Genomic DNA, 57,540 nt, shown 5'->3' on the forward strand with positions numbered 1-57,540 from the left:
TATCTTTTTCTTGGAGTAATCTAATTTATTGTTCCAGAGACATATGTTTATGTATGTCTCCGATTGTACCCAGGTCAAGTTAACCCTTTCGCCACGGTCGTGACAAGAAAATAAAGTTAAAAAACATCATGACTGAATAAAATAAATCTTAACTATCATAAAATACAAATGACATGTATTTCCAACCCATCTATGATGGTCTCTAGAAGAACTTCGAAATACTTGAAGCATCACTTTTAAAAGGCAAATCAACCGTTTACCCTTTCATTGAAAAATTCAATGTGAAAAATTACTCATGCCGGTTACTTTAATAGGGTTTGCCGTGAGAATTGTTGAAAGTAGTTTAAGGCAGGCCTACTTTGAAATTGATTGATAAATTGATTGATTGATTGATTGATTGATTGATTGATTGATTGACAAGAAAATTTGTATGAATGTAAAATTATTATGACCATTTTCGTTTAATATTCTAGTCTGTTTCCCAGTAACAGGCAACCAATATTTTATATTTCACGTCCGGAACATCATATCTGTACCTGAAAGAGTCGGTCATTTTCCACCATACATAAACTTCCGTTTAAAAAATTGTAGGCGAGGAAAAAGTTTTGCGATGGCATTCACATTTGCTGCATTTTGCTACATATTTGCATTGATCTTATCAGCTGTTCTTATATTTTTTGCAATATTTCATGTAAGTTTAATCAGGTTTCATCGACAATTGCTTTGTATACGATTGGAAAATTTACGTTCGCTCCTCATAAATAATTTATTTGCTGGGTGTGTAAATAAACCATGACAATGCCGGTTAACAAGGTATATGACATAAGGTTTTAATCTGCTATTACTTGGGCACCAAGTCATAATTTTCAAAAGCCTTACCAAACGACAATTCTACACCATTTCGTTCATGTCTTTTCAGAAGTTTCTTAAATGTCCTGGTGCTCATTTATCCTCAGTTTTAGAGCACCATCAACAAATGATGATACTGATGTTTACTTTAGTTGTCATTATATATGTACATGTAGAATGGTATTAACATGATTAAGAGGTTTTTGGTCAAAGCAAATATTTTTTTTAAGCTGTCATTAGCCATGTTAGTGGTCATACATCATGTACATCATTTCTGGAAACATGTCTTTCAACAAGAATTTTAGCGACAACAAGCGTCAACAAGCGACAAGAAGCGACAACAAGAATTATTTTAGAGACAACAAGCGACAATAAGCTATTTAGCGACAAGAAAACATAGGATTAATTATTGCAATAAATATTAAAAGAATATGCAAAAGAAAACGATTTTAGTGACAAGAAAGTTAATTTGGTAGAAAAAATGAAATATTATTTACATATTTATTTTATCATCTATTATGTATAACAGCCAGTATTACGTTTAATTATTGTATTGTGAGATCACTTTTCCTTACACTCCATATATATCTCCATTCGTTTATTTATACTTTGACTTTGATGAAAACAGATACATACATTATCTTATACATATACATTTTTAGTCTTCATATTTAAAAATAAAAAAAAGAAGCTCAATCTATTTCTTCTACACAAATGTTTAATATCTTCATCTACCAATATACTAATATAAACTTCACAAACTTTTTCTTCCTCACAAATGTTTCATTTCTTCATCTATCTATATAATAAAACATTTTAATTAGACATCTGCTCTTAAATTTAAAAAAAAAAACCATTACATACAAATTTCTTTATGTCTAATAAAAAAGAATGTTTTCTTGTCGCTAAATAGTCTTCTTGTCGCTTGTTGTCGCTAAAAATAATTCTTGTTGTCGCTTGTTGACGCTTGTTGTCGCTTCTTGACGCTTGTTGTCGCTAATTAGTGAGACCCGATTTAAGATACAAATGTACATTGTAGTCTGACATTACTTAGCCCCAGCTTCACTGCTTGTCTGGCAAAACAACCATCATACATCAGAGTATTCTCTAGAACTATGAAAATTTGTTATTTACCAGATAAAAGGTGGGCCTGTATCCCTGCTCTATTTAAAGTTCCCAGCACTTTCATAATTGACATTCTTTAGGGTAGTTTAGAAATAATGTATGTTCCTTTAGTACATAGTCTTGATTCCTGTACAACTTAGGGAGGGTGACCATCTTATTTAGATTTTATATTCACAAATATTTTGTGCAGTATCAAATCAAACTTTTTCTCCTGTTTGCTCAATGCATGTTGGAAATGATGATACCTACATTTTCGTTGTATGGTGATGGAAGTCTCATGACAGATGATCTGATTCCAATAAAAACTGTATCTAGGAACTGCCGTATTAGAGATTAGAGATGATGTTTTTCACTTTAATAGTGGAACTTCAACATTCTGAAAAACGCTACTGTCCTATTTTTAGCTCACCTGGCCCGAAGGGTTTTCTCATCACTTGGCGTCCGGCCTCTGTCGTCGTAGTCCGTCGTCGTTAACTTTTACAAAAATCTTCTCCTCTGAAACTACTGGGCCAAATTAAACCAAACTTGGCCACAATCATGATTGGGGTATCTAGTTAAAACTAGAGGCTCTAAATAGCCTGTGTCGCTCACCTTGGTCTATGTTCATATTAAACAAAGGACACAAATGGATTCATGACAAAATTGTATTTTGGTGATGGTGATGTGTTTGAAGTTCTTACTTTACTGAACGATTTTGCTTCTTACAATTATATCTATAATGAACTTTGCCCATTAGTAACAGAGAACTATATTTGGTAAAAATTTACATAAATTTACCAAATTAATGAAAATTGTTAAAAATTGACTATAAAGGGCAATAACTCCTTAAGGGGTCAATTGACCATTTAGGTCATGTTGACTTATTTGTAGATCTTACTTTGCTGAACATTATTGCTGTTTACAGTTTCTCGCTATCTATAATAGTATTCAAGATAACCAAAAATGGCAAAATTTCTTTAAAAATTACCAATTGGAGGGCAGCAACCCAACAACCAGTTGTCCAATTCATCTGAAAAAGGACAGATAGATATTGACTTGATTAACAATTTAACTTCTTGTCAGATTTGCTCTAAATGCTTTGGTTTCATAGTTATAAACCCAAAACTGCATTTTACCCCTATGTTCTATTTTTAGCCGTGGCGGCCATCTTGGTTGAATGGCCAAGTCATCGGACACATTTTTCAACCTAGATACCCCAAAGATGATTGTGGCCTAGTAGTTTCAGTGGAGATTTTTGTAAAAGATTACTTAGATTTACGAAAAATGGTTAAAAATTGACTATAAAGGGCAATAACTCCTAGAGGGGTCAACTGACATTTCGGTCATGTTGATTTATTTGTAAATCTAACTTTGCTGAACATTATTGATGTTTACAGTTTATCTCTATCTATAATAATATTCAAGATAATAACCAAAAACAGCAAAATTTCCTCAAAATTACCAATTCAGGGGCAGCAACCCAACAACCTATTGACCGATTCATCGGAAAATTTCAGGGCAGATAGATCTTGACCTGATAAACATTTTTATCCCATGTCAGATTTCCTCAAAATGCTTTGATTTTTGAGTTATAAGCCAAAAACTGCATTTTACCCCTATGTTCTATTTTTAGCCGTGGCGGCCATCTTGGTTGGTTGACCAGGTCACGCCACACATTTTTTAAACTAGATAACCCCAAAGATGATTGTGGCCAAGTTTGGATTAACTTGGCCCAGTAGTTTCAGAGAAGAAGATTTTTGTAAAAGATTACTTTAATTTACGAAAAATGGTTAAAAATTGACTATAAAGGGCTATAACTCCTAAACGGGTCAACTGACCATTTTGGTCATGTTGAATTATTTGTAGATTTTACTTTGCTGAACATTATTGGTGTTTACAGTTTATCTCTATCTATAATAATATTCAAGATAATAACCAAAAACAGCAAAATTTCCTCAAAATTACCAATTCAGGGGCAGCAACCCAACAACCTATTGACCGATTCATCTGAAAATTTCAGGGCAGATAGATCTTGACCTGATAAACATTTTTATCCCGTCTGATTTCCTCAAAATGCTTTGGTTTTTGAGTTATAAGCCAAAAACTGCATTTTACCCCTATGTTCTATTTTTAGCAGTGGCAGCCATCTTGGTTGGTTGACCAGGTCATGCCACACATTTTTTAAACTAGATACCCCAAAAATGATTGTGGCCAAGTTTGGATTAACTTGGCCCAGTAGTTTCAGAGAAGAAGATATTTGTAAAAGATTACTGTAGTTTACGAAAAATGGTTAAAAATTGACTATAAAGGGCAATAACTCCTAAACGGGTCAACTGACCATTTTGGTCATGTTGACTTATTTGTAGATCTTACTTTGCTGAACATTATTGCTGTTTACAGTTTATCTTTATCTATAATAATATTCAAGATAATAACCAAAAACAGCAAAATTTCCTCAAAATTACCAATTCAGGGGCAGCAACCCAACAACCGATTTACCTATTCATCTGAAAATTTCAGGGCAGATAGATCTTGACCTGATAAACAATAATACCCCATGTCAGATTTGCTCTAAATGCTTTGGTTTTTGAGTTATAAGCTAAAAACTGCATTTTACCCCTATGTTCTATTTTTAGCCGTGGCTGCCATCTTGGTTGGTTGACCGGGTCAGGCCACACATTTTTTAAACTAGATACCCCACTGATGATTGTGGCCAAGTTTGGTTTGATTTGGCCCAGTAGTTTCAGAGGAGAAGATTTTTGCAAAAGCTAACGCTGGACGCCGGACGCCGGACGCAAAGTGATGAGAAAACCTCACTTGGCCCTTTGGGCCAGGTGAGCTAAAAATGTGTGGCGTGTAATAGGTAGAATAACTGTGATAAAAACTCTTGTTTTACCTATTTTAAACCACCTTATTATTTCTTTGCCTAATCCTTCAAACAGTGTATTCCAAAAAATTAATGACATTTTTTATGCGTTTGTATGGAATTCTCCTATTCATAGAGTGAAGAAGGACATATTGATTAAAGAATATTTGGAGGGCGGATTGAAAATGATAGATCTTTATAGTTTTTACCATGGCACTAAAATCATCATGGATAAGAAGGATTTTTCAGAGAGATAATAAGTGGCAAAGTATTTTGATGTCAGATATTGATAAAAATAAACTTTTTAATTGTGGTGTTCAGTATATCAAACAAGAAAGTTTATATATCAAAAACAGTTTTTGGAAAGATGTGTTCAGAGCATGGGAAATGATTACTGATAAAGAAAGAAATATGGACTATGAATATTTTTTATCAAGTCCTATTTGGTTTAACAATAGGATCAGAATTGGTAATAAACCTGTTTTTTATCAACATTGGTTTAATCATGGTTTACAATATGTTAATGATGTAATAGATGAAAATGGATGTTTTATTTCATTAGAATTGTTACAGCAATGTTATGATGTCAATGTAAATTTTTTGAATTACATGAGTGTTATTTCTGCTATTAAAAAAGCTGCAAATAATTACAAAAAAGGTTCATATAAGTTATGTTGTCCATTTATTCCAGCTTCCTTAAAAGTTTTTTTTAAAAGTAGAAAAGGTACTAAAGATATGTACAAAATACTCATAAGTAATAAGGTGACTCCAACAGGACAACTGAAGTGGAGTGAAATATTAGGTGAAGATCTCATTTGGAAACATATATTCAAACTACCTTTTACAGTCACTGTCAATACTAAACTACAGTGGCTTCAGTACAGAATCAACCATAGAATTCTTGCCACAAATAAATTTTTATGTAAAATCAAACTTATTGATAACCCTCTATGTACTTTTTGTAAATTAGAAGATGAAACCATTGAACATATTCTGTGGAATTGTGAGATTATCCAAAATTTTTTACAAGATGTAGATTATTGGTTCTTATCTGGTGGGGTAAGCCTGCCATTGAATAAGTTGAATTTTATTTTTGGAGATGTAACAAAAGTTAGAAAAGATGACCCATATAATTTGATTTTTCTATATATGAAACAATATATATACAACAGTAGATGTTTTTCAAAAGATCTTTCAGTCAGTGCCATTAAAGAAAAGTTAAAATATATGTACAATTTAGAAAAAATAATGGCAGTCAAAAATAAGAGACAAAAACACTTTGATACCATGTGGAATGCATTTAAAGTATTATTTTTATAATTCAATTTGTCATTTGTTTTTACAATCTATATTTATTGTCAAAACTAACATAAAATATTATTGTATCTAATAGCACAATTTATTATGTACTGAAAATCTTACAGGATATTTTTTATATTTTTATTTTTTTTGATTTTTTTTACAATTCTCAAGTGCCACACAGTGGTACATGAACATTTAACTCTAATTATATTTTTCTTCTGTATTTTCTTACTTCTTTTTTTTCATATAAATAGAAAAAATGAATTTACAACAATGTTTATTGTCATAAATAAATATATATTCAAATTTATTGCTAATATTACTGTATGTATGTTTGATGTGTTGTACTTGTTGTAAATCTTGAAAATAATAAAAATTAAAAAAAAAAAATGTGTGGCGTGACCCGCCAAACCAACCAAGATGGCCGCCATGGCTAAAAATAGAACATAGGGGTAAAATGTATTTTTTGGCTTATAACTCAAAAACAAAAGCATTTAGAGCAAATCTGACATGGGGTATAATTGTTTATCAGGTCAAGATCTATCTGCCCTGAAATTTTCACATGAATCGGACAATCGTTGTTGGGTTGCTGCCCCTGAATTGGTAATTTTAGGGAAATTTTGCTGTTTTTGGTTATTATCTTGAATATAATTATAGATAGAGATAAACAGTAAACAGCAATAATGTTCAACAAAGTAAGATTTACAAATAAGTCAATATGATCAAAATGATTAGTTGACCCCTTTAGGAGTTATTGCCCTTTAAAGAAAATTTTTAACCATTTTTCATAAATTTTAGATATCTTTTACAAAAATCTTCTCCTCTGAAACTGCTGGACCAAATTAATCGAAACTTGGCCACAATCATTTCTAGGGTATCTAGTTTAAAAAATGTGTGGCGTCACCCGCCAAACCAACCAAGATGGCCACCATGGCTAAAAATAGAACATAGGGGTAAAATGCAGTTTTTGGCTTATAACTCAATAACCAAAGCATTTAGAGCAAATCTGACATGGGTAAAAATGTTTATCAGGTCAAGATCTATCTGCCCTGAAATTTTCAGATGAATTGGACAACCCGTTGTTGGGTTGCTGCCCCTGAATTGGTAATTTTAGGGAAATTTTGCTGTTTTTGGTTATTATCTTGAATATTATTATAGATAGAGATAAACAGTAAACAGCAATAATGTTTAGAAAAGTAAGATTTACAAATAAGTCAATATGATCAAAATGATTAGTTGACCCCTTTAGGAGTTATTGCCCTTTAAAATCAATTTTTAACCATTTTTTGTAAATTTTATATATCTTTTACAAAATTCTTCACCTCTGAAACTGCTGGGCCAAATTAATGGAAACTTGGCCACAATCATTATTGGGGTATCTAGTTTAAAAAATGTGTGGCGTGACCCGCCAAACTAACAAAGATGGCCACCATGGCTAAAAATAGAACATAGGGGTGAAATGCAGCTTTTGGCTTTTCACTCAAAAACCAAAGCGTTTATAGCAAATCTGACATGGGGGTAAAATTGTTTATCAGATCGAGATCTATCTGCCCTTAAATTTTCAGATGAATAAGAGAACCCGTTGTTGGGTTGCTGTCCCTGAATTGGTAATTTTAAGAAAATTTTGCTGTTTTTGGTTATTATCTTGAATATTATTATAGATAGAGATAAACTGTAAACAGCAATAATGTTCAGCAAAGTAAGATTTACAAATAAGTCAACATGACCAAAATGGTCAATTGACCCCCTAAGGAGTTATTGTTCTTTATAGTCAATTTTAAACAATTTTCATAAAATTTATAAATTTTTACTACCGGTAACATTTTCCACAGAAACTACTGGGCCAAGTTTATTATAGATAGTGATAATTGTAAGCAGCAAGAATGTTCAGTAAAGTAAGATGTACAAACATATCACCATCACCAAAACACAATTTTGTCATGAATCCATCTGCTTCCTTTGTTTAACATGTTTAATATACACATAGACCAAGGTGAGCGACACAGGCTCTTTAGAGCCTTTAGTTTTTATAGTGATTGACCTTGATTGGCTTGAATGAATGCAAGTATATAAAGAAGAAGATCTGGTATGATTGCCAATGAGACAACTATCCACAAAAGACCAAAATGACACAAACATTAACAACTATAGGTTACCATATGGCCTTCAACAATGAGCAAAGCCCATACCGCATAGTCAGCTATAAAAGGCCCTGATAAGACAATGTAAAACAATGTAAAACAATTCAAACAAGAAAACTGACGGCCTTATTTATGTAAAAAAAATGAGTGGTTGTTTCAATATTTTCAACCCTACATATATACCTGTACAGCATAATGCAATTTTTTTGTCATACATGTACATCGAGTAGCTCGAGCTCAAATATCATTAATGTAACTACAAATGTACAAATTGTACTCTTATAAAATAAATTGAGCAAAGCTGGGAAAAATCTTTAATGGCATGAATCAAAAACTTGAGGACTTTTGTGGGATTGTAAGAAAAAATTACTTTTTGAGAAAATCAAGGGGAGATTTATTTAAACATTATTTATTTACTTTTCTTCAAGTAAATAAAAATAACTTGTACAAGTAATACTCCTGACTGTACATGCTGTACATGTATGTCACATATCTTTGTAAAAATAAGCTTAAGATATCTTATTATTTATTGCCCAGAAAGAGAAAACCTAGGTTTTCCTGTCCAGGTAATACATAGCCAGCACTGTCCATTTCACAATATTAGAATAAAAGAGGGACAAAAGATACCAGAGGGACAGTCAAACTCATAAATCAAAAATTGGTTACAAATGAAAAAGAAACAGACAAACAATAGTAAACATGACACAACATATAAAACTAAAGAACAAGCAACACGAACCCCACCAAACACTTGGGGTGATCTCAGGTGCTCCAGATGGGTAAGCAGACCCTGCTCCACATGTGACACACATAATCAGGTTTCATTGACAAATGCAAGGTCATTTAATATTGTTTATTTTGCTGAACTGACTTTCTCTGTTATAAACATTGCAATACTTTAATGCTTTTACACATGTTATATATATGCAAACTTTGAAAGACGTAATTTTGTTTTGTAGATAATAGCTTTTGATGAACTCAAAACAGATTACAAGAATCCTGTAGATCAATGTAGAAGTCTTAATCCTGTAAGTAACATAATTGATGATCTCACTTATTTACATGTACATGTACCTACAATTATGTACATGTACATGTACATAAATGTATCTGAATCAAGTAAACCCAACATTTAAAAACCTGGAAATTCATTTTCTGATTCAAATTCAACATAACTAACTAATATAGTTTCCTTATTGTTCTTTCTAAAGGTACAATTTAGCAATACAAGTACAAAGTTGGAGAGCATTGAGGACCCAAATTTGAAAAAAAAGATGTGCAAAATACGAAAATTCTTAGTATTTTAAATAGTTTGTATTTTTGCAAACAGTAAATTCATAAAAATTACCATATTATTGATATTAGATAAATGCCTTATTTAAATCTTCAAATGCACAGTGATTTCCAACAATTATTTATTAACTGAGTTTGTTGTCTTGAAATGCAGATGCGTACATAGTGTAATATGGATCTGTTATTCAGATTATAAACTTAAATTGAACAAAAAGTAAAATATAAGACATTTTAGTTTGACATTTTGCTGAATATTCATGTATATATTATAATTTATATTTTTCTATTACAGTTAGTCCTACCAGAGTATTTAATCCATGTGTTGTATACGATATTATTTGTATTTGCACAACAATGGGGGACACTTATAATGAATATACCTTTAATTGCTTATCATGTTCGAAGGTAAGTTATAGTTATATACATTTGTTCAAGAATGCATTTATACAATATATATATGTATATATGATAATCAAAAACCTAAATATTCCATCTATATTTTAAAAAAAAGTTTCCAAATCTTATTTAAACTTACTTTGATCTGATAGGTTAGACAATGTTAGAGGTCAGCCTATGAAAGTAATATGTCTTCCAAATATTTCAAAAATGTATTTCTTGAAATATAAATATTTACATATTGTGACTTAAAAAAATAGGATAAAATAGGAACTTATGCTTATATGTACAAATGTATACCTGTTTGGCCTTTAACAAAGAGCAAAACCCATTCTGCATTTATAGCAAGTAATAAAAGGCACAGAATGATAAATAGAACCATGCAAACAAGATATATAATGACCTTAAAATAACGACCTTGAAACCTGTTATATTTCTAGGTACATGAACAGACCTGTGATGAGTTGTCCTGGGTTGTATGACCCTACATCCATTATGAATGCCGATGAGCTGAGTAGAGCTCAGAGGGAAGGATGGATCAAATTAGCATTTTATCTTATTTCATTTTTTTACTACTTATACAGGTAAGAAGACAAAATTGATAAGCTATTTTTGCTTGAAGAAAGGCTGTGGTTTAAATTTACTTTTTGTTATGCCCCACCACTTAGTGAACAGGATAAATATAGTATAACTCATTTTAATCACTAGTTGATTCTTCAATTCTTAATTCTTACAGTTTTTTTTACCTTTTTTGTATTGAATTACAACCATGATTATTGAGAATTTTATAACTCTACTTGTTTGTACATTTTTGGTTTACAGATATGCATTTTCTGCTTTTGGCTGGAATCATGGCATGCTTGTCATTCTTAGCAAGGGTACTTCATGTTGTACTATCACAGGAAACATTTTCATTTGCTTTAATAAGTTATTGTTTCAATAAGGGCTGTTTTGAGGTAAATGTTTGTAGTGTTGAAAGGCAGCTTTCATCATGGCCAGTCACTTACTCACTTAGTGGCCAGGACCATACAGTTTTTCTCTTTTTCGTCATTCTGTTTATCTTCAACACATTCTTTTTTTCTGCAACAAACTGTTTTACAAACTTTTTTAAACACTTTCATATATTGAGCTGATTTATAGTTTGTGAGTTTACCATAATGAGTTACTGATCCAGTGTACATTTGGTTTGGCCATTAATAATATGATTGTTTTCTTTTTCAGCATGATATATGTTTTGGTGTCCAACTAGACATTTAGGTCAAAGATCAAAGAATTATCTACTTATATATTTGTCCCACAGCTGAACAATTAAATGGTTATTGGATGTGTTCAGATTAGAATTGCCATGTTTATATGTTGTATCCATTTCTATACTTAACTTATTAAATATTTCCAGATGTGTAATACTAGAACAAACTGTAGCGGTACTTATTGTGACATGCATGTGGTACATTAAATGCAAAAGTGGTTGATAACTATTTAACATGGAAAAATTGACACTGCACCTTGTCTCTCTGTCTCTCTGTCGTTTTTTCTTATTTTATGACTGTGTTTAAAACACATACATTCTCTCAGTTATACTGAGCATAAAAGTATTTTTCTACTTAGTGTATTAATGTGAATGTGTGATGTTTTTATTTCAATGTATTTGCTTGTTTGTATTGATTTTAGTTATTTTTATAGTCCATGAAATCTTGATGTTGAGTGTATACTTAGTAAAGCTATTCTTATTTTTAGGGGGTTAAACTGTTTAAGTATGTTTGCTACTCAGTTTCAAATGAACAAGCTTTTCGAATGTTATTAAAGTGAGAGGGTTAGCGCTATAGAACCAGGTTTAATCCACCATTTTCTACATTTGAAAATGCCTGTACCAAGTCAGGAATATGACAGTTCTTGTCCATTCGTTTTTGATGCGTTTTGTTTTTTGATTTTGCCATGTGATTATGGACTTTCCAAATTGATTTTCCTCTGAGTTCAGTATTTTTGTGATTTTACTTTTTTCATAACACTGGTATATATTGATAAGGGATTATTAAAGGAACCAGAAGAGCAAAACAAAAATATAGGTATGTCAATGTGCTTGTTTTGAGATATTAGCCATTGGACTTTTGGCTTGAAAATGTTTCTCTTGATTTTCATAGCTTTGTCATTAACAAGTTTGAGTTCTCAAAAACTATTGAAAAATAACAAAAGAGTTATATTACTGTAACAGATGGCTTATAACTATACATTTAAAAGATTTATAAATAGAAAAATGGGGGTCAATGGGCAAACATTTTTTAAGGCATTTAAATAGATAAAACCAGAGGATTCTGAAAATCTGAGAAAAATTCCAAAACACGACAAGCGAACATCCTTAAAACATCATTTATATATGCATACACTTTTGATTAAATTTGTTAGCTTCAGTTATTGCTTGTACAATGTGAGACAATCTGTTCATATTTTCTTTCTATTACAATTGAACAAACAAACATATGCCACAACACATATCTTCTTAATTTGGTTATTTTGTAACTAATTGTTTCTTTTTATGACACAACATAAAATAAAGAGATTATATAAGAAAATAAGCTTTTTCAAGATATGTAAACATTCTCAAAAAGATAAAATGATATTGGGAAGTTACAATATGCTCAAAAGATGGGACTACTTATGTACTTTAATGAGTGACTAACACTGTATGAAAGCTCCGGATTTATACATGTACAACACATATAAAATTGATTCAAGGAAGAAATTTGATTTAAAGTCTTTTACCGAATTTACCCCTATATTGCATTTACCCTGTCCATCTGTTCATCCAACAAATATTTTTCATCACACTTTTCTCAGGTACTTCTTCATGAAGGGATTATATTTTGTCAGCTATTGACAGTCATGAGTTGTGATGTGAATGCTTTTCAGTTCTGTCAGACTTACCTCATGTTTGCAATTGTTTGAATAACAAGTGTTTTAGTATAACACAATGTGTTTTCAACTTGTAACATTGTGTAACTCTTTAGGGTTTTATTGTGTATTTGTGCTAATTTGTATTTATCAACTTTGTTAGCCACTTTGATGTACTCAAGACTTATTGAAAGCAAATGAACAAAATCAACATTTAAGCAATATTAAAGACTAGTTTATGTATCATAGTTATTATTATAGTTTTTTTTAAAGTAAAATAATGTTTAAAGAAGTCTTCATAATGTCTTTATACTGTATGTATATACTGTATGTATAACACAATATCATTATACATTTTGGCATTGATATTCGTAAGTTTCTAAAAGTGGTTTACATGTAATCCTTTTTGGCATTCTGTGTCAGAAACTTGAGTTCACAAAATCAGAAAAATGGTATGGAGAAACAGAATCCTAAAGGAATTGGGTTTAAGAATTTTATACACCATCTCCTTCTTACCCATTCAGATTTTCACGGCATCAACACCCTTTGCATATTCTTCATTTTTGGCAACTGCAAATGTCATGAGTGTAAGTGGTATAGAAATAGAACATATACAATACATATTTGTTTGGTAACATTGATTGTTTAATTGAATTGACTGTCTAAAAAGGGAGGACATTCTAACGGACATAAAAAATATCTTTCCAATAGTGAAGGCTAACTAATGCTTATTAGAAATCAAATAATAAAAAAGGAACTTTGAGGAAAATTTCAAACAGACGTCTGGAAACAAATGGCAAAATCAAAGGCTTAATAAAATTGAGAATGGAAATAGGGAATTTGTCAAAGAGACAACAACCCGACCATAGAAAAAACAACAGCAGAAGGTCACCAACAGGTCTTCAATGTAGCGAGAAATTCCTGCACCTGGAGGCGTCCTTCAGCTGGCCCTAAACAAGTATATACTAGTTCAGTGATAATGAACGCCATACTAATTTCCAAATTGTACACAAGAAACTGAAATTAAAATAATACAAGACTAACAAAGGCTAGAGGCTCCTGACTTGGGACAGGCGCAAAAATGCAGGGGGGTAAACATCTTTGTGAGATCTCAACCCTCCCCCTACACCTTTAGCCAATGTAGAAAAGTAAACTCATAACAAAACACACATTAAAATTCAGTTCAAGAGAAGTCCTAGTCTGATGTCAGAAGATGTAACCAAAGAAAATAAACAAAATGACAATAATTCATAAATAACAACAGACTACTAGTAGCTAACTGACATGCCAGCTCCAGACTTCGATTAAACTGACTGAAGGATAATGATTTCATCATATGAACATCAGGCACAATCCTTCCCTTGAGGGGTTTAGTATCATACCATCATAACATATATGAGAAGAACATAACCTGTGTCATTTACCAAATGTTTTTCATATTCGTGTTTTATAGCTAGCTGAAACTCTCACTTATATAGCAGTTGCATTATATAGACAACGATGGTGAACAAAACAAACAGATAATAGGTAAAAAGTTTAAAATTGGGCTTTAACAGTCAACACTGTGTTATAATCTTAATTACTATAAAAACCAACAAATATGTTATAAAGAAACACAAAAAGGCAAATAGACAAAGCACATAAGCAAAAATGAGACAAGAAAACAAAAATTTACCATAGCATAATAAAACAATGACAGGATATATAAGTACAGAGCCACATCAAAAGGATAACAACATATAACTAAACATTAAAAATAATCTTCAAAAAGACAAATAGCACAATAATATAACACTTAATAAGAATGATAATCAATGTCAGTACCCAAAATTTTTACTTCAAGGTAATCCTTTATTTTTAGCTCACCTGACCTGAAAGGTCAAGTGAGATTTTCTCATCACTTGGCGTCCGTCATCTGTCGTCCGTAAACTTTTACAAAAATCTCTGAAAAAACTGGACCAATTTTAACCAAACTTGACCACAATCATCCTTGGGGTATCTAGTTTAAAAAATGTGTCCGATGACCTGGCCATCCAACCAAGATGGCCACCATGGCTAAAAATAGAACACAGGGGTAAATGTATATTTTGGCTTATATCTTTGAAACCAAAGCATTTAGAGCAAATCTGACAAGGGGTAAAATTGTTGATCAGGTCAAGATCCATCTGCCCTGAAATTTCAGACGAATCAGACAACATGTTGTTGGGTTGCTGCCCCTGAATTGGTTATTTTGAGGAAATTTTGCAGTTTTTGGTTATTATCTTGAATACTATAGAGATAAACTGTAAACAGCAATAATGTTCAGCAAAGTAAGACCTACAACGTCAACATGACCAAAATTGTCAGTCCACACCTCAAGGAGTTATTGCCCGTTATAGTAAATTTTTAACAACTTTTTGTCATGTTTTGTAACTTGTACAAAAATCTTCTTCCCTGACACTACTTGGCCACAATCACCATTGTGGTATATAGTTTTAAAAAAGTGTTCGATGACCCTGCCTACCAAACAAAATGGCCGACATGGCTAAAATTAGAACATAGTGGTAAACTGAGTTTTTGCTATATATCTTTGAAACTAAGACATCTAAGGCAAATCTTTCAAAGATTTAAATGTCCATCAGAATAAGATCTATCCCCTCACAGATTTTTTTAGATGAATCCGACAACCCGTTGTTGGGTTGCCCTAAAATTGTTAATTTTAAGGAAATTTTGCAGTTTTTGGTTATTATCTTGAATACTATTATAGATAGAGATAAACTGTAAACAGCAATAATGTTCAGCAAAGTCAGATCTACAAGTAAGGCAGCATGACCAAAATTTTCAGTTGACCCCTTAAGGAGTTATTGGCCATTTTGTCAATATTGAAAAACTTTCGTCTTTTTTTGTAACTTGTACAAAAATCTTCTTTTCTAAAACTATGGGCCAAATCTAACCAAACTTGGCCACAATCATTACTAGGGTGTTTATTTAAAAAAGAGTGTCTAATGACCCCGCCTACCAACCAAGATGGCCGACATCAGTAAATACAGTAACAGGCAAGCGACACAGGCTCTTGAGATCCTCTAGTTTGTGAAGGTAATACGGAATACTTATCAACATGGTCTTGGTAACTTCTGATGATCTTTTTTAGAAAGAGACATTCTGTGACATACCACTGATTCGTCAACTTTCTGCTCAAACACTGGTTGACGTTATACAAATTCTGAGTGGCAGCTGCAAGCTCTTGAATACCGAATCAGTTTTGACATGTATATCCCATATGCAGATGAAGATTGCTCTTAATATCGAATCAGTTTTGACATGTATATCCCATATGCAGATGAAGATTGCTCTTAATACCAAATCAGTTTTGACATGTATATCCTATATGCAGATGAAGATTGTATATTGGTACTCGGGTCAAGGAAATACATAATTTCAAAATTACAATCGTCACGTTTGTCAAAGATTCTCGTACTGAGATGACCGTTATATCAAATTCAAGATGCAAGTCTTAAAATAGGATGGAGGAAGCCATGTACGTTGTTTCTTTAATTCCTAGTTCTGAGGCATATATTTATTCAACCCAGTTAGAAAAGTTTAGATTGTTAAAGGAAAGAACATAATCATTCAATATATCTGAATGTGAATTTAAATGACTTGGCTTCTTTGATCTTCTTGATTTTGACAAGTGTCTGAAGGAAATCCAATTCATATGAAATTAAGGAGAGGTGCATAGTTCGTTCCAATTTGAATGCCGATAATTTCTTTAAAAATTCTACCCGCCAATTCAACAAATATGTTGTTATACTGATCACTTGTTTCTCTGTTTATAAACATAAGCAGATGCGGTGTGAGTACCAATAAGAAAAATATCTATCATGTTTTACTTTTTTTCACTATTAACAAAATATGCCACAAGGTATCCCAAAGCAATAAATTAATATCGTATGCTACGATTTTTATGTTGAAAAGCGTCGTGGATTAATACATTGTATTGATTTTAATCGAATTTTCAATTTCACTTGGGACAATGGTAGTATACAGGGTTGAATTGATACAACAAATTTCAGAAATAAATCGAAATAAAGTAACTTTGCGTTTTTCGTTTACCGTAAATTTGACAGTTTTTGTTTTAGGTAAAGGGAATAACCATTATATAATTAATTATCTATATCCGCTATATTATGAGATGCAGAACTTGTAAATTTATGAACATTTTATTGATATTGAGATATTGGATGATTAGTCTATAATTAAAATACTGGAAGAAAATTGAATGATATTTTAATTTATAGAATCAACAGTTTTACTAAACAATATTCCAGGGATTTGCCCCCTTGTTGCATCCGTTCCATTTTTGCTGATCGAGGACTTTTTAAAATTAAAGAATACGTCTTCACATTCGAATTCATGTTTCCCTTTTTCACCAAAAGAAGAGAGCGATTGACTGTTCAAGATAAAAACAATGTCGTATTGTTGATTTGGTAAAAGTCTTACAGGTTTTGGGAGAAGAATTTCCGTTATGTCGTTTTCAAACTTTTTGTCATGCAAGGTTGTTGTTATTTCTCCTACAATTTCACTGTCATATTTAAGGGTTGCTTGAATTGAGCAATTGTTTGTGGTTTGTTTACAACCGTATGTTAAAAAGCCACGACAAAAAATCATTTTTGAAATTGAAAAAGAAACTGCGTCTTCCAAGGAGTTTTTTACTGTCCAATTATCAGTGCCTTTTCCAAGTTCTGCAAACCTATTAAATTTGAAGATCGTAGAATCAAAAGTACGTTGATCCTTCATTGACAAAGTATTTGCCTTGATGTCACAATGCACCAAGCAAAGCTTCTCAATTTGATTAATAATTGACTGATATCCCGGGTTTTTCAAACTAAGTGCTATGATTTGAAGATCCTTATTATCGCGTAAAGTGTTCTTATGTTTGTCTAGTTGTGTCTTTATTTTCTGTATTTCCATCATTACTTGAACATTTGAAGCCTCTGTTAGGCATACTTCTAAAAGTTTTCGTTCATTCTCAATTGCCTTCCTGTTATTTTCAAATTTAACCATTTCCGTTTCAATAATATCTTTCTTTTCGTTGAAGGTTTTCTGAAGTAAATCTTTACGCAATGACTGTTGTTCGTCCAACTCATCTCGAAGGATCTTGAATGTCTTATCCACAGTCTTTAGTTCTGTTTCATATTGTTTTTCAAGCTGTGTTAAATTATCATTGCGGTCTTTTTTAGAACAGTGTCCACATCATTGCACACATCTTGCAATCCTTGCCTAATTTCTTGAACCAAAGCCGATGATAATATTCCCTCCGCTGCCTCATCAATGGTCTGAACCTTTTCACATCGTCGATGTTTTATAGAGATACAAATTGAGCAACACGGACACTCGTGATCCGCGCAATAAAGTTCGATAATTTTATTCGGGTGTTCAGAACAGGTGTTTTTAAAACCTGTCAGATTCTTCTTATCATCAGATAAATATTCATCTAGAGGCTTTATAACGTGATCTGACGTAAATTTCATTAGGCTATGATACTTAGCGCATGTTTCACATAAGGTATCAGCGCACTGCAAGCAGACAACGACAGCTTTGTTTACAGATTTTCTGTTGGACCTCTCGCACAACATACATGGTTTCTCAAGTCTGCTTATTTTTTTATTCTCTAACATGCCGGAAATTAGGAAATTTAGAGGAATTAACTTTACCCATTCTTCTGGTGTACAATTATCCTTCGGGACTGCAACTGTTCCTCTGCAAACAGGACACTCTATGGTTTTTTTTATTCCTTTTTCAAACCCGGAGTTAATATAGGTCAATAAACAACTTTCGCAAAATGTATGCAAACAAGGTAAATATTTGGGTTTTCTAAAAATTTCCAAACATATCGAGCAAGTAAGAATGTCTGATGTAATTTCTTCTAAAGATGCCATCTCAGATATGTCATTGTCAGCGGTAAAACAGAATTAGTCCTGATGAACACGTTGACCTTCAGGTAGATATCGGCCTTGATAACCGGAAATGATATAAAGTAAATAAAGGCAACAGTAGTATACCGCTGTTCAAAACTCCATGGACAAAAAACAAAATCGGGGCAACAAACCAAAACTGAGGGAAACGCATTAAATATAAGAGGAGAACAACGACACAACACCGAAACGCAACAGCACACAGAAACGGACCAAGCAACAGACAATACACCACGAGAATAACAAATATAACATCAAAACCAAATACATGAATATGGGATAGACAAGTACCGTGCCACGTCTTATCTCAAAAATAAGAGAAAACAGAAACGAACAATATTATAACAATGGCCATCTTCCTGACTTGGTACAGGACACTTTTAAAGGGGAATAAAAGTGGTGGGTTAAACCTGGTTTTAAGGCATGCCAAACCTCGCACTTTAATGGCACAGTTAAATATAACATTGAAATGAAAACAAAAAATTACAGGACTACAATACAAATAAAAAGCAGAACATATTAGACAAAGAAAAGCATGATTAATAGATAACAAAAAGCATCAGGTTTAAAATTCAATACGCCAAAAACGCGTCTAGTCCACAAGAGACTCACCAGTGACGAAAAAAAATACAAAATTGTACAGCACTGAAGATCAAAAGTTGAAAAGGTTTTGCCAAATACGGCATTGTTTGTATGCCCAGGATAAGAACATTCATATTATATAAAACAATTCACACTATTGCAGACAGTAAATTTTAACAAATGAATATGAAAGAGATATACATAATGAAACTGAAGTAAAAACTAATTACAGAAAACTAAACCCGAATACATAACGCCCAGATATACAAGATCGAAAGTGAAAAAAAGTACAAAGTTGTACAGCACTGAAGATCAAAAGTTGAAAAGGTTTTGCTAAATACGGCATTGTATTATGCCCAGGATAAGAACACTATTATATAGAACGATTCATGCTATTGCAAACAGTAAATTTTAACAAATGAATGTGAAAGATATATTCATAATGAAACTAAAGTATTAACTTATTACAGAAAACTAAACCCGAATACATGATGCCAAGTTCAATACAGCATAGACACACCAGAATCAGTCCAGGCGTTAACGCAATTAAAAAAAAAATGACGTCACATACGATGGCGAAAAGGCAAACGTTATGCTACATTTGAATTTATAAAATTTAGAAACAGCATGACGTCACACATGAATCCTTGTACTTTTGATAACTATGAAAAACTATAATTTAAAAGTGAGCTAGAATTAGGATTGCTTTAAGATTATATTAAAACTAAATACTGATAATTCATTAAAACAAAATGCATATTGCAATACTTATTAATAGCAATTAACTGTAATATATATATGTCCAGTTTGTTATGAATCCAACTTCAAACATAATTAATCGTACAAAATTAAATATAATTAATAAAGGCGGTGATTAATTTTTCTATCCGTAACACCTAAATATAATAAAAAGACGTCAACACATTTGACAAAATGAGAAGATTAGAATTACAAATATAACATTAAACATATAAACTAAATACATGAATTTGGGATAAACAAGTACAGAAACACGTCTTATAGTAATACGAATTCACATACAGCAAAACAGTCACAATCGGGAATAAGTCACGTTTGGTAATTAAAAGATAAGACGACATAATGACAAACCACAATCTACCATGTGGTAAAAATGTCCTTAGCTAGTTTGGTTAAAGAGACATCATATGGATCCACCAATTCGTGATGGTGTCCATAAAATTTACGAAGTGTCAATTTTAATCTGTCCTCCTCATAACTTTGTTGGAGCAGTTTCTGCGTAAGGAGCACACTCCTGTATATGAAGTCCGTATAGTGTGAACAAGCACGTGAATAACGTATCAATTGTGATATGTAAACACCATACGAAGGGGTAGAGGGTATGTTACTGCTAAGAAATGGGAAATTGATAATTGGGAAGTTGAAATCGTCCCGTTTATCATAGATTTTCGTGTGAAGTCGTCCATCTACGTCAATATTTAGGAAAAGATCAAGGTATGAAGCAGTCCTTCTAGTTTCAGTAGTATCCTTAATTTCAAGTTCACTAGGATATATGAGATGTAAGTATTGGCTGAAGTATGGGTTGTTCAATGATAAAACATCATCAATATATCGGAAAGTAAAATTAAAGAATTTCGCAAGGTGCTTTTTCTTTTTGTCTTTTAGAAGGTTCTGAATAAATTCTGCTTCATACGAATACAAAAACAAATCAGCCAGCAGGGGTGCACAATTAGTACCCATTGGAATACCGACTGTCTGTCGAAATATAAATCCTCCAAACTCAACAAATATATTGTCGATCAAAAAGTCCAGCATTTTAATAATATCATCTTCAGTATATTTTCTGGAAGATTCAGTGTGATTCTTTACAAAATATGAATTATTGTATCCCAAAACAAGAAATTTGTATCTACGATTCCCATTTTTATAGAAAAAGCTCTGTTTTATGAGATGGTGAAGTCGATCTTTCAACTGAGCATGGGGAATAGTAGTGTATAGCGTAGAAAAATCAAAAGTTTTTATGTTGCTGCAAAATTGCAAAGATTGTGATCGAAGGTTAAGCAGTAGATCTTTCGAATTTTTGAGAATCCACATCTGGTTAACACCACTGGTAGAATATATCTCCTCACAATATTTTTGCAGCCCATCTTTAACTGTAGAAAGAATAGTAGTCAATACTTTAGAAAGATGTTTAGTCGAACATTTTGAAGACCCAGCTATGTATCGTTCTTTATATGGAGTTTTGTGTAATTTAGGTATCCAGTATAACGAGGGCAAGTTTTCTTCGTTTTCTTTGATGTTGATACTAAAAGAAAGAAGGACAGATTTATGATTTTGTAAAATTTCATCCTTGGTAAATGATGTTAAAGAATATGTAGGATTACCATTTGTTTTATCAATTCCAAGCTCTGTAGTGAGACATTGCAAATAATGTTTTTTACATATAAAGACAATATTATTGGAGGCTTTATCTGCCGGAACAACGACATATTTGTCATGCAAAGAGGATAAAGCATCCACAACCTCCGGATTCTTGAAAGGGTTAGAAACTCTAGTACTCATGTTACATCGTAGTTTTTGTATGCGCCTCTGAATGCATGATCGAATAGCTTTGATCCATTCAGACAAAGTGTCCAGTTCGGGTTCGCCTGGTTCGCGCTTTACCCATTTTCTTGCATAGTCCTCAACTGCATCCATCAGTAACTTGAAATTCTTTTTCCAGTTGATGGGCTGGGGGATTCTATACTTTGGTCCCTTGGCTAGCAACTCTCTTAGTTGTTCATTGGTAACAATACCAAGGTCACCAGTAATAATATGACCAGCTGGACTATAATTGTATTGAGAAGATGCACATGAGCAATCCGGAGGCTTGGATTTTGTATCTTTGAGGTTAAAAGCCTCTAAAACTCTCTTGTGGTTGAAAATCTTAGATGCAATAGACTTGGTGTAGGTATAAGAAATAACAGGTGTAGCTTTATTTTTGAAGTAATCAGGTATAGTTTTTTGTACTGATTTTTGATGGAAAATATTGCCAATATTTACAGCATCTAAACCTTTATTTGCGAATTCTACCTTAAAAAAGTAACGTTTTTCCTCAATATTGGATGTAGTCAATACTGGTTTGAATAGTCTATGGTTAGCAATGTCCATAATAATTGCAACTAATCTATACAAAACAAAGTAAGTTATGTAAGCGGAAAGTTTCGCTAGATTTATTGAATTTATTGTCCCTGAATACATATAATTTTTCTAGGTTTATACGGTAAACAATTAATTTAAATTTGGCTTCCTTTCTAAACACGTTTAAAGAATCGTGTTTTTGTAATCCTTTATACTGTATTATTAAAGAGTATGAGGTGTCTTTTCCTTTCTGGTCTTATTTTCATTGTATGGCTCTTTTTGTACTTTTCGCATATGATCAATTGTTCAAAATTAAAAAAGTCGAAAAGAAAACTTAAAAACAATTAAACTCCGCCATATCTTGTGGCTGTCGTACGTCTAGGGACGGAACCTAGAGTAGGGGGCTGCCATATTCGCCGGGGACACAATTTCGCCGTTTTATGATTTTGAGGTGTAAACACTTCAAAGGATGACTGAAATGGAAGAAATATGCCAATAAATTATAATGTTATAACAAATATGATTATTTTTTAAATTTAAACAAAATTACAGCACTTACTGCAAAAGATCGAAAAACGGACAACGATTTTCGGTTAATTTCCTGATTGAAAACGGGATTTTCAAAGATTTTCTTAGTAATTTTTTGACTGATATGCCTAAATTTCTGACTTTTACACCTTTGAAATGTTTGATGTTCATCTACAATGAAATTTATTTGATAAATATAATACTAAAGCTGCAGTTATTTGGTTTTAAATAGATGTGTAAAAACGACGAATATGTGTCCCCCATTGACACAACTTCAGGGAATTTCCAACTCCCTTTCATCTAACTTTACAGATGATTATTTTCAAACAAACACGTTTTCAAGCATAGGAATGTTTTGCATTTGAAGTTATATTCATATAGAAATATCAGTACACTTCAAAAACATATAGACCTAAACATGAACTGTAGAAAACATGGAAAGATATGGCGAAAATTAGCAACCCACTCTACTTAGATGTTTGTAACTAACAATATTAAAAGAAAACATCTTGTAGATATATTTGTTTTGATATAAAATTTTCTGCATGTTAAATAATTTTCCTTTATTTTTTTCTGGTCGCTAATAACCTTGCACATGCAGTCGCAGATTGATATGGAGACACCTCTTCAGATATACGACTCCTAACCAACTATACTATTCAACAAATAAACGATGCACGGCTTTAGAAGAAAATTTATCAAAAAGTATTAAAACTAAAATAAAATGAGATACACTATTTTCAAAAGCTTTCATCTGCAATGTATACACATATGATAATAAAAATCAAAACCTTTCGGAAAGTAACTAAATGACGTGTAAACGATCATAGGGTGCAAATTATTTTTTTCTCCCGGAAAGTTGGACACAAAATCGACACATAAGTACCAAAATGAATTTTCAATTTGTTAAATAAATATTCAATATGCTAACCAACTTATGTGTAACTAATGGGTTAAAAAATTGTTTTTGAAAATTTTGGGTAAAAAAAATGTGTGTTTTTATGATATTTCAAAAAATGCAATAAGAAAACAACACACCGTAAATTTTGAAACTTTGGATTAATTTTAAGATTGTTAACTTTTTTTTTTATTTCACTTTACACATACTGTCAATTGTAAATCAATTGATAATGTTTACATTTTGACGATTTCTTGTGGGCTCGAGCTTTGCTTTTCAAATAAATAAAAAAAAATGTCGATTTAAAAAAAAAAAAAGAATTGATGGCAAATATTGTCTTCATCTTTAGATAAGAGGTTGACATCACTAGTTGGAATTTCTGTTTTTAAAATCGTTAATGTTAATTTATATTTCCATGGTCATTAAATACCACTTCCTTCAATATTGGTCCTATAAACGGAAAACTTCATCTTTAATTTGAAAAAAAGCCGTGTATCGTTTCTTTTGTTGACTAGTATAGAAGCTAAAAAGACAAAAAACAAAATGCAGGTAAACCGACGCCCAATTTTGTGTCAACACGGGGTTATTTGATTTCTAATTCTCAAGAGCGCCCCATTATTTTCAAGGAATCCTAGACCCACGCATGCATTGTACTACTTTGTACTTTATAAAGTTTTCTAAAAATGTCTTTTGCCTTTTGTGTAGTTACATAGGTGTCTTATAGACATATTTTGAATGGTTTTACACTAGTAATTTTGGGGCCCTTTATAGCTTATTGTTCGGTGTGAGCCAAGGCTCCGTGTTGAAGGCCGTACTTTAACCTATAATGGTTTAATTTTTAAATTGTTATTTGGATGGAGAGTTGTCTCATTGGCACTCACACCACATCTTTCTATATCTATATACCTAGCATTTTTGCTGATTTTTTTATCGTTACGTTATAAAAATACGTCAATCGTATTATGATGTCAATCAGACAAACACGTCAATATGAAATAATACATTTGACACCGCCGAACCAAGACTCAACAACGAGACAAAGTAGTAGATGTCGAACACTCTCGTTATAGTAACATTAACACATATCAAATTATACGCATATAGTAAGAGACAGACTACCCTCCTTCACTTTATGAAATTGGGGCTTCTATCAATAAGCAGAATAAAATGGGATCGCTTTGGAGTATTAAATATATTAAAATGAAACCTTTCAAATTTTATTACGAAATAACTTGAAGCTTTCAGATTTAAAAAGTGATTATTTTCAATTAAAAAGAAAAAGAGATATTAATAACAGTATGTCTTCATTACTTCGAAAATTTTGACATTTTACGTTGTAACAAGATTATTGTTGGTTTTAAAATTCTGGGGGCGTTGAGGAAGAGAATGTAAAAATCGGTTAAAGTTTCTGACATGCAAATGAAATAAAAATAAATATTGAAAAAGGAAGAATCTAAAAAATATTCGAAATGTCATAAATAATAGTTATCAAAGGTATCAGGCTTATAATTTTATACGCTACACAAAACTCCTCAGTGACGCTGAGATCAAAATAGTAAAAAGAATACAAGTACAAAGTTGAAGAGCATTGATGACCAAAAGTTGTGCCAAATACGGCTAAGGTTATCTATACCTGGGATAAGAAAAATCCTTGGTATTTCGAATAATTCGTACTTTTGCAAACGGTAAATTTATAAAAATGACCACATAAGTGATATTCATGTCAATAAAATTAACAAAATTGAAAGAGACATACAATCTATTTTTTGTATTTTAAAGAGAAAACAATTGGTAGCATTAGCAATGCAGAGATATTTTTCAAAATAAGAATTAACTACTAGTATCTTTATTATTGTAAGAGAGCGCAAATATGACATCATTGGCAGACGTCATGATAGACAATCGCAAATTTGTTCTCGCAAAGGAGATGTTTCTTTTTTTTTATTCTTTTTTTTTTTTTTTTTTACCTTACATTGATTTTCTTTCCGCAAAATTCATATCGTGTCTTTGAAACGTTATGAGATACTTACAGTATCTGATCACAGTCCGTTCTCTTTTCCAAGAATGTGACATTCAATAGAATAGTAATCACTGAATTAAAAAAAAAATGAACGACAAATCACGGCGAGTGACAGATATTGAGAAAACTGCTTACTTTTCCGGAGCACCTAATTCATTGTTGGTTTTGTAATAGGGTTCAAATTTCTAAGAATTAAGTTTTTATGTTGTTTGTAAGCTGTTGTTCGTATTTTCGGCGAGTTTTGTTTGACACTGGCTCAAACAGATTGTAATCAACTTATTAGATTGGATATCCTGTTAAAAACAAATCAAACTCTCTCGTTAACACACATGCTAATTTGCAATGTTGACTACTTAATAGGAGGATCAATTTCCAGTAGTAGGGGCTTTATAATGCCTGTCACGTAATATTGTTATTTAGCAGTATTTGTAAAATTGCCTCATACGCAGGAGGTTTGGCTAGACATTACACCAGTTTTAACCTGCCATTTTTGTTTCGTAAAATGTCATGTAACAAGTCAATAATATGGTAGTTAATATCTAATGCATATTGCATTGGCATTTGTTTTTGATGCACGCCATTGTTTCTGTTGTTTGTTGTTTTCCTCTTATTGTTGATGTGTTTCCCCCTGTTTAAATACCCGGATTTTGGTTTTTCTCAATCGGATGGTAAATTTTGAACAGCGGTATACATGGTATACTACTGTTGCTTTTCATAAGAAAAAGGGTGCTATCTGGTCTAACATTTAATGCTTTATTTGTGTCGCGCTATACTTGCTGATAATAGATACTACGATTATTTTTGTACCTCAGACGCATCTACAAAACACTCAGCAGTGTCAAAGTAGTTGAAAACCTACTAATATTTTGTCTAGTATTTTGGGTACTTTATTTATTATGTCTGTTTTGTTCACGCATCGTTGTAAATATAACGGAATTTGATGCGACTGTCATACAATTGAGAGGTTTAGCACTATGAAACCATGTTCAATCCTCCATTTTCTACATTTGAAAATGACTGTAACAAGTCAGGAATATGACAGTTGTTGTCAATTCGTTTGATGTGTTTTATCATTTGATTTTGCCATTGGATTAGGGACTTTCCATTTGAATATCCTCGGAGTTCCATATCTTTGTGATTTTCCTTTTCAGTCGTAAAATAAAGATTCTGCGCGAAATTTTTTTAAATGCAATCTTTATTTATGTAACAAGTTTTTTCTTTTAATAAAACCAAACGTCAAATCCACAGTTGTCTTGGCTAATCATTGTGAATTGCTGGAATTCAGAAATGTTCGATTAATGCAATACAATCGAAATTCAGGCATAACCTACATAAAAAGGCAGTTTCCACGGGATGGTTTCCAAATATGAATCGTCAATAAACGAAATATCCTTCGGTTTGAAAGTTTTCATTAGTATGACGACATGTTTTTCTCGGTGTTTACTAGCCTATTTATATAGATAATCATTCAAGATGTTTCGAGGAATATTATCCTAAATTTATACACTTTGACTATCTCTTATCTATGATTGCTTCTTGTAATGCATTAGAATAACAGTATTGTAGTTGGAGAGTTGCCGCCGTCAATTGGGATTTACTTAATTTTAAAAAGCTTTCCAGGATGTCATATATTTTTTGAATGCAATGAAATTTTAAAAATAATTCTTATAGCTTGCTTTTTTGTGTGTCTATTACAGTTATCAAAGGTACCAGGCTTATAATTTGATACACCAGACGCGCGTTTCGTCTAACAAAAAAGAGTATCACAAGTGACGCTCAGATAAAATAGTTAGAAAGCCAAACAAGTGTACAGCATTCAGGACCATAAATTCCAAAAAGTTGTGCCAAATACATCTATGCATGGGATAGGAAAATCCTTAGTATTTCGAATAATTCATACTTTTAAATACAGTTAATTAGATATAAAAAAAATGAAAACAACAGGTTCAATAATTCCATGCGTTCGAAGGGTTTTTCTGGATTTACCAACATCAGGAACACTCAAAGCCAAACATATGAAATCCGAGAATCATCACGGTATTAATTCGGGAAACCGTTGAGGAGCTATATGACAAAAATATCTAAAATAAATAGCCAAATTCATCTAAAGTCAACTTTGCATGAGGGAGTCGAAACCTAAGTTTCTTAATAATTTCAAAATTTGTAAACGGACAACTTTTGAAAAGTTTGTAAGATCATGTCAATACCGAAGAACTGACTACTGAGGTAAGAGACCCTTCAATATTTATCAGATGGATGGGCCGGTGCAAAATGGGGTGGAGGCAAGCACTTTTTTGTGGAAATATTTGGATGGGCGAGAACTTTTTTTTTTAAATATTTAGTGAATGGGTCAGAACATATTTTATAGGAAATTTTTTGCTATCAATTTTATCGGTGTGTAGGAAATTTCTTTTGCGGGCACTTTAAACATGTCTCATCAAACTTGACCTTATAGAAAACCAAGTTGTTTAATAGTTTTGTGTATTGCTGTTAAATTTATGGATTTAATTAGTAGGTAAGAAAAAAAACAAAATTTTCATTTAAGCCTAAATTCAGATAGCCACCTTTAAATTGTTTTATAACTTTTCAAATCAACTTGGATTTTCATAAAACTCTACAGCAATTTCAATTATATTTTGATCTTACAGAATGCCAGGTTGATTGGTAGTTTGGTGTATAGATTTCATTCTTAAGGATTAAATAAGAAAGTAAAAAAACATGCTAAAATTTTAAGTTTCGGCTGAATGTAGGTATTCATCTTTAATTTTTTTAAAAGATTTTCAAATCAACTTCGATTTTCATATAACTCTAAAGCTATTTCATTTATATATTGATCTTACAGAATGCCAAGTTGATTGGTAGTTTTTTGTATGGATTTCATTCTTAATGCTAAATAAAAAAGTTTAAAAAAAAAAGCTCAACTTTTCAGTGTAGACTTAATCTATATAGCAACGTTTAGATTTTTTTATAACTTTTTCAAATCAACATGGTTTTTCATAAAACTTTACAGCTATTTCATTGACATATTGATCATATGGAATGCCAAGAATGTTTGGTAGTTTGATGTATTGCTGTCATTCTTATGGATTTAAAAAAAGGTTTAAGTAAAATTTTCATAACTTTTTCAAATCAACTTGCATTTTTATAAAACTCTACTGCTATATCATTTTCATATTGTTCTTACTGAATGCCAGGCTGTTTATTTTTTTGTTTTTTAATTTTAAGTTTAGACTAAATTCAAATGGTCACCTTTAAAAAAAATTTATAACTTTTTCAAATCAACTTTGATTTGCATATAACTGTACATCTATCTCATTTATATATTGATCTTTCAGAATGCCAGGTTGTTTGATAGTTCGGTGTTTAGCTGTCAAATTTAGGGAATTAATTAATAGGCAAAAAAGGTTAAATCTACGTCAAAAGCATGTCTGCCTATATTTCCTTAAACAGACCATAATTTCTTTTTTTATTAGTAGAATAGATAAAGGGACAGTGATATTTGAACTATAAACATGCTCTGTTATTTGAACAATAACTAGTAATTCAGCATATGATATAATCCAAGAGTTATTGTCCCTTAATTTAAATTATTTACTTTGTTTTAAATCAATATTGTATATGAGGCTGCACATATAAAATCAAATCTATACATGTATATTGAATATTCATACTAGTTTTAAAAAACAATAAAATGTATGGTTCTGATACACTCATAGGCAAAGACATAAACATTTTAAAACTTTAAAATACAAAAAGAACCTAAATCATTTTTGATTGTCTTATAGTTTAAAAGGGGCAAGGACCTTTTTTATAGATATTTTTTAGTTGGGCAAGGACTTTTTTTCATAATTTAATAGGATGGGCATTATCTTTTTTAATGCAACAATATTAAAAAACGCGGCCCCATCCATCTGGTAATTATTGAACGGTCCCTAATGATAGCCTCAGATACTGATAGTCCACAAGCAGAGGTATGGACCCAGTGTTGTAAAAAATTGAAAACAACCGGTTAAATATTTTCATGCGTCCGAAGCGCTTTTCTGGATTTACCTTCATCAGGAATGCTAAAAGCCAAACACTTGAAATCCGAGGATGTATAAGTACACAATAAACTCATCATAGAAACCTGGATTAAAATTTTATATTTACACCAGACGCATGATTCGTCTACAAAAGACTCATCAGTGACGCTCGAATAAAACAAAGTACGACGTTGAAGAGCATTGAGGACCAAAAATTCCTTAAAGTATAGCAAATACATCTCAGGTAATCTATTCTTAAGGTAAGAAAGCCTTTTTTTCAAAAATTCAAGGTTTTTTTCACAGTTCATTTATAATTATGAACATATCAATAATAACTCAAATCAATAAAGAAGTGCTGACTACTGGGCTTGTGATATCCTTGGGGAAATAAGTCTCCACTAGCAGTGGCATCGACCCAGTGGTTGCAAAAAAAAAAACCAACGTAGTGGAGCGATATGAAAAAAATACCTAAAATAAATAGCCACACTCATCTTAAGTCAAAATTGCCTGAGGGAGTTGAAACGATAGTTTCTTAAAATTTTAAAAATTTATGTAGTATCTGACGTATAGATTCGTTACTCTTTCTTTTTTTTATTACTTGTAGAGTAACAGACGTTCTTGCACACAAATAAATATACTTTGATGTTTGGTCTTTATAGTCTTTCATGAATATAAGGATTATTTTTAAAAAGCAAAGTGAAATATGAATGTCAGCTTTAATGTCATTTAGCTACTTATATCAGATGTATGGTAAAACACTTGATATTGAGTAATGTCATTTTTGAAACCTAACACCCCTAAGATATATAAATTGATATGAGCCTTATATCAATTGGATATACATATCAGCAGATTGAGTTGTCATCAAATTTATATGTAAATCATCCGGTATTTTATCAACTCCTCAAAGAAATAGAACATCTATTATATTATATTAAGCAAAATAACTAATATGTTGACATGGACTTAGTCTTTTATCCGTTGACTCTAACCGTGACCCAATAAAGCCAGGGAAGTGTATTGTTACATGTTTCATATCATGTGACCAGTTTACAATTTAAGTTTTATGAATGAACTGAACATAATACATTGAGACGTTCTTATATTCGCTGTTATGACGTCTTTCTATTCCGGGAAATGTATCAATTTAAATATCGTGTAATGGATACCAACTCGAGTTCGAAAAGGACATAAGGTCATTATGATATATAATAGAAAAATACTCGCGAAACATTCTTTGGTTCATTATTTGAAGATAAATAATTTTTGTGTTAGGCGATATTAAAGAAGCTGGCTTGTCATGTTTTGGATTTTTTGTCAGATTTTCGGAATCCTCCGGTCTAATCCATTTGAATGTCTTGAAAAAATATGCCCGGTGACCCCCAATTTTTTCATTAAAATGAAGCTCTCGGTGGCCGGGTGTTACCTTTCCACGTCAGTATTAATCTAGCGTCGTACTACAGTGTGTACATTATATATAAGGCATGAAGATGTTATTTTTGTAGATCAGCTTAATTATCTATAGTAAAGGATCCTACAAATTGATGTAAGAGACAGTCACAGAAAATAATTATATTTATAAGTACGTCTGAGCCAGTGACAAATTTACAACAGATTTATCCATCGGATCACCAGCAATGATGATGATACAAGGCTGTATATATTATGTATATACAACTCGTCTAAACATCAACCCAACAACGTTAGATCTGTAAATTTGCTTTTTGCAAATTTTGATTCTTCCATCGCCGGGATTGGAACACATGCTACTGAGATATCGTGACACGACATCGCCTGCACTGTAACCGACTGTTTAACTCCACAAAGTGAGATAGAAAGAGCAAATTAGGCAACAGTTATACACGGCTGTTCAAAAGTATTAAATCGATTTAGAGAAAATAAATCAGGGTTACAAACTAAATTCGAGGGAAACTCATCAACTGTAAAAAGAAAACAACAAAACAACAGAAAACCTAAAGTCCAACAACAACAAACGACAATACAACGCACACAGAAACGAGCTATAAGATAACAATTGCCATTTTCCTGACTTGGTACAGGACATTTTAAGAAAACAATGATATGAAACTCTGTACTTTTAAAAGATCCCAGCATTGTGTTATTGATCTTTTGTATGTCAGTATGTTATTGTTCTGCCATTTTGATAATATTTTGAACGACAAACGACAAATTCATTTCATTCACGTAGTAGTATTAACCATCTATGGATTCTTAAAAATTCTAAAGAACTGCAGGATAATTTTTAATCTCCGTCTGTTTCTGTAATTGACTCCAACATAACTTTTGATTTTATAACCCTGCATACCACCATTCTCTGTATGAAATTATAATTGTTTTGAATAGACAATTAACGACAATATTTCTTTTTTATGACGTTTGCATTTCCTGACGCCAAACACGCGAAACAAGGAATGTATTTTTAAATTTGATTTATGTGTTTTTGAAAATGTTTGTTTGTCTTGAGATTGTAACACAGTGATGCAGTTGAAACCTTATTCTGACTATTTTGCCAATTAGTTCTGTTTTATTTACGTGTCGTTGTAAAAATAACGGAATTTGATGCAACTGTCATAAAAGTGAGATGCATGGTGCTATAAAACCAGGTTTAATCCACTATTTTGACATTTGAAAATGCCTGTTCCAAACCAGGAATATGACAATTGTTGTCGCTTCGTTTGATGTAATTTATCCTTTGAATACGCCATTTGATTAGCGACTTTCCGTTTTGAATTTTCTTCGGAGTTTAGTATTTTTGTGATTATATCTTTTCAACTTAGTTTTGTGGCATGCCAAACCTCCCGCTTTCATGGCAATATTAAATATAACATTAAAATGGACTTAGTCTTTTATCCATTGACTATGACCGTGACCCAATAAAGCCAGGGAAGTGTATTGTTACATGTTTCATATCATGTGACCAGTTTACAATTTCAGTTTTATGAATGAACTGAACATAATACATTAAGACGTTCTTATATTCGCTGTTATGACGTCTTACTATTCCGGGAAATGTATCAATTTAAATATCGTGTAATGGATACCAACTCGAGTTCGAAACGGTCATCTATACTATTAAACGAGAAGACCTCATTTTGGGTGTCGCTTCTCTTCCTTCCACAATAAATCAATCATCATGCCTCTGTGTCCTATAGGTAACATGCATAGTCGCATTTGTCATCCATTCTTATGATTATTCAGATTGAGTTATTTTGGGAGAAAAACGACAAAAAAGGAGTCCGGATATAATGCCATCATCGGACTAACTTTTAGTCATAGATTAGATTTCCGGTTTGAAAGATGCACAAATACAACCAATCGTATGATAGATAACTAAATATGAAAAATAAATAAGCCAATCAGATCGTTCTCCATAGCATGGGGCTTAGATCACATGAACCACAACTATTATACCTCCTTATAAAGGACAATAATTATTTTTCGCGTTTATCTATATGTAAACTACGATTATGATACTTTAATATATAGAGACTCTCTGTATTCTGTCTACTGATTTCTTTGAAATGTTTACTATTTAAGGGGTCATACCAGTTGTGTATATATATATATTAAAATAAGTAAAATATTTGACACAAGTACAACCAATCGTATGATGGATAACAAAAATGAAGAAAAAAAATAAGCCATTCAGAGCGTTCTCCATATCATGGTTTAGATCGCAAGAACCACAACTATTATACCTCCTTAGAGAAGATAATTATTTTTCGCGTTTATCTACATGTAAACTACGATTATACTACTTTAACATATAGAGACTATCTGTATGCTGTCAGGGACTTTCTATGTTAGTTTAAAATGTCGGCCCTGATTCTGTCTACTGTTTTCTTTGAAATGTTTACTATTTAAGGGGTCATACCAGTTGTATATATATATATATATATACAACTCGTCTAAACATCAACCCAACAATGTTAGATCTGTAAATTTGCTTTCGCAAATTTTTGGTTCTTCCCTCGCCGGGATTCGAACCCATGCTACTGTGATATCGTGACACCAAATCGCCTGCACTGCAGCCGTCCCGCTAGACCACACGACCACCTGGGCTCTCAAAAAAAGAGCTTTCGGTGGCCATATGTTACCTTTCCACGTCAGTTTTAATCTAGCGGCGTACTACAGTACATGATATATTAGGCATGAAGATGTTATTGTTACAGATCAGCTAAATTATCTATAGTAAAGGATCCTACAAATTAATGTAAGATACAGTCACAGAAAATAATTATATTCATAAGTACGTCTGAGTCAGTGACAACCCTACAACAGATGTGTCCATCGGATCGCCATCAATGATGGTGATACATGGCTGTGTACATAATGTATATACAACTCGTCTAAACATCAACCCAACAATGTTAGATCTGTAAATTTGCTTTCGCAAATTTTTGGTTCTTCCCTCGCCGGGATTCGAACCCATGCTACTGTGATATCGTGACACCAAATCGCCTGCACTGCAGCCGTCCCGCTAGACCCCACGACCACCTGGGCTCTCAAAAAAAGAGCTTTCGGTGGCCATATGTTACCTTTCCACGTCAGTTTTAATCTAGCGGCGTACTACAGTACATGATATATTAGGCATGAAGATGTTATTGTTACAGATCAGCTAAATTATCTATAGTAAAGGATCCTACAAATTAATGTAAGATACAGTCACAGAAAAAAATTATATTCATAAGTACGTCTGAGTCAGTAACAACCCTACAACAGATGTGTCCATCGGATCGCCATCAATGATGGTGATACATGGCTGTGTACATAATGTATATACAACTCGTCTAAACATCAACCCAACAATGTTAGATCTGTAAATTTGCTTTCGCAAATTTTTGGTTCTTCCCTCGCCGGGATTCGAACCCATGCTACTGTGATATCGTGACACCAAATCGCCTGCACTGCAGCCGTCCCGCTAGACCACACGACCACCTGGGCTCTCAAAAAAAGAGCTTTCGGTGGCCATATGTTACCTTTCCACGTCAGTTTTAATCTAGCGGCGTACTACAGTACATGATATATTAGGCATGAAGATGTTATTGTTACAGATCAGCTGAATTATCTATAGTAAAGGATCCTACAAATTAATGTAAGATACAGTCACAGAAAATAATTATATTCATAAGTACGTCTGAGTCAGTGACAACCCTACAACAGATGTGTCCATCGGATCGCCATCAATGATGGTGATACATGGCTGTGTACATAATGTATATACAACTCGTCTAAACATCAACCCAACAATGTTAGATCTGTAAATTTGCTTTCGCAAATTTTTGGTTCTTCCCTCGCCGGGATTCGAACCCATGCTACTGTGATATCGTGACACCAAATCGCCTGCACTGCAGCCGTCCCGCTAGACCACACGACCACCTGGGCTCTCAAAAAAAAGAGCTTTCGGTGGCCATATGTTACCTTTCCACGTCAGTTTTAATCTAGCGGCGTACTACAGTACATGATATATTAGGCATGAAGATGTTATTGTTACAGATCAGCTAGATATCGTGACACCAAATCGCCTGCACTGCAGCCGTCCCGCTAGACCACACGATATATATATATATATTCAAATAAGCCAACCAGAGCGTTCTCCATAGCATGGGGCTTAGATCGCATGAACCACAACTATTATACCTCCTTAAAGAGGACAATAATTATTTTTCGCGTTTATCTATATGTAAACTACGATTATGATACTTTAATATATAGACTCTCTGTATTCTGTCTACTGTTTTCTTTGAAATGTTTACTATTTAAGGGGTCATACCAGTTGTATATATATATATATAATTATTTTCTGTGACTGTATCTTACATTAATTTGTAGGATCCTTTACTATAGATAATTTAGCTGATCTGTAACAATAACATCTTCATGCCTTATATATCATGTACTGTAGTACGCCGCTAGATAAAAACTGACGTGGAAAGGTAACATATGGCCACCGAAAGCTCTTTTATGAGAGCCCAGGTGGTCGTGTGGTCTAGCGGGACGGCTGCAGTGCAGGCGATTTGGTGTCACGATATCACAGTAGCATGGGTTCGAATCCCGGCGAGGGAAGAACCAAAAATTTGCGAAAGCAAATTTACAGATCTAACATTGTTGGGTTGATGTTTAGACGAGTTGTATATACATTATGTACACAGCCATGTATCACCATCATTGATGGCGATCCGATGGATACATCTGTTGTAGGGTTGTCACTGACTCAGACGTACTTATGAATATAATTATTTTCTGTGACTGTATCTTACATTAATTTGTAGGATCCTTTACTATAGATAATTTAGCTGATCTGTAACAATAACATCTTCATGCCTTATATATCATGTACTGTAGTACGCCGCTAGATAAAAACTGACGTGGAAAGGTAACATATGGCCACCGAAAGCTCTTTTATGAGAGCCCAGGTGGTCGTGTGGTCTAGCGGGACGGCTGCAGTGCAGGCGATTTGGTGTCACGATATCACAGTAGCATGGGTTCGAATCCCGGCGAGGGAAGAACCAAAAATTTGCGAAAGCAAATTTACAGATCTAACATTGTTGGGTTGATGTTTAGACGAGTTGTATATATATATATATATATATATTAAAATAAGTAAAATATTTACAACCAATGGATAACAAAAATGGAGAGAAAAAAATAAGCCATTCAGAGCGTTCTCCATATCATGGTGTTTAGATCGCAACAATCACAACTATTATACCTCCTTAGAGAGGACAATCACTTTTAGCGTTTCATATCACGGTGTTTAGATCGCAAGAACCACAACTATTATACCTCGTTAGAGAAGATAATTATTTTTCGCGTTTATCTACATGTAAACTACGATTACTACTTCAATATATAGAGACTATCTGTATTCTGACAGGGACTTTTTAGGTTAGTATAGAATGTCGGCCCTGATTCTGTCTACTGTTTTCTTTGAAATGCTTACTACTTAAGGGGTCATACCACTTGCACATATATTAAAATAAGTAAAACATGCTTAACTTCATCTAAAACTACCTCGACCAAAAACTTAAACTGAAGCGGGATAGACATGGTCAGACGGACGGACGAACGAGCGAACGGGCGGAAGGACGGACAGACTAGCCTGAAAACATAATGCCCATAAATGGGGCATACAAATTTATTGTTGAAAGGGAAAATAGTGATTTGGCAAAAATGAAAGTAAGGTAGAGATTAAAAGGAGGCGAGCATTTGTCGGGATCGTGTGTTTATAAGCTCGGGATTTGACTTTTACCATAAGCAGCATTGTAGCAAAGGAGGAGAATAATTGTGGTCTGAGTCTGTATATACCCGCGATTTCGCGGGTGTGTTCTAGTTATGATATATAATAGAAAATACTCGCGAAACATACTTTGGTTCATTATTTAAAGATAAATAATTTTAGTGTTAGACGATATTAAGGAAGCTGGCTTGTTATGTTTTGGATTTTTTGTCAGATTTTCGGAATCCTCTGGTCTTATCCATTTGAATGTCTTGAAAAAATATGCCCGGTGACTCCCATTTTTCTTTTTGTAAATCTTTTACAGGTATAATGATAAGTCATCTGTAAAAAGTCCTTTGAATACGCCATTTGATTAGCGACTTTCCGTTTTGAATTTTCTGCGGAGTTTAGTATTTTTGTGATTATATCTTTTCAACTTAGTTTTGTGTCATGCCAAACCTCCCGCTTTCATGGCAATATTAAATATAATATTAAAATGACAATATTACTTGACAGGACTGCAATACAAATAAATGGGAGAACATATAGGACAGAGAAACACACGAATAAAATAGCTAACTAAAGGTATCAGGTTTAAAAATTGATTCGCCAGACGCGCGCTAAGTCCACACAAGACTAACCAGTGAGGCTCAGATGAAGAAAGTTCGAAAGCCAAAACAAGTACAAGGTTGCAGAGCATTAAGGACCATAAGTTCCGAAAAATTGTGCCCAATACGGCTAGGGTTTTCTGCCTTGGATGAGATCATCCTTATTATTTAGAATAATTCACATTTTTGCAAACTGAAAATTTTATAAAAAATATCTTAGATAAACATGATAAAACCGAAGTGGTGACAAACTACAGAATGAAAACGGATACATCAAACAATCTTAACCAGCACATAAAAAAATCATAGCCGAGTTAGACAAAGCTATCAACGCACAAAGTGACGTCTCATTTGAATTTTCTAAAAAAAATCCCCAAAAAAAAGGATAGAATTAGGATAGAATTCAAGATCAGATTTGTAATAATAACAATGAAAATTACAATACTAATTGATATCAAATTGTGGTAGTAATGAGATAATTAATTGTATAATCTAGCTATGTCGGTATTTCTTCTGAATCAAACTGTAAACCAAATATATCGTATGTATTGAATTAACCCAAAATAAAATCTAATAACTTAACTGTAAACAGTACCGTATTAAATTATGCTTGCCCAGTGTGGAAAACACATGACCCTCTTGTCCACTAGGGTCTGGTGGGGTATACAAAATTAAGAATAATGGCAAAATCAATAATACGAGAAAAACGGACCAAACCAATAAAGAGAAAAAAAATTACGTTTAATTGAATAAAGAATAACTTAAGAAAATAGTAAAATAAGGTAATAAAATACTGATTACAAAAATATATGCTGTTCAGAATAAAGAAATTATATATCTATAATTACATAAAATTTAATAGTAAATGCACTGCTATGATGATTTTCAGAAAATACATCCAAACCCTCCCCAGTGTCAGTGACAGTAATGACCATGAATATCGTTATAAGATCTTTGTCTTGCAAGTATCATATTTTTTACACGTCATAAATGTCGTATACTACAGAAAATCGTGATTATCATTAATATGAAATAATCAAATCGTGTTTTTTCCATTAATCAAAACATAACACATATTATACAATAAACAGAAGCTAGGGCTCTGAATGACGATTGGTTCAAATAATAATAGATCACTGTATAGCCTTCAATAATTAGTCATTATCGTATTAGTGTCAGGAGGTCATTTGTTGGACATTCACATTATTGTTTCTCTGATTAAATTTCCATGAATAAGATAGAATTATGATTAGAAAAGTATTACGTATTGGACATATCGAAAACGTAAGAACGACCCTGTAGAAATCATGAACTATGTTGGAAACCTGCAAATCTATCAAGTAACTGAATAAATTTAACGGACCTATACTATAATGAACTTATATTTACCTCATAGATTTCTTTGATCAATAAGTGTTATCCTTTAGCTAAACCCAGCGGCAGGTATCATGACGCTTATCAAAACATGCAAATGAAATTAAAAAAAGAAAACATACGTGATCATAATGAAAGGAGATAAACAATGCAAGGAAAATTATTTAAAATCGAAAGCATTTTGTTATATACATGTATTATCAAATGAATCACTTATGAAACAGGCATTAATTCTGTTCGTGATACATTTGCATAAATATCGAAGAACATACCAAAAGTGCTTTCAGAAGAAAAGAAAACCAAACTAAAAATCGGAGAGAATCTCGGGTGCCCCGGTAGGTTCAGCAGATCCAGCTCCACGTGTGTCACTCGTCGTGTTAATCATGAAACTACATAACAAATTTAATAAGTCAAATACGGTAGGTCTCATTCTTGAGAAAAAGAGGATGGGATTGGGATTACGGCAATTGGCCGTTCCAGAATCTAAAGCATCATGACTTATTTCATTGTTCGTACCCCAAAATGAAAATAACGTCACGTCATTGTGTTAATTTAAATTTTCATTGTTTATGACATTTTAAACCAATCAGGACGTTTTAGTGTACACTTTTGAAAATATTACCAAGGATGCATTAGATTTTGAAACTGCGAATTGAAACAGAGCTTTCGTCGTCTGTGAAACAGGTACTCCATAACGGTCATTCAAGTCGTGATAGCGTCAATTAAATATTTCGAAAGAATGATTTCAACTTTACCAATTGGAACTCATCGCTATATATATCTGCCTTGTAGAATATAAATATATATTGATAAAAATATTTTTTTAAATGATGGAAATAGTTAATAAACTTTTATTTTCATTGATTGTCTAGCAGTTTTTGTTTAAAAATTGTTAAAAAATATTTATATATGAATCCAAAAATATTTGAAGGAATGCAGATTAACACAAATCAAAAGTGGAATTTTATCTATTTTATGAAAAAAAATTCAAACTTTGTACAGAAAAAATGTTACTAAATACAAAATTCAATAAAACCACACATTTGCCCAATAAAACACTGTAATTGTATAACATCGCTGATAGGAAAAAGGTTATCCAAAGAATTCAGAAATCGTTCGGTTGTCGCAAAATGAATGAATATATGTACTGAAGCACGGGTGTCATACGGTTATCGAGAGAAATGATCGTGAAAGAATATCTAACGGCGGTCAAGTATTGAGAGACGATCGTGAAAGTTCTGGTAACGGATCGTGAAAGAAATTAAATGTACATTCTAGTTCAGAATCTTTGAAACAATCGCTTAATTTTCAAAACGCGGAACAAATCCGAACAAAAAAAATATGTCTGTCAAAATGGTTTAACTTCCTCAACATAACTGTGAAAGAAAATAAAGAAAATATGAAGTACTTTTTGAAAAAACACAAAAGGCGCAATGCGTGTCTATAAGATTAATTACAAATAACACGCTTTTTGTAACTATAATGGTTATACTTCAGAATATCATGATATATTTAAAATTCAATCTTTGGTGTATCTGATAGTACAGTAAAATTAAAGTATTTTCTTCCATTAAAAGCGTTAATTTGTTTATGAAAACCTTGAATTTGTAGAATTTCCATCAAATTAGATCGTGAAAGATCAAACAACGAATTATTTCGATCGTGAAAGAAAATGCGTGACCAGACTTAATACTAGTAATCAGAAATCAGTATTTCTTTTGCCATTTGATAAATCTGCACGTGATTGAAGCCTGTAACTGTTTTGATAAGGATGAACAGTAAAGCTATTATCTTTTTTTCTATTCAACACTTTACCTCGAAAGTTAACAAAAACCAAACTAATAATGTGTCTAAATAAGTGTGAAAGATTCAGCTCTGTGAATAGGTCTAGTGCACTTCAGGAAGACCGACACTAGTTAGCCAATAAAAAGGATATGTAACGTTTAAACCAACATGTTATCCATCAAACAAAAAATCATAGCAAAAACAGCACATTTCATGTGTAATTTGGGATTGAACGATAACCAACATTTTGTGCAACAGAACTTTTTAGGTTCTTTATAAACGACGCAGATAAGGATTGATTAAAGGTATAGTACATACTATCGAATACCAAAGCGCAAATGCTGTAATGTCTTGTTTGCTTTACTTATGATAGTATATTTGTTGAACGTCTATAATATCAAGGGTTTTACTAGAAGTGTCATATGCGCTTAAGATTGTCAATGTTTCATAAAAAAAGGTCAAGGTCAGATGAACCATGCCATACAGATCTCTACAAATATCCCGTACACCACATAAATGTGTTCCGATCCTTACAGTGCCTTAGAAACTGACAAATGTAAAAGTTATGCTTGGCCAATTAATTCGGAACATAAGGTCAAAAGTATATGAACCCAGACCGACAGCCAGACATAGACATCTTACTATCATTCAATTAATCAAACACAATTGAAGTCATCATGGTCATATAAGAAACATGCAGACAGACACCATGAACACCATACACGAAACACCGTCGCTATCGCATACATGTATACATTCAACAGGCCAAACAACACAAAACAAACATTGCTGAATGATGCATGATAATGAGTTCAATTGTCTTTTCCAATTGCCGTAGTTTGTTATATCTTTTTCTTTTCATTTTCTTAAATATTAATACTTTGAAATTTTAAAACCTATTGAGGATGTTGACCTATCTAACCTTTCTCATTACCAATAACAAATATCAATTTTCATATAATGGAAGAATAATTTGAACGTCTTCGTAGCATCAGATCTTTCATCATCCTTTTCACGATCTTCAAAAATGTGGTACGTGATCTTACACGATCCTAAAAATCAATTTTGTGTAAATAGTTCTTTATTTACTAAGTTTCAGATTATATTTACACAAAATAACTATGAGAACCGTTTAACTAATTCAAATACAATGCCCTTATTCTGTTAAACGTAGTTAAGCAAGTGGAATTTGTGAAAAAATCGTGTTTATTTACATTTTTTATGTCATTGAAATGTCGAAAAGCAATCTGCCTTTTGTCGTTTTGTAATGACTATGTATTTTTGAAACTGGATATTCTGACAAACTGATCATAATGTTGAACTATTTTGACAGACAGTTATATTTTGTCGTGAATGTGTCTGTGTAATTAATAAAATTAGAATATGTATTGACCTTTCATATGTCTTCTCGATTAAATGTCTTTCACGATCCGTTACCACTACTTTCACGATCGTCTCTCAATACTTGACCGCCGTTAGATATTCTTTCATGATCATTTCTCTCGATAACCGAATGACACCCGTGTGAAGACTCTTTAATAATCAGTACAACTAGTGGAAACGTGCTTCAAAAATTGAACTATTGATGTTTAAAATTCAACTCTAGATTGTATGTAAAAGTTAACAATAAAAAACTATACTGAAAAAAAAAAATATATTGATCAAAGTAATAAAGAATTGAAATATAACTGTAAAAACGACAAATGTATGAACATGCATTAGAAGACGACAAAAAAAAAGAAAAAAAAAGTAAAATAAATCACAGATTTGCTCTGGATTCGTATTGATCGAGAAATAACGTCTGTTCAAGTTTTAAAAAAATATCATAGATTTTACAATGATATCTAGGTGTGATAGACTTAAACCACAAATAATACCTTAATGTCAGTAGCAGAAACGAAACATTATCACTAAAATATATTTAACTAAAAAAACATTTAAACATTTTGCTCTTTCGAACATGAACAAGATTGTATCTGTGTTTGTTAAAATAAAGGTTATACGAGTAGATTGGTATCAAATAAAGGCAACAGTAGCATACCGCTATATTGTAGTAGTCAATAATCAATAAAGCGAAGCCAAATACAGGTTACAAACAAAAACCGCTAGAACACATCAACTATATGAGAAGAGAAAAACGGAATACAGAAAAACTAAACTGCTATAAAAACAAACGCCAACATAAAGTTGTTTTAACCGCAGACTGACCCTTATTATAGACGAAGATTGTAAAAAGTAAAATCACAAAAATATAGAAATCGTATTAGGAAGAAAATGGTGGATAAAAACCTGGTTTTATAGCTACCTTAACCTCTCACTTGTATGACAAACACATAAATTGACAACGATTTATGAACAAAACAAACAGACATAATAACAGGTAAAAATGTAAAAAATAGAATGACTGAATGCTAGTTCGCTGTGTCTAGCTTCTATACTCTCGTTGTAGGGAGGACACAGTAGGATTCACCAATTTACTTACATCCAGGCACCTTTTGTTTATATTCTTAAAATGGTTGATACATGATCCATGAATAAGGAACTTGTGTTTTTATAACAGACTAATAGTTAAAGTTGTCGCAATTTGGAGCAGGATCTGCTTACCCTTACGGAGCACCTGAGATCACCCCTAGTTTTTGGTGGGGTTCGTGTTGTTTATTCTTTAGTTTTCTATGTTGTGTCATGTGTACTATTGTTTTTCTGTTTGTCTTTTTCATTTTTAGCCATGGCGTTGTCAGTTTGTTTTAGATTTACGAGTTTGACTGTCCCTTTGGTATCTTTCGTCCCTCTTTTGTTCCTGAACTTGGCTCTAATTAGAATACATTTGTATGACCACAAGAAAAAAATAACTACTGATTCCAGAAAATAACATATTGCAAATATATGTTAAAGCATTTTCTAAATCAATCATTCTATGAAATGACAAAAAAGTATTGAACAAATTGTCTTGGTGTTTGTTTTAATAAAACCTATTGCCCCCTAAAAAATACCAATACCTTGCAAAGAAAATAAAAACCCGATTGAAAGTGTTACGTAACTTTACAGAGCTTTTTAATACAGTATAGAATCTTATTTATAACATTATCCCAATGTTTTATGAAGTGGACTCTTTAGAGACAGTGATTTTGAAGATGTTACATCACAGATGGAGAAACTAATTCAATCATTTATTGAGCATTAATGATAACATAAAGGTGTTCACTGTTCGACTACAAAACAATGTTAAAATAAAACACATAGATGTCACAGGGTTACAGTCTGCACCAACGATATCAAGTAACCGGTGTCAGCCTTATACAAATAGCTATTAAAGGTACCAGGATTCTTATTAAATACACCAAACGCGCGTTTCGTCTTCAAGAGACTCATCAGTGACGCTCAGATCTAGATAGTTATAAAGCCAAACAAGTACAAAGTTATTTTTGTCATGAATCGGGCCGTTTTCTTATTTGAATTGGTCATAATTTTAGACCAGGTTTGGCCTACTATAGTCGACTATGCAGTAAGGGTTTTCTATAATTATTGAAGATCTAACAGTTGCTAACATCCCTCATTATTAAAGCTAATATGGGTAGTGGTTTCATTTTGCCATTTGATAAGGGGCTTTTTTTATTTAAATTCTTATTGGAGTTCATTTTTTTTTTGTTATTTTACTTTTCATAGGCACTCAAACCGCCTCTTCATATGGCAAACATTCTTGGAAAAGTCCAACTAGTTAAACAAAAGAAGTACGTAAACAGAAGCTTCTTTGGATTTCATATAACCCACATACGATACTATTAAAAAGGGGGAAAATTTAATGGAAAAAGATAACCATTTATTTAAAGTAGTTTTATTTAATGAATCTACAATCTGCATATCTTATATATAAAGGCAATAGCGGTATACCGCTGTTCAAAAGTCATCAATCGATTGATAGAAAAAAATCGAGTTACGAATTCATTAATGAATTATTTTCCTCGTTTCTCCATCTGGACATGTGTGCATTATGTTAGATTTCTAAAACAAATGGCGAATGTATATAGATCAAAGGTTTTTACTCCGTCGATATGCCTAAAATATCTTCGTTTATCATGCGATTCTTCAGGGTTTTTTAATTCTTGGTTTTAGTATTCAAAATGGTTTAACAAGTTCTGAACTTCTATAAACTACTGTTTCAATTTATGGTATCGGGTTGATACTGCCTTTGTCGCACGATTAGTTCCATTTCAGGCGTTTGGAAAATACCGCAACTGGTGGAATATTAGTTCTGGCACTGGGGTGATACCTCAGGTATTTCCATTATCTTCCACGGGGAGGATGCCTCTACAGTGGACGGTTATTCCTTGAGTGTATCATCAGCTTAGTCAGTGTGTCGGTGTGTTAGGAGAGTATGTATGCAGTACGAGTGACTGGATATAAAAATTGAACATGTTACTTCACTGCTTTCAGCAAAATCTGAAAAAAAAATAGACAAATTAAGTGATAAATGTATACTGTGGAATGCTAGTGTGAACATAGCAGATAAAACCAATATTTTTAAAGAGGTATCTCAATCCTATTCTTCATGTATAAGTCACCTTGATACACCGGACCTCGCCTGTGAAAATAGAAGGCCATGTAAACATGCTCTTAAACTTCATACTTTATGGGGCCTTTTTAACTTGTTTCGATTTGAGCGTAACTGTTAATGAGTCTTTTGTAGTCGAAACTCTCGTTTGGTGCAAATACAAAATTCGAAAAAATCAAAAAAAAATCGATACAGCATATATTCAAGAGAAAAGAAGCAATTGACAAATAAGAAAATGTATAAACAAAAAAAGGGAAAAACCACAAGGTCAAGAGAAAGATACACAAAAGGCACATTAGAAAGCGTAAATCTCAAAAGAATCATCACAAGTTTAGAGAATGCAATACCCGAAAGGCAAGCTAGAAAATGAAAATCACAAAAAAAAAACACACACAAAAAAGGCACGCTAGAAAATAAAATTTGAAAAAAGAGACATGAAACGATTTAAGTCATATTACTTAGTATACAAGTTTCTTATAATACAATAAGAAGAAACTTGAACCAATTAATAAATGCAGATATATAAACAACACAGATTCATGGAGCACGTAAAAACAAATGTAATGATAATTCAAATATATTTGTTGTTTGTTTATGTTTTTCATATGTTTGCGTTTGTAATAAAATTTTGGTACAACAGTGGTTAAATAATTTGGTGTATGACTTTTTTTTTCACAATCAGTTAATAATATATATATACATTTCATGTGTTAGCTTCATTTCCACCACTGTTTTTACCTTGCACTTGTGCTATGCGGTTGTAAAATTGCTAACGAAAGGTGTCGTGGGTAATGCAAGCAAATACTTAGGCGTTACTATCAGTAACAACCTATCCTGGGACAATCTCCGGCGTAGAGATCATATCCGTTCCATACATGCACCGCAATACTACACTTGAGTGTAGTGTTACGTAGTATTGAACGGAACGGGTATGTGATCTCTGCGCAGCAGATTGATCCTGGGATAAACACATTGATGGTATTGGAGGCAAAGGAAATAAAACATTGGGATTTATCCGAAGAAATCTAAAAGGTTGCACAAACCATTAAAAGCAGCAACATATACAACCTTCAGTGGAATATTTCTGCACAGTTTGGGATCCATCGAGCCAAAAAAAGATCAAAACATTAAAACAAGTTAAGACCAGCAAGATTTATTTATAATAACTAACAAGAAAGAACAAAAACTGACACCTATAGACAGTCATTATTCCCAAACACCATCAGGGATTGGAATATACTTCCAGCTAAAACAACATCGGCTGACTCGATAGAGGGATTCAGAGATGCTCTGAAAGCATAGCGAGCATTTAGTTTAGATTGTAGATTGGCGAACGTTTTAAATGTAATTTGTAAATTCAAATGAGAATACTTGCTGCCTTGCCTGGCACTGCGCTAAGTTTTGGCGGAACCATGCACATTCAATATGATTTCGGTTACTTACTTGGACGAAGAAGCAGAATGCCAATGCGTACGGTAAATCAGTCGGAGAACTAGAGTACAGGAAGGCAATAGTTCAATACATTTATAAAGATTTTGGATAAAATAAAAGATTACACGTTAAGATTTGAAAAAACTTTCGAGTATATAAAACATGTTTATATGTTGTTGTTTTTTTTTAATTGAGGTATTATGTGACTTAAGATACTATTTAAAAAAAACACACACTAAAAGGCAAAACACAAATGTAAACAAAAGAAGTAAAGACATTATATATATAGTCGAAAGAAATAAAACAAAAATATTAACAATGGTCATTTAAACGTCTCAAATAAGATTATATACTAATTTCCTTCTAAATTTACTAAAATTTCTATAACGGTAAGCAATTTCTGATCAATCTATATCACCCATTTTGTTTACTTTCTTGTCATGTAATATTTTATTTGCTTCTGTCGGCAATCTCTTCTCACCATTCTTTAAATAAAAGTATTGACAACGTATAGGTAACTATGACCTATTGTATACACATAGACTAGGGTCTAGTTTGGGGTCGGGAATAGAGGGGACTTCATTTCTGTATTTCATTTTATAATTTTTGTATGTAATTTTTCTCTTATGTTTATCTCTAATATATTCCATTCTTTATATTACAGCACCTCGTCGATTTTTTTTCTCCCCCCTCTTTATTCTACATGTTTTGCAAATGATTCCCTTCTAGTATTTTGAAAACGACATCCAGACCCTCATAGACGATTTATCAGACTATTTAAATCTGTATAAGTCTACATTTATTTCTGGAATAGTCTTACATTTATGAATTGTTTAAAAAAGATTCAATAGGTCTTTTTGCAACAATTGTCGCAATACTCTTATACGAACAAATATTTTAAAAAGGAAATAAAAAACTTGATGTGTCGTTCTCATGTCTCGTAAACATTTACCACTCATCTTTTCTCATTGTTATATAAACTTAACTACCGCTTTTTAAGTTCCTATTTTCGATAAATTTCCCTTTTTAGAATTTATACTTTGTATATAACTTACCACTGATTAAAACGGTGTTATAAGTACTTACAGAAGCCGTTGTATGATAATTATTCCAGCCTACAACAAAATTCACCTTTTCCGGGTTTTTCCTCTATCCAATCGGTTTTGATTTTCTGGAAATAGAAAAATTTAATTTAATGACATCAAACAAATCTATATTTATCTGAACCCATTTACTATTGACCCTATTCTTTATTATATGTATATTTAATATAAATAGAAAAGCATCGGCTTGCATATCTACATGGACTTGGTCAGTTCCAATGGACACAAGAATAATATTCCAGGTATGCTTTCAGATTAAAGTTATAAATTACTGAAAAATAATTTTGTTTGATATACTAAAACGTTATCTTTATTTATTGAATTAATTTTTTTTATATGTATTTTTTTTATTTATTAAAGTTTCTGGATTGCTTCGAGTGTATCTTATTTTTTTGCAGTCGTTTTTACATTTTTACACAATTTATTATAATATATATTATTTTGTTGGTAATACACTGTGTGCCATCCTTATGTTTTACATGTGGGTCTTCTGAGCAAAGACAATGTTTGGCAATTACATTAAAAGATATTGAAAAGGAACAAACTTTTAAATTTTCAATATATCTTATTCATTAATAGTATACAGTATATTCAATGATCGTGTAAACTCTTTGAAAAGTTTGAAATAAAATTAACGCATTTCATCCGGTTAGTAATGAATTAATTATAAATGTACATTTTTGATAGCCTATTACAAATCAAAATTAGGAATACAAGAAAAAAGAAATATGTCTGCTTGCTAATCATTTTGTAAAATGTATGTAGATTTCAATAGAATGCAGTGCCAATATATTTCGATGAGAGACTACTTAGTGTTCTGTCAAATCTTGAATGCACTGTTAAATTTAAGACGAAGAGGCTATACAGAACAAAGATTTAACCATTAAATAATTATCAAAAATGCTGACTGTCACATTTAGATATTTATATAAAAAAAAGAGAATGCCTTCAATTTTAAACAATCTTAACAAATATGAATAATGTCTTCTTTAAAACACACAAATAAGATCCTAGAATTGGACTAGAAGTTAGTCTAGATTCTGTAAATGAAATTAAAAAGAATAGCTTAATAAATCAATTAAAAAATAAGAACCACTTTATCTTATGAATGCATTGAAACTTGTTATCTTTTTGTCGTGTCTGGTATACATGTTCTAAATAGGAGTCATCTCTTTTGGGTCTTACAGCTGATTTCCTAATGCTTGAAAAGTAAACAATTGGTTGGCTTGCTTTGTTTGAATAACTGTATATACAAGCTTTGTAAATAAGATTGACATCTCTAACAATTTATATAGATATAGGAAGATGTGGTGTGAGTGCCAATGAGACAACTCTCCATCCAAGTAACAATTTAAAAAGTAAACCATTATAGGTTAAAGTACGGCCTTCAACACGGAGCCATGGCTCACACCGAACAACAAGCTATAAAGGGCCCCAAAATTACTAGTGTAAAACCATTTAAACGGGAAAACTAACGGTCTAAAATATAGGCATAGTTTAACCTGTTTATATCATATTTGAATTTAATTGGGTGTTACCCTAATGATTGTACAACATACTAAACAAAGCAAGCAAGCTTACCAAAGTTTTGTTCTACATGCATTAGGAAATTAGCTGTAATATTTTGTTAAGTGATGCTTTTGGAGAGCAAACAGTTCACAGGGCCTCATTAATATTAAAACATTGACAGTCCATATATGCATACATATGCTCTGTTTTGGAAAACACAAACAAACTGTATAAAAAAATGCAGTAATTGTTACTTGAAAATTATATAAATTGACAGACAAGACAATCATTGTTTTGAAAAATGTATGTATATGTACATGTACAGTATACATCATTTGATGTGTGATACAGACAAATCTGCAACTTTTGAAATACTGTCATTGGGTATCCACAAGAGTTTGAATGGGGTCCTTCATGTCTGTATTTAATAGGAATGACATTTGTATCTTTAAAAAATACGCTTTTCAGCCTGAAAAGTGCTAATGAGAATTATCATATCATTAGAGTCATCTGCAATTACATGATTTCTTTATTCTGTGCATAGTTAATTACTGTAATTATGTTTATTGAATAATCATATTATTTAATTTTTCCACAGTTACTCTTTATATTTTTGCATTCCATTATTTTTTATTTTTTATTTTTGTTTTGCTCATTTTTGCTCATTTTGCTTATTTTGCTTATTTTTGTTTTGCTCATTTTACCTTATTTATTTTTTTTGATTTGCTCATTTTCTGTTCTGTATACCCCATTCAAACCTGTATACAAGATACAAGAAATTAATTATAACTTCGGATGGGCTGTCGGTCTGTGAGTGTGTCGCCCGTTTAATATTACTACTTCGGTTTATCAAATACATATTGATTACCAGTTAACCTTCACAAGATTCAATATTCTTTATTTCTTAAACACCATATAGTTAAATGGTACAAAGAAGTCCATCAAAAGTTATAATATAACATTAACACACATGACAAGATGAGATAGAATTTTGGTATGCACAAAACATGTTTTTTTAAATATCTTATTTCTGCATAGTTCGCTCTTATTCGATATTTTGGAAAGCCAAAAATGATATGTCTTTTTTTAGAATAAGATGAAATGAAATAAAAAAAAAAATTGAAAGCAGAAAACAGCCAAGACCGTCACACATTAACATTGCGACAGGTCGGTGAAGCTTTGCAGCTAATTTCCTAATGCATGTAGTTTAAAGGTTTGATCGGCTTGCTTGCTTTGCTAGTATAAATGTTTGCACAATCATTCTAAGAGCATTATAAAAGCTAAGGCTCCCTCTATCTATTGCTTGCAATTATAAAACTTAAGTAAAATACTGGAGCAAACAGTTATACAAACAAAACAAGCAAGCCAACCAAGCTTTTAAACTACATGCATTTGGAAAATAGCTGTAATGATTTAATTTTATTAATCATTTAATGATTACACGTACTGTTAGTTTGGTAATTTTTAACGTAATATATTACATTCAGCTCTAGTAAGAAAAAATCAATCACAAGCAGTTTTTGTTCGGTGTCAATTGTTTGATTCTCCCATCTGCTGATTCAAGTCTTACAGTTAATATATTTTTAAAATGATTAAAATGGTTATATCCTTTAAAACAAGGATCTATCATTATTTTTCGCCACGATTTTGACTTATTACATAGTATCCATCAACGTTTTTTCATGGGTTTCTACGGTTTAGAATGAAATTTGGAATTAAATTATAAGAAACGACTGTAATATGTTTTCTGTCCATTCGAAATAACTTTAAAATGTGGTACACACTGTTAAATAACCCGCTACGCGCGTTATTCAGTGTGCACCATTTTTTTTTATGTTATTTATTCATTGACAGAAAAATATATTACAGTATTCCTTAAAAAAATGAATTTAAGGAATTGGGGTTTATAAGTCAAAGAGACAACAACCTTATATACAGCACAACAGTAAAGAGCAGATTTCCGTTCAAATTATATCTTTTATAATAAATGCATGGCTATATAATATGCATAAATTTGATAAATTATTTTCCTAAAAGTAAATAAACATAGAAATAATAATTATGACAATAAACATAATAATGATATTAAAAGAGCTCCCCCTTTCCACCCTTAACAAATTTCGTCAGTACATAGACATTATACTTGATAAGTTTCCAAGAAAATGAAAAATTCAATAATTCAAAAAAAAATTAAAAAAAATTACATCATAAAGATATTTAAGTGCATATACACACAGTAAACGTATTAAAAGGCACGCGGTCACGTGACGAGTTTCCCGTGGTATATTTAGTATTTAAATATCACAAGATAAGATTTATTTATTCAAATTTGTTTGTGAAAGTTTTTCAATACACATCAGACAAACTCATAAACAATCATAGGCAAACATCCTTATAGTTCAATTAGACCAATGAAACCTTTTATAAGATCGACGTGACATTTTGAATATTAAGTATAGGTTCCTGAGGTTTGACCAATTATTTATTAATATGAAGTTAATAAAATAATGTTGAAGATTTTTTTTTAAAGTAGTGATTTTAAGAGTGGAAATAATTGCCAAATTCAGACAATAATTTTCAGTCAAAGAAAAGACAAAGCATAATAATAACAGAACGATTATATATAATACACATTTACACTATTAGGTTTATCAATTTATTATCTAACCTGATCGAATACCTGTAAGCCAAAATATATAAAAAAAAAAAGATCGTGATGGTGATGAGAATGGCTGAGCGTTTTATTGGTCAGTGGACAATTTTTCTTGTTTTTTTTGTCGGGTTTAAGATGGTCAGTGGTAAATATTTCTTGTTTTTGTCGGGTTTATGATGGTCATTATGCACATATATATATACAGTCATGCATTTATTAGAAAAGACTATATAATCTGAAGTTTGTTTCTTCAGTAGTGTGCTGCACAGGTACTAGTAAATAGTGGAAAAACTTGATAGAAATCGTGTTTTTATATTCTAGAAAACAAATGTAGTTATCAGTATTGTATGGTTCTTTTAGTAATTTTATAGGATTGTAAAAGTGTTGTCCGCGTTCCCTACAAAATGTACTTCGGACAACGCTTTTATACATAAATTTACAAAAAGAAGCATTCAATTTTTGTTTGTTAAACTTTAAAGATGACCACTATCATCGCTGTGTAATAAATAGTTAATTAATCTTTTGATAGCGATTGTGTGTCAAATTCTGCATCAAAACATATTCTGGGCGGAGAGCATACAGTTTTATTTCGCAACATAGTACTTTGCCGCAGGATTCCAGGAGAACTTTGGCAGCAGTTAACTTTTGTATGTTCAATGTGTTTGCTCTTTTTTGAGTTTTGTGTTCTTGGACATATTCTCAGCAGACCAAATCAAATTAAAAACATTGATCTTATAGAAATTAGTGACTTTATAAACAACATTACCATAAAAATCACTTTTATTAAGGTTTTACAGCCAAACTTTTTAACTGAATTTGATAACGAAGTTCATAGATTAATAATTAACAATGCATTACACATTCATTACTTTTATTAAAATCTCAAAAGTCTTACATAATGCGCTAAATAATTCATCGATAACAAAACATGAGATATATCATGGTAAACATTGATAATAAAAAGACACTGCAAGAAGGCAACATGACACAGTTATGAATTTCTTATACGGGTCGCTACTATATAAATATCTCTGTGAAATGATTAAACATATTTGAGTAAATCATATAAACTAGAATGATATCTTCCACCTTAAAAAACGTTGTTGACCTTTTAAGAGTTTTAATACACAATAAAGCAAACATCCTGGTCCGTCGCGTTGACCAATTGAAAGGTTAGACTAGGTTCACACAATTCTCTCTTATAAAACCACCCATTTTATCGTTCGATAATTTGAGAGATGCCTGCTGATACGTCAAACGGTATATAATAAACAAATTGAGTTATCTTTCATAATTTTCAGAAAAGTTTTTGATAAATTTGACAGAAACAATTTACTGGCGTTTAAAACTTGTAAATTCAGTTTGAAAATATAAATCAAGATAAACAAAACACACAATACTCTTTTTCTCTATTCTTTATTTTTTTGAGAATTATTCTGTTATCGTTATTTAATAGCATTTTTTCTTTATTCTTTATTCTAAGCCTATTTTTCTCTATTCTCTATTTGTTTTGGACATTCCTTTTCTATCATTTATAATTAATCTCCCCATTATTGCTGTTTTCGCCTCATGTTTTACCTATATTTTTCTCTTACCTCTTTTTTGTGTTAAAAATGAGAAGACATGGCCTGATTGCCAACGAAGCATTTATTCACAAGAGATGAAATGAAGTGGGGTAGTAAGCAATTGAAGCATGATAGTTTTTTTTGTACATTATTCTCTATCTTATAAACTCGACTCAATACCGCCTAATAAATGTTTTGAAATCGAGTATTTCATAGGTCCAAAATAGCTAACATTTCAAAAATTTGATGAAATAAAAGCGATAAGCCTCCTATATTCAGAGACGTATTTAGTTTTTTTTTATAAGCCCCCCCCCCCCCTCCTCCACACACACTCCCAATGTCACCTTAGTGGTGCCCGGCTTTTCAAAATCATGAAACCGCATCTGAAATTTGTTTCACTAGCACACACATATATCTATATTTAAAAAGTCAATTTGGGAATGTTTTCTGAAACGTAGACAAATTAGAATATTTAACTCATATATCTTGCATATTTATAATCATGAAACCTTTTATTATACAATATTATACTAAAATCTAGAAGTTGTGACCCCTGAAAAATTGGTGTTGAAGATAATTGTTAGACATTTAGAAAATTTAATTATTTTGTAGCATACAAAACTTCTATGCCCTGTTGGAGGATTTTAGATTTTGGTTATAAATCTCTGGAATATTTTCAATTACTTAAAAATTGCTTAAATCTTTCACAAAACTATTTATGCCTTCCAAATTCATTTGTGATTGGCTAGATGTTCTGAAAATAAACGGAACTTTGTCGAAACTCTATAAAACTGTATTATAGAGGATTTAAGAATATATTATTTTAATAGTGTTTTTTTTAAAAGGAGAATGACATTGTTCTTCTTTTATTTCTTTTTTTATTTGGTTAAATTCAAATTATTTTATTGTATGATTTTGTTTATCGGAAGACCTTTGTGGGTTTTCAGATTTTATGTTTAGGTACGTGAATCATTCCATTCATTAAGATCTACAGAAATTATACAAGAATGATTAAACTGTCATACAAGTAAGTGAGAGTTAAAAAAAAATATATGATCATATTTGCTCATTAAAGATGATTATTGAAATTGGCCATATCTGAATAAAAAAAATAACAGTTTAATGAATATTTATTGCCAATGGGCCTATGGCCGATTGTTTTACAAACAAAAATAAAAAGGAATCAAAAATAGAAAAACTGAAATTTAGAAAGCATAGAAATGCTTAAGGAGGGGGGATAACTCTAATTTTATATTGTTTTTTGAGGAACTAGTATCGTAGGATATTTGAGAAGAACTATCAATTCATATTTCTTTTTTAGAAGAAATATACTGTTCACATAATTGTTCCTTTTTTCGTTTTTGTACGTATAAATGATAAATACATAAAACCCAAATAATTTTATAATATCAATAATGGATGTTACCTTTCGTAGAATTGTATGAGTATATCCCACAAAAGTTTGAATTAAAATGAGCGTTTGCAAGTCAGGGGATGTGCACTTATTTTATAGCCCCAAAAAAGTTTGACCTTGATCAGTACATTTTAATAAACATAGATTACACTTTTCGAGGTAAAATAATCTAAAGTCAAACATCCTTGTTTTAGGTTCAGCCAATGAGATCTCGTTGAAACGCATTTATTGTAAATTTGTGAAAAGGCTAAACGCAGTTTCACAGGGTCATGGTAAATCGATAAAGCCGCACCGAAGTCGTAAAATAAAGTTTTTTTTTCATCGTTTCAAAAAAGAAAAAAAAATAGGTGTTATTTTTTTACAGTGACCATGATGACATATGTATGAATTACAAATTATCACAAAAAAATGCAGAATAATTGTATATATATCATGGACACACCAAATTATTTTTTTTTTAAATTAATTTCGAAATTTTAAAAAGTTCCTTTTTAATATATTTGTACTGAACTTATACACATTTTTGTTTAAGAGGCCAGCTGAAAACCGCCTCTTGGGTTTGAATTATCTCGTTTTGTTGAAGACACAAACTAGACAATACAGGAAATGATTGTAGCCTTTATTTGTTGTCGTTTTTGGGGATAGATCATACCATCATTTCTGCGATGATAATTGATAATTGTAAAATTTAAGCGATTTCTTATATTAGGTTATTTTTTTATTTCGATATTTCCTCTTTTTCTCCTATTAGTTCAACAGAAAAAAAGGACATTAACAAAAATGTATGCTTCTTCCAGAGGCAGATTTTAGCTTAAACAAACGGTGACCCCATTTTTTTATTTCATTTTTCTTTTAAGTATAGGATAAAGTTCATTTATGAAAAAATATAGCGAAATCCTATATTAGAAAAAAAAAATTCATTTATACACAGGAGCCCCCTTAAGATATTGAAAATAAAAAAGATTAAAAAAAAAGTGATTCTCTTGTTCCTTGCCCTTTGATAATGATATATGACATTTAATTGTGCACGGCGGGGAACATTGGATCGTTGTTCTTTACTGATTGGAAATAAACTTAGTATTTGAACCCAGATAGAAACGGGAATTCATAAGCCTAGGACTTATCACGATCTATTACAAATTGATTTTAGTATCACGTCGTTAACCATGTCGCAAGAAACAATATCAGGATATGATGTTTAAGCTGTTAGTTGCTAAAGTCAAATGAGAAGCCATCTCTTCACTAGGTTCAATTTCAAATGAAACATGTCCACGGGTCTGCGTATCAACCCTCTCCGCTTGCCTTATCCGATGACTTTATTTTACGAACAAAAGCTAATTTGAAACACTATTCTGAGATTCAACCATCTTGTTTACATAAATTAGATTATCCTAAATGAAAGCCCGAGCATGCTGCTTCGAAAATGACTGGACGTTATCCCCATATCCTCAGCATTGTTACATTTGGACACTTCCGAGTTAAACTGCTGCTTATTTTTTTTTGGGTCAAAATGATGTGGATGCTTGAGCATCTGAGCATACATGCAAGCTACGTCACGCAAGCGTATAATCTGAATACATTTGTTTTCACTGATACATGTACATCTTTATGTGAATTTCATCTGTACTGTATATAAATCTAATTTTTTTTTACAATTTTCAGATTTTTCTTACTTTGATAGACATGTTGTTCCTGTTCGTTTTGCCATCAGAAGGACGTTCATTACACGTGAGACACTGTCAGCAACCTGACGACATAGAGGAGGCTTTTAATAATCTCAGGAATCAATTAGATCTAACCGTACTATCGAATACAGAAAGTACGGAAATCATACCATGTCCTTCTCAAACGTTGAGTCATCATGGCGACCCTCAAAGACTGCGCTCTACTTGTCCCTGGATATGGGAAGCAAATACAGACAACACAAGATATCCACAAAAAATTTACAATGCCCGTTGTATATGTAGAAAATGTATAGGTTCATCAACAAAATATCATTGTGAATCTATTTTTACACGTGTGAAGGTTTTTAGAATTCTGAACTGTGTAAATGGTTTACTGCGATACGTTCAAGATGAACAACGTGTTAGTGTAGGATGCACGTGTGCCCATAAAAGAACACACCATAATTCATAGTGAAGTGGCAAGAAACCCTAGATTTTATGAAGATATAGAGAAGATCGGCATAGTTTAAAGTTAAATAGGGCAATGACATTTATTCTAGTCAAATACCGGTATCCGGGCATTCCAGCTTCCCCACAAAAAAACAACTAAGCGCCGCCAAGCAGTAGCCAACAGTGCCGAAACAATAAAAAATCCATCATTCTAGTCATATCAGATTTCATATTATGCAATGTGTTCAAAAA

The 57,540-nt window shown here is 32.0% G+C and overlaps 2 protein-coding genes and 1 long non-coding RNA gene across 3 annotated transcripts; 2 read left to right on the forward strand and 1 right to left on the reverse strand.

Annotated features, from left to right (window-relative positions):
• Positions 1–542: 542 nt before the first annotated feature.
• Positions 543–11,429, forward strand: LOC134709215 (protein cornichon homolog 1-like). Its single transcript, XM_063569385.1, has 5 exons — positions 543–691; positions 9,222–9,290; positions 9,848–9,960; positions 10,392–10,535; positions 11,173–11,429. The coding sequence occupies exons 1-5, from the start codon at positions 611–613 to the stop codon at positions 11,198–11,200; spliced, it is 435 nt and encodes a 144-aa protein (XP_063425455.1). The 5' UTR covers positions 543–610; the 3' UTR covers positions 11,201–11,429.
• A 33,836-nt stretch (positions 11,430–45,265) lies between these two features.
• Positions 45,266–55,269, reverse strand: LOC134709218 (uncharacterized). Its single transcript, XR_010105924.1, has 3 exons — positions 55,187–55,269; positions 48,017–48,101; positions 45,266–45,387 (listed from the first exon to the last, which is right to left on the reverse strand). It is a non-coding gene; the product is annotated as an uncharacterized LOC134709218 (long non-coding RNA).
• Positions 48,252–57,310, forward strand: LOC134709217 (interleukin 17-like protein). The gene is made up of 2 exons (XM_063569386.1): positions 48,252–48,275; positions 56,837–57,310. Exons 1-2 carry the CDS (start codon positions 48,252–48,254, stop codon positions 57,308–57,310), a joined length of 498 nt encoding a protein of 165 aa, XP_063425456.1.
• Positions 57,311–57,540: the final 230 nt, after the last annotated feature.

The sequence above is a fragment of the Mytilus trossulus genome, chromosome 3, assembly GCF_036588685.1.
Source record: "Mytilus trossulus isolate FHL-02 chromosome 3, PNRI_Mtr1.1.1.hap1, whole genome shotgun sequence".
In the NCBI taxonomy this organism is placed as follows: domain Eukaryota; kingdom Metazoa; phylum Mollusca; class Bivalvia; order Mytilida; family Mytilidae; genus Mytilus; species Mytilus trossulus.

What these genes read in the sequence shown, in the direction of transcription:
- LOC134709215 (XM_063569385.1), top strand. Translation starts at nt 611, where the DNA reads ATGGCATTCACATTTGCTGCATTTTGCTACATATTTGCATTGATCTTA. An exon ending in AATGTAGAAGTCTTAATCCT is followed by an intron (nt 9,291 to 9,847) that starts GTAAGTAACATA and finishes TTTCTATTACAG; the next exon opens with TTAGTCCTACCAGAGTATTT. An exon ending in ATTGCTTATCATGTTCGAAG is followed by an intron (nt 9,961 to 10,391) that starts GTAAGTTATAGT and finishes TTATATTTCTAG; the next exon opens with GTACATGAACAGACCTGTGA.
- LOC134709217 (XM_063569386.1), top strand. Translation starts at nt 48,252, where the DNA reads ATGGACACAAGAATAATATTCCAG. An exon ending in ACACAAGAATAATATTCCAG is followed by an intron (nt 48,276 to 56,836) that starts GTATGCTTTCAG and finishes TACAATTTTCAG; the next exon opens with ATTTTTCTTACTTTGATAGA.